This window comes from Cydia amplana, chromosome 1 (assembly GCF_948474715.1).
Source record: "Cydia amplana chromosome 1, ilCydAmpl1.1, whole genome shotgun sequence".
NCBI lineage: Eukaryota > Metazoa > Arthropoda > Insecta > Lepidoptera > Tortricidae > Cydia > Cydia amplana.
Window position 1 is genome coordinate 11,162,308 of NC_086069.1, and position 52,397 is coordinate 11,214,704.

General features: G+C 35.7%; 3 protein-coding genes across 4 annotated transcripts; 1 reads left to right on the plus strand and 2 right to left on the minus strand.

Moving 5' to 3' along the window:
• Nucleotides 1–2,073: 2,073 nt before the first annotated feature.
• Nucleotides 2,074–3,016, minus strand: LOC134662941 (tabserin-like). Its single transcript, XM_063519281.1, has one exon. It carries the CDS (start codon nt 2,986–2,988, stop codon nt 2,074–2,076), a length of 915 nt encoding a protein of 304 aa, XP_063375351.1. The 5' UTR covers nt 2,989–3,016.
• A 2,164-nt stretch (nt 3,017–5,180) lies between these two features.
• Nucleotides 5,181–6,245, minus strand: LOC134663047 (chymotrypsin-2-like). The gene has a single exon (XM_063519383.1). It carries the CDS (start codon nt 6,213–6,215, stop codon nt 5,181–5,183), a length of 1,035 nt encoding a protein of 344 aa, XP_063375453.1. The 5' UTR covers nt 6,216–6,245.
• A 10,929-nt stretch (nt 6,246–17,174) lies between these two features.
• LOC134653141 (myosuppressin-like) lies at nt 17,175–51,332 on the plus strand. 2 transcript variants are annotated; one of them, XM_063508467.1, is made up of 3 exons: nt 17,175–17,244; nt 50,013–50,206; nt 50,986–51,332. In XM_063508467.1, the coding sequence occupies exons 1-3, from the start codon at nt 17,234–17,236 to the stop codon at nt 51,075–51,077; spliced, it is 297 nt and encodes a 98-aa protein (XP_063364537.1). In that variant the 5' UTR covers nt 17,175–17,233; the 3' UTR covers nt 51,078–51,332. The 2 variants fall into 2 exon arrangements, with proteins under 2 accessions (XP_063364537.1, XP_063364528.1); XM_063508458.1 differs by lacking the exon at nt 17,175–17,244 and adding an exon at nt 42,401–42,478.
• Nucleotides 51,333–52,397: the final 1,065 nt, after the last annotated feature.

Consider the following 52,397-nt stretch of genomic DNA (forward strand, 5'->3'; position numbering starts at 1 on the left):
TCGCACACGATCAGCGTGGCGTTCAAAGGGTTAAACATTTAAATAAGCATTAAATCGTATTAGCTACACATTGTTGCATATTTAATGTAATAGTTTACGATCAAATAAAACGAGGTCTAGGCACACCAAAAAGCTCGGCGGTACCAGCGCCGCCTCAACCCGATTAGCTCAGTGTTGTTTGTAAAAAACTTCTTACTGTGACGCAAACTTGGGCTATTTTATTTAAAGTTGTCCCCTACACTTTTTTTCAAATTTCGGATGTTTTATGTTATTTCTACTCAGAATCACGAGCTTGATCCTAATAGGAGAAAAAAAAGTGTCCGTTTCGATCTTTCCATTCCGTGACCGCCATACAAAGTCTATGAAAAATGGTAACGGAATGGAAATAAAAACCTTGGGACACTTTTTTTCTCCTATTGGGATATAAAGAGCTCGTGATTCTGAGTAGAAATAACATAGAAATTCACAAATTATATAAAAAAGTGTAGGGGACAACTTTAAATAAAATGGCCCACTTATCGGCATTGGAAGTTGGAAGAATATCGCATCGGCGACACTCGCTAGTGATGAGTTGGGGCTTGGGGCGGCGTTAGTGTGGTGTCGAGCTTTTTGGCGTGCTTCGACCTGTAAACTCATTTACATGTTATCAGTTGATCATAGTATGGTATGCGTACACTCAAGTTCTACAGCCCATTCCAAACCAATTAACGAAAAAGTAAAATACACTACCATACTACTTATATACTTTCACCACCATCAATTACAATTTTATAATTTTGATCGGATACTGGAAATAATTTTTTTCTTCGTATAATCGGATTGGGATGGAGTTTACAAATGTTGTATTAATCTTCGTACCTATAGTTGGTATTTAATGCCGAACTGTATTTTATAAAAGACGATTTATATTGTTTATAAAAGTAAATAAATAGTTTTATTTTATATCGACCTATTGCGTTTTATTGTATTTTATAGCCAAAGTAACTTTTTCCGTATCTGAGATTACCTGCATATACAAGTATAACTATTATGTTAATGTTTAGGTTGGGCCTGTAACGAATAGTTGAGAGTTGTCTAAAAGTAAGAAGATATCCATTATATTTTTTACTAGCTTTTGCCCGCGACTTCGTCCGCGTGGAGTTAGTAATTTGGGTAGCTTATTTTTGATCCAATATGTTTTTTATCGATTACCCGTACAAACTTCCATCCAAACCCACCCTTTTCACCCCCTTAAAGGATGACTTCTGGGATAAAAACTACCCTATGTCCTTCCCCGGGACTCTAAACTATCTCTATACCAAATTTCAACTAAATTGGTTCAGCGGTTTAAGCGTGAAGAGGATTTATAATATTAGTTAGGATAAAGTATGGATTTTTTCCACGCCGTTGATTGTCGTGGCTTGTACTCCTATCGCCATCACGCATTTCGCACGCAGCCAATAGGTATTGTAAAACAAAACGGAACTGTGTTCTAAGTTAGAACACAGAACTTCTAACAAAACAATTTCGGGTTGACAGTAACCACTTGTGTGTGTATGATATTTAAGGATCCTGACCGAATTTATAAGTAGTCATCTTTTGCAGCATTTTTTGAGAACTTTTTTTTATCCGCGATACGGCACAACCAATGTTTGAATGAATGAAGGAACGAAGGAACCAACGATTTTGAACACCAGCAAGTGAAAGGTTAAAAGTGTCGACAAAATTGTTAAACCGTTAAAGTCCCGTTAATCTTATTATGACCTACTTAGAGGTGTCCTAGGTTAGTTTTATGACGTCGTTGGTCGACCAGTTCATTTCTCATCTAGATTACGTAGCGTAGGTAGTATTTTTTCTGGTTGAAAGTCAATTAACAGCACCTATTCTGAGCAGAAGGACTTCCTTCAGCAGTTTAGCATAAAGTAATTACCGGAGTCAGAGGAAAAAGGGTTTTTAATATCTCAATGGGCATACTGCTCGGGGCTAATTCAGAATATAATTGGCTGATTCCAATCAAATTCCAATGTCGAAGTATTAAGTAAAGATAAAACAATCAAAACAACTATAAAGTAAATCTTAACGGGAACTATATATTTATAAAAGCAAGAAGAAAATATAGGATAAAATACACCAGTTCTGCAAGTAACATCCTTCATTCACGTGCACGTGGTCAATCCAGTCTGCGTAAGCAGATACTCTCATAAAAATACTAGTATAATCAAAATTTTTACCACTGGTCACCCCTACTAATAGCTCCTTGCCAGGTTCTTCCTCCGGGTCCGACGTGCGTCGGCAAACCAAGGGCCCTCCTGAATCTCCTACTGCCACGTCAGTATTCACCGAGCAGGTACAAACAAATTCATCCATTGGTACTTCCCAAATTTCTGTACATTTGGTTCTCGGTATTACGTCAATTTTAGCTTTAAGGAGCACTGGCGATCTCTCGCTCTTCTCGCCGTGCGAAGTTCTTCCGTAACCGGCTGCGTAACACGTGTCCGGGTAATCTATTGGAAGCCTGGCGATTTTAATAGGTTCAATATATTTCGAGAAATTCCAAAATGAGTTTACAAATACCACCGCTATGTCATCCAAAGGAAAGTTAAAGTATGGATGTATAATGATCCCACTGATCTTTCTCCACTGAATTGTTTCGTTTGAAGTGAATTTGTCTATATTGATGACATTTCTAAGGTCTCCTGCGACCACTGCCAGTCGTGATGGATCTTTTAAGTACTCGAAATGGTTACGTTCGAAGCAGTGAGCGGCTGTGAGGACCTTTTCCCTGTTAATGATGCTTCCACCGCATATGTTCTTATATGAGTATTCTTTTTTTATTCGTCGGCCTGCCTTGATGGATACGATGTAAGGAACTACGCCGCGGGAGACTGGTTCTCCGTTTACTATTACGGGCTTCACACGATGCGATGAGTATTTTAGAGTCATTATAATTCGCTCTGCCTCACATGTTTGTAGAATTATTGACAAATATACAATGATACACAGGTACATTCACGGGCATTAAATTACAAAACTTTGTTCAGTAACCTATGTATTTCTACATTATTTTCTATACTGTTTTGGCACTAACACGTATTTCAACAAATACTGTAGGTATTTGACATTGACGTTATCATCATAGAGGCGTTATTTGGCATAAATGTTGCAAGAAGTTTGCGAAACTGGGAGTTTTCCTGGAGTTTTCATACTTACTTAACTGAGACGTTGGGTAAGATATACTTGGTCAACCAGATCTTGACAGTAGAATAATTTTTAAGAAAAAAAAAAACGACTTCCATGAGGGACACCCCGCTGAAAGAATAGTTATTTGTCTTAAATTATGGGGGAAAATTTGTTGTTTAACCCTCGTGCTTTGAAACCCTCGGAACGCTCAAGATTCCATTTTTCGAACCACTCGCTACGCTTGTGGTTCAATTTTGGAATCTTTCGCTTGCTCGGGTATCAATATTAGGATCAGGTCCAGATAAAAGCCCGGATCCAGGTCCAGGTCTTGGTCCAGGCCCGGCTCCGGGTTTGGGTCTAGGTCCGGGTCCGAACCGGGCCGGGTCCGAGTCCGGGCCCTAGTCCGGATCCGGGTCCGGGTCTCCCAGTCCAAGTCGAAATCAAAATCGCCAAACGTGTACTATGCGTCGTTGAAGAGTTCTGTTCTGATCATCATCAGCAGTTCCACTGCATCAAATGCGACAGTTTTTAATGAAAATGCTTGATTTTTTGATGAAAATACAAAAATCTCTATACGCATGCCTTTAAGATTTGAGGAGTTCCCTCGATTCCTCATAGATCCCATCATCAGAATTCTAACTTGACAAAAATGTGGCTTAAAAACTTAACTTACTTAACAAACATAACGAAGAGGACAAATCGCCAAACGTGTACTATGCGTCGTTGAAGAGTTCTGTTCTGATCATCATCAGCAGTTCCACTGTATCAAATGCGACAGTTTTTAATGAAAATGCTTGATTTGTTGATAAAAACACAATTTCACTATATGTATGCCTTTAAGATTTGAGGAGTTCCCTCGATTCCTCATGGATTCCATCATCAGAACTGAGTTTTGACAAAAACGGGACCAATCTGTATGCATATACGTACAATCAAAAAAAGAATTTTCAAAATCGGTCCAGTAATGACGGAGATATGGAGTAACAAACATAAAAAAAAAAAAAAAAAAAAAAAAAAATAAAAAAAAACATACAACCGAATTGATAACCTCCTCCTTTTAGATTTGGAAGTCGGTTAAACAGGCGGCAAATTTGAAAAATGTAGGCGCGAAGGGATATCGTCCCATAGAAAATTTGAACTTCGCGCCTTTTTTATTTACTGACAAGATTTGGTTGACCAGCCCTAGTAGCACGGTCGCATTTTTATCGTTTATCACCATGCCTGTCACGTTTTAACAAGTATGTAAGTGCGAAAGTGACGGGCATAGTAATAGTCGATAAAAATGGAACCGTGCTGAGCCCGCAGCTATAAGAAGAAACGGTATTAGACCCTTCCGATTGTAAGTAATTGTGGTAGTGGCGCCCCCTACGCAGAGTTTCACGTAGTATTCCCTATTACCTAAAATACCATAGAACTAACTCCTGTTTATCCAAAGGAGGTGACGAGAATAGTAGGTACTCCACAAGTGTGCGCACTGCGCAGGTTAGTTCTGTACGAATACCTAGTTGGGGAAGCCTACTCGCCTAACCATGTCTTTGTCTGTGATTTCTGTGAATCAATCGTTTGTCTGCCTCTCTGTTGGGATATCGTCGGGATCTCATAAGAAATGCCTGATTTTCTTATTAAAATGGTCGCCGGACACTTGTGAACGGCGGTACTGCCGGTACTGCTCAACTACTTTACTCTTTGGTGCTGCCAAGGCCCGGCCCGAATAACCCGGTTACATGTAGCCTGTGGCGTAAAATGCGCAAGCTACAACATCCTCACCCGAGAGCCTGTACTTTGTCCTATATATTGTACTGTATTATCTTTGCTGTACCACTGTACTTATCTCTACTACCGAGGGCCACCCGCGCTAGTTCCCCGCGCGATCTAATAGCTATTATATATTACCTATATCTTCTTTTAATTTCAACATGAGGCACTGTTGGCGCTTAAAATTATGGTTACTAACAGTATGCTTGCAGGAAATAAATCTTAGATTCTAATGATACCTTCTGTATGAAAAAAGTACCTACTAACTAGGAAAATATCAGACGCGTGTAAAATATTTGTATCAATTCACAAAAATCACGAAAGCAAAGTAACACGGTATATATTTGTAAAATCCATTGCATAAATAAAACAAAAATAAAGTTACTTATTAATTTAGAACCTAAACTACCCTCAATCCAGTCTGTGTACGAAGAAACGCGCGTGAAGAGTGTCGTCCTGTCGACGCTCTTACCACTCACGATTCCCAACAATACATCCTTCCCAGGCAGCTCGGCCGGGTCACGAGTCCCAGTACAAGCCAGTGGCCCGCCCGAGTCTCCCTGCGCCACGTCTGAGACCACCGACTCTGAGCAAACGTATGTACTCATATCCATCTCCCATATTCCAGAGCATTGCCATCGCGGCATTGTTTTGATTAGAGCCACCATTAAAACAGACGACCGCAACCTTAAGTCAGTATTGAAGCTCAGATCTCCATATCCACCTGATTTGCAGATTTCTGGATAGTCAACTACCCTCTTAATGTAATGTATGGAGCTCACGTATGCGTTGAAACGAAACGGCATATCTACTATTATTAACGCTATATCGTTTAGCGGGAAGTTGAAATGCTCATGCAGCCGTAATCGCTGTACTCCTCTCCATTGCATGTTGGCTGTGGTTTCCGTGTTGCCCGTGTGCACGGCCTCACTCTGCAAGCTGCCTGCGACGACTCTTAGAGCACTTGTGTGTTTGACCGCGAAAAAGTTGTTGAACTCAAAGCAATGCGCAGCCGTAAGCACTTTGCTACGATGTATGATGCTCCCCCCGCATAAATTGTCCCATACATATAACGTTCCTCCATCTTCAGATACATTTTGTAGTTTTATTTGGGTAGCCTTGATCGACACTAAATAAGGCATTTGTCCTATGGTCGCAGGTTCTCCGTTTACTATAGTCGTTTTTACGCGAAATTTTGAATTTTTTAATGTAGTTATAATGCGATCGATACTATTGACATTAGAAATAAAAGCACTGAGTATTGCAGTTGTGAAAGTAATTAGAACATGATTAAAAAACATGAATTTAGTTAATAAATAATTGCCTAAAAGTAGTTTACATTGGAAGATTTGTCATTTTTTTTACTTATGTATGATAATTACAATTTGACAGTTAGGCACAGACCTATCATTTTGCTAACGCTTATTTCTATTCTATGTAATTAGGTATAGTTGGTCAAACCAAGTTGTCAGTAAATAGGATTTTCTTTTGGGTACTAGTTAGTTATTGTGGGCCGAGGCAACCGATATGTCATTTTCTATGACGGCTGATCGGTGATCACGTGTTGTTTCCATAGAAAACGAAGCGCCGGAAGCTCCGGTCCGGCCCCGGCCTGGTCTAGCATGAGTCATTCTTAAGCTTCCACATCTGGAAGTCATCGGGCGGAGCATGGTTCCATTTTTATCGCCTGTCACTATGCCCGTCACTTTCGCACTTATATACTTGTTAGAACGTGACAGGCATGGTGACAAGCGATAAAAATGCGACCGTGCTACCGCCGCAGGACAAACGACTAGTCATAAAATCGATGGTAAACTTGTTACAGCTGTAGACTTCCTCAGAGTAGCAATAAAAGTTTTAGGAGCTGACTTTCGAAAGTGAATTTTGTAAGCTGAAGTCTCCAAGTTATCCAACCCAAACGCCAGTAAGTAGTTGCTAAAGAAATAACTAAATGTTGTAACCAGGGATGTAACGGATGTGGTTTTATCTGAACCAGAAACGGAATCGGAACCGAAAACGGAACCGGAACCAGAACCGGAACCTGAGTCAGTACTATCAGTAGGTACACATTACACAACACAACACATACGAATAGGTACTTTAAATTCGAAAACACGGATAAACCAGAACATCTAATTACTGCAGCACGTGGCAAGCGGGGCTATAAGCGAATGACTGGTATAAATAAACCTGTTTGTTTTTGATGTACACCGCTCATGTCCCGCTGCCGCGCTAAGCATTGACATCCGATATAACTTCCGTTTCAAAAGTAACGGAACCGGAACAGAAACGGATGTGTAATACCAAACGGAAGTTCCGACTTAACGGAAACGGAAACGGAGCTCTGTAACATCCCTGGTTGTAACATACGTGACTAAGTAAAAAAATAGTAGGTACATATATACAAAGGTAGCTTTTAAAAAGGAGTTAAGACGATTATTAATAATCGTTAGATAATGCATATTGGGGAAATGTCCATATACCCCTTAGGTCCACCACGTCTAGCATCCTCCAGGTACCTAGTTATACCTTTGAGGGCTCTGAGTCATCCGCTAACTCTCAGTTTCATCAAGTATCAAGCCACACCGGTCATCGTGTAATCTTGAACTACGAGTATCTGACGAGTATAAGTTCAAACATTTAACCCTTTAACTGCCAGAGTCTGATATATAAGACATTACATATCCACTAATTATCCAGCTCATTTCGCCACAGTCTGATAAATAAGACAAAGATCTGATTTGGCTTTTACAGCACGTTTATAACTCCCGTAACTATGCCAACCTTACTCTGCGTGGTACAATTACTGTCGGTGGCGACACGAGCACGCTCGATCAAAAATTGCTGGCGGTTAAAAGGTTAATTAATTAATAAGAACAGAGCCGGAAGAGTATCTTTCGTGTGTTTCAACAGATTGTAACAAGTTGCAACTATAATTGTCGCCGCTCAAAGGGCTAATTTTGTTTGCGACGCGAAAAGCAATTTGCGGACAAATTACAAAGTAATGCTGCGGGTTGTTTAGGCTTCGACAAAAGTGGGTGATTAGGACAGCGTGATTATGGCGACAGACAATTTATTGCCCAATAATTTGACGCCATTCTCAAGCTCGATCACAGACTACGGGCTCAACTACCTATATAAATATAACAAATATTTAAAAATTGAAAATTTTCGTGTTTCATCACAATAAAAATACTCACCATATGTTTAATGTAATATTATGCTACAAGCAGCATGTTTTGTGGGTCTGACAGTACAGACCCGTAAAAAATTATGGAATGATTCCTCCTTAGTAGTAGGTAGATATTTAAACATATGACGTGTGTAAGTTATATGTTTAGTAAGCGTTGAAGCTGCTTTTGGTAACGTAAAAAGTTGTGCCAGATTCTTAAATAATAACTCTATTTCCACATTGAAAATCAAACCAATTATGTGGTAAAATGACAGATCGGTGGGATACAAATATTGGGGCAAACTCATATAATAATTCAATAAGTACCTACCTTTAACTCAAAATATTCTTTCAGTGTTTCAGTATATTTGTTGTCATTTAGTAGGTACCTACCTTACTCCCTATTTTTGTTATGAGGTGTTTTAGTCATGTATTAATTCATGAAACTATACATAGGATAACTCACTAAGTTAAAGGTTATTTATCCACCAATTCGTAGTCAGCCTACGGTATGGTTATATTAAACCATGAAACGCATGGCGCTATTGTACTACCTACATATATAGCCCAATAACTTTGATATATGAAGAATGTAAGAGATATTGCGGATTTGTGAGGCCTCTACTAAATATAATATTCATTCCTGATATCCCTTTATACGCGACTTAGGTATAGGTACATATGATACCGATGCAATTTTGGGAAAATAGCTTTAGTTTATCGTCCTTTGTTTAGGTACGGTATCTCGAGGCTAGGGGCTGATGGGATATGAAAAATGATGGGGAAGTTTGTAAAATTGGCTTAAATTAATAAAATACTATCAGAGCTAATATTGTCGCGCGTTTGTCGTCTGCCATTTCAAAAAGAAACAACAATAAGTAGATCTAGGGGCCGATTTTTGAATTTCGACCACTCGATTTCGTGTATTTCATTAAATAATATCTCCACTACTAGGCATTTAAATTCTACTAATAGAATTGAAATCGAGTGGTCAATAGGTACCAATAGATTCCAAATTTCGATCGCTCGTATTTCAAAAATTAGTATTTCGCCGTTTTCCACCGATTTTCGAGTGACGAAATCGAGCGATCGAAATTCAAAAATCGGCCCCCTAATCGAATTCTTTTTTAAATACCTTGAACTTGGTGAAAATAACTAAATTATTGCTCAAGTGCCCTTAATATACTATGTTTGAAAATGTATTAATGCACAATTCTAAGAGTTAAATTCGGGTAGTTTCCAGACTTTTCACTATTCCTACATTGCCGCTTATACTTCGATAGGTACCTTAAGAGTAAGCTGTAACATAAACGTCATAAAGCAATTAAATACATATAAACATTACACATATCGGTTGGACACAAGACCACACGATTTAACGGAGCCACGCCGATTTGGTCGCCTAAATAGTGTTTAGTTTTTAAGTTTATAAAATGCAGGTCTTAAGTCTGTAAGGTATTTGTAATAAGGGCCTTGTTGCCTGATTTAAATTTTAAATTAATATATAGGTACACGTCACGTGACTGCGCTATTAGAATCGTGTCTCTGAAAACCCACCTCACCTCGTAGTGCCTCGTATTTGGGGTGAGAGGGGTTTTGATACAAAGGTGATTTTGGAAGATTGTTGGATCGATTTTTTATTATTATTATGCGTATTACTATAGCTCCATTTTAAATTGGATACATTATTTTTGTAGCAGTAGCCTTAAAGCCCTTCTCACCCCCCTCTCAAACCTTCTCTCCCCATTCATAACCCACCTCTCCCCGCGAAACCTACTCACCCCGTTTTACGGTACAAACGCTTTTATCCCTGTGAACAGTGTAGGTAATAAGTGCTCTAAATAAATAAATTTAATTTACATTGAATGCCAGGAATAAGCTTGTTGAATTATGGTTTATTCTTAATAAATGAGATATGTGTGTATCAATTTAAGTGATATTAATATACGCTCGGTGGAAAAATACTTCCCTCGTTGAATTTTAACTACTTATATCTGATAGAGATTCTTCTCACTTTTCCTAAGCTTCAAATATTTTTTATAAAGGAGACTGCAGAATAGAAGATCCAAAGTTAAATTTTATGAAATTAGTAAGTATGTACTATGTAGATAGTACTTATTTAGATTTTAATATTATGTGATTATGACACAGCACAGGAATTATGTGATTGTAAATAATATGAGCATGATTTCAATGGGTAATTTAATGTCGACATTTTAAATCCCAAAGTAACAAATAAAGATGTTGTATTCATAAAAATATTGGGAATATGTTCTTTTCATATAAGCTCATTATTCTACATATGGAGATATATTTAATTATAAATATTTTATTTTTAGTCTCATAATCATAACGGATAAAATAACTTTATATCTATGTATATTAAGCTTTGAGGTGTGTTTTATTTAAATACTTATTCCTTAAAAAAGTAATTTACTGTTCATTTGCAATGTCCAGTCAAAGATATATATCGTCAACCAGAAATCTAAATTCATTGGTTTACAAGTTCGTTGAGTTTTTAGCTTTTATCGATAAAATGTGCCCAAGTGCATGAAACTGGAGTACTTAAAGGAAAAAAAAACTAATATTATACGGATGGCTCTGTAGACTTCACGTTGTGGTGATTTGATATTGATTTGAAATTCCGTGTAGTGCATCTCGCTCGTTCATTTTCTTTACCCGCATTGCATTTTCGTCTTAGGTTAATAAAGTAAAGTGTACAGTTGTATCCTGTGTACTAGACCCCTTTCTGTGCTACTCCCGAACGATTTTACAATAAGCTGACATATTAGACTCATATGGTTCGTAATATCTCTCACAACTCATAACATATTCCGCATAACATTATGTCGCTAGAATGCAATAGTGGCTTAATAACGTCTTACAAGATTGCTATAAAATTAAACAGAAATAAAATACATATAGGTATTTGTTTTTAATCGTACCGAATGTAATTTACCTTTATGGAATCAGGGCGCGTAGACAAGATGCTAATCATTCACGCTTCATAGCGTAGTTATCTCTATCACTCTTCCATATTAGTGCGACAGAGACAGTTGCGTTTCGTTCGCTACGGAGCGTTAACGATAGCCATCTTGTCTACGCACCCAGTAAGCCAAGGGCCTATAATGACGTTACATCTTTTTCTTTTAACTGTAAATATCTAAGATTTCAAGATAACATAAGATAGGTAAGCAATTAGGTATAACCCACAGTCGCAAGGCTAATATCCCTTGCTTTTTTTAAACTTGTTGAGGGGATGTTAAATAATTTGTGTTAAGATAGGCATGCCGATGGGAATCAAGTTCTATGGATGCCTCACTTAGAAAAGCTTCAGGTATTTAGGTACCTACTAACTTTTTGATGGAGCTGTCGCTAAATACAGCAGCAGACGGTATTCACACATATATTCACAAAACTGCAACACCAATTGAACTTGGATGAAATATTATACTTTAGGCTAATTCTATGTCTTTTAAACACGAAATTAACAAAACTATTAAGTTGGATGCGGCGCGCGTTCCCGCATATTAACCACATAGTTTGAGATTAGACATTCTAGAGAGACCGGCTCTGTCTTTAGTATTTATAAATCTTTGTTTTTTTTGTTTGTAGTCTGCGGTTTGTATAGGTATAATTAATATGTTGTAATATTTACGTTAAATTATTTTTTTGTTATTGGAATATATTATTTATTACCTAATAATTTTCCAAACAACAACATAAATACGTTTTCGTTATTATACCTATAAACTAAAGCATCACTGTAGTTTTTTTTACATGTATGCAGTTAACTAGTCGTGGAGCGATAGATTATAACGAGCTCAAACGCGACAAAACGGCGTTGTTGTATTATAGGTATGATGTTTGATTGCCATCTTTCATATTTGGAGCCTTATGGTGACATTCGCCAAGAGCCAAGAGTGATCCAGGCGTGTAGGTTTAGGTTGCATAAAATAAGGTATTATTTTTACAAAATTATAAATGTTGGTATGACCCAGTGTGGACCCAGTTCATATTAAATGGCTGAAGATATCATGAAGTGGCTTTTTCTACGTAATATTCACATTCGACATGTGGTACAAACACGTGGCACAACCTGTCAGCTTCCAACGTCAGTCGCTTAATTGATAAACACCCGAGTTAATGGCTAGCTTATCAGTTAACAGTTTATTATTATTATCTATGATGGCTTTATCTGGACGCTCCCTTCCGACGTGTGGGGAAATGTTGTGCATAACTTGTAAGTAGGTATTAGATTAACAGCCCTAGAGTCTGTTCGGAAAGAGAAGAGTTGTGGAATGTATTGGGCCGCATACATTCCACGACTCTTCTCTTTTCGCACAGACTAGGCGTTTAGATAATAAAGCTAAAAGTAACCGAGTACGACTTTCAAACCGGTCAAACTGAACTGTCAAATCGTATGGGTTTCCACTACAACACACTAAAAATAGTACTTAGCCTACAATTCTAATGGACACCTGTTGTATTCGGTTATTAGATTTGTTAGCTGTACGTCCAATACGCAGTTCGTCCATATGATATTTCAATTCGCATTTCGTCCAACACGTATTTGGTCAAACATGTTTTTCGTCCAACGCGTATTAAGTCAACATGTATTTAGTCTAACACATATGTCGTCCAATAGGCATTCCGTCCAACTCATATAATATATAAGTTTTAAAAATTATGAATCCTTCTGACTTCCTATTTTTCATAGAAAACAAATATTGTCTTCAATGTACGCTAACATCATTGTGATTGACATTGCTTGTCTCGCTTTAAACATGACAAAATTCGCAATATGTCGCGTCTTAGAATATTTAAGCTTTAAAATATATAAGTACTAAAAATCAAAACACAAAGTTACTGAACAAATGTTGGTCAGTTTGAGGAGTGCAGCCTACAGTCTTATTTATTGCTCCTGTTACAGGCGACACCCGCCGGTATATGATTTCAAAAGTAATCATTAGATTCATATGTGAATTTATTATTGCCCTGAAATGTTTACATTACTTATATATGGTGGTCGGATTAGGAGACGAAAGATTGACCATCTCCCTGTATTAAAATAAAATTCGTTCAAAACTTTATCAAGTTTGCACTAAGTAGTTAATTGTTCAAAGAATTAGGTAAAATAAAGTGTAAACAGCTTCTTGTCTTAAGTTATTTTTAAACACAAGCCACACTGGCTTGAAGTTTTCCAGACCTAAGCTACTTAAGGACCAATGGACTCGCATTTATTTGTCTGGCGGGCTCTCCGTTTCTCTTCGTTAGGGTTCGACCCGTTGCAGGTGACACCGGTATAATTATATATTATGTTACGGAGACTATTCTCTGAGGATTTACTAACCTTTGAGACCAAATCGAACTTACATTGTGACATCAAAATGAGATCTAAATGATCTTAGTCGCCCGTGCGTCTCGCTTGCGCCAATACATTTACGGACAAGTACGAGTGAAACGCATGCGCATCTGTCATAATTTAGATATCATTTTCATGTCCCAATGTAAGTTTGAATTGGCCTCTTTGACAGGGACGATAGGATAATGTTTCTTTAACCGCCGATTAAAATTTTAAACGTGATTTTATTTTAAGTACCTACTCATTTATATAGTTAATGAAATCTCAAAATATTTGTTTACAAACTAAATGAATAACAAATTGTATATTATATTATATAGTATCAATTACCAATATGCTGTCAGTTGAGTCATAGGGCGCTAAAATATGTAGGTACTTACGGCATTTATATTACTACCTATCTAAATAGTTACTGTGAAAGTATTCAAGTTTACAGCGTGAGCTTTATGATTAAAAATAAATATAGACAAAATTGTATACTTATAAATAAAATATGATACACCACACCAAACACATGTAAAAGTTACATAATGTAAAAATTAGTAACAAAAATAGTTGCAAGAAAAATTTGAGTCAGATCGAAATAAGTCTGCAACGATTTTGATAGCACACGCAGTGCTAGTGTTATTTTAAACGTCAAACTTCTATAAAATTATGACGTATAAAAATCACTTGCATTGCGTGTCCTATCAAAACCGTTGCAGACTTACCTCGGTCTAATCGATTTTAAAGTGTAGATTAAATATATCATTTGGCGCGTTTAGCTAACATTCAGCGCGAAAGTGTAAGGGTAACATTCCATTTCTGACCGCAGCTGCACTACTGGTACTGAACGCGTCGGTGTTACTGTCAATTTCCATAGTAAAATGAACAGTAGTGCAGCTGCGGTTGGAAATGGACTGTCACCTTAAATCTATCTGATAAGCGGTAAAGTGTACCAAGTACAACGACGTCAAGATCGTGTCAAAACAAGGCCCAAATCTTAATTAATTGTTAAATTACAATCGGCCTCCAGGTTTTATGTTCTGTCGGATTTAATGTTAATATGATGTTGTTTGCTATCGTAAGTACCATAACAATAACAAAACAAGTTGAATTCTTAAATTTAACATCGACCCACAAAATGTGTTTGTTGTGCACTGAAAAACTATAGTTAAAATTCCGACAATTCGTAAAATATGTCAATCAAGCACTCCTAGCCCATTATCATCGAGTGTAACGCAGCATTGATGGCGCCTTGCTGCGATGATTGCCTCTTGTTGCCGAAATGGCTGCTGAAACATTGATGACTTGATTAAATAAATAGTTTATATTCAACGATCTAACCATCGTTCTCTAGATCCGTACCGTAAAACGAGGTGACTTTAGGAAATTTTGGGGATACTTTGATAGTTTTAAAACTGCCACTAAATTATCATTATTCATTATTTTCTCGAACTGTTCGTGTAACAAGTTAGATTATTATACATACTTGTTTACCTACTACTAAAAAATCCGAATAAAAATATGTAACGGCTGAAAAACTGAAATATCGAAGTCGCCCCTGCATTTGAAAGTCACCCCGGTTTACGGTACTCTTGGAGGTTGAATTGGATTCAACAACTTGATAAGTATGGCTACCACCAGTTTGGCAGTGACATAAACGCCATTGAGAACGTAATTGGCTTTCTATACTATACATAATGTACCTACCTATATTTTATTTGAATCTTGTATAGAAATTGTGGGATGAACTTGTTTAAGAAAGGAATGAACGAAAAGAAATACTACTTTATTTGGTTTGTGAAAGGTTCTAATTACCTACATTAAAACATAGTGTACATTGTAAAGCACATTGGGTCTTACGAGGTTAAGTTAACCTAAGTTTATATTCATACGTAACTAAATACGATATCTATTTGTTATTTCAACTTAATACACACTCAATAATATCGTAACCCTACCAACTAAGTACCTTTAATAATATTGATAATCTTATAATATTATTTCGTCCAGTAAAATTCATACTGAGACTAAACATTTTATTACAAAAGAAAGTACCTATCATAAAACTGTAGTAGGTACTTATATTTATTTTAATCTTGTTAAAAGTTGTGTACATAATTATGTTTCTATAATTGGCTTACACGATACACATTTATAGGATATCGCACACATATCACATCGGCACTTCCCGGTTTAATTCATGTGTGGTCAGGTGGTCACCAAAAATAGTCAATTAAAGCGTGTGTCGGTCTGGCCATTAAAGTTGAGGTGAATGTAACAAATGTGAATTATCTAACTGTACACAAAGGTAACAAAAGGTGTATTGTCATTTAAGTAAAAATCACTTAATGTTCCGTTGTATAAGAGTCCCTTTTCGGAATTATCCCCCACTTTTAAATATGTTTTTTTTCCTTCTGGAATTACTCGAATAAGTACACCTTACACATTAAATACCTAATTAATAATTCTAAAATATAAAAAAGTAATATTATTATCACTAGGAAGGGGTGTTTTGTTCCGTTTCGTGAAATTAAGTATAATTATTGACCGAAGAGTTAACGAAGGTCTCCGTTTTGACTGATTTGACTGACTGACTGACGCAATTTGCAAACAGCCGCTTTGAAGCAGGGAGGTCTATGGTTCGATCCTCAGTAATGTATTCTGGAACATAGGTTTTTGTATTTATTTACACTTAAATTTCGTATTTTTTATTGAAAGCAAAGCAAACGGCAAAGCGTTCATTCAGCTTTTATTTAACTTGCCCTAACATAATATATGTTTTTTTCGTCAATTTAGTTTTTCTAAATTATTATAAACGGCAGAGAGATTTATTCAGTTTTAAGCTATGATCGCAATGTCTACAGCTCACAGAGCCACTAGTATAGTTTAGTAAGTTAGTAGTATTTTACTCAACAAAATTCGAGTAACTGTTATACATACGTTACATATATGATTTTAGTGGCGGATTTTTTCACGTAACCCTATACATACGCTCTTTTAACAGGGAGTTTCCAAGGCAACAAAAGCTTTGCCGAGGCGAAGCTAAGTCGATATGTGAATGTTAACTTTTAAGTGGAAAAAGTTTCAAAATCAACTACCCAAACATAAATAATTTTTAGCTTGTAAGATTTTTATTATTGTATGTATGTTAGTTTGTAAGGTGAATTTTTAATTGAATTTATAAATATTTGAAATTTGTCAATATCTTCTTATATTCGATGCCAGCTTATATCTTCTTATATCTCATAAACAAATACCTATTGTTATTTATTCTATTTTTAATACAAATGAGTAGGTAGTAAAAGAAATGTTGTGAGGAACCAAAATGACTTCTAGACCAAGAGTTTTAATGTAATAATATACGTAGTCGGACCATGAAGTTCCTTTCAAAGTCGTAGATCTAATGTATTCATCAGTTAATAATGACATAGATTCACCAAAAAAATCATAAACAAATCTATCTGGTTGAATTTTGGTTCCAATTTTACTAATAATTATTAATAAAAAAAAATTAAACGAGATTGAAAATTAAAAGTAGCTTTGTTAAACCTTGATAGATTAAACAATTAATCTCTAAGGACAAGCCTTTAAATGAATCCATATGAATTGAAATAATTTAATACTATGTTAGGCAATCCTAAATTCCTAACATAGTACCTATCATTGTGCATGATGTCCTATGTACTCGTAATATTGTGTTATGCTAGTGGTCGGTTGCTACGGGTATATAAGAGGGGAAGCGTGCGGCTCTGCGCGTCATTCTCGTAGCAACTTTCGTAGCCCGTAGCACCGTAGCAATGGCAATGGGGTAAGTCCACATTTATTAATTTCTAAATGATTTTTAAAATGTGTTATTTCATCATTTAAAACTATTTAGTTAGTTTAAAAAATTACATTTAGAAAATAAGAAGAAAGCAGCAAACAATGTCTTGATGCATAAATATTAAATACTTTAACAAACTTTCATATTCATTTACATTATAGTATTTTAACAAGTTTCTAGAAAGTTATAAAGTTATGCCTTAAAGTTTGCAGACCGCGTTGCATTAAAGAAATATTTTATTAAAATATCTTTGGCTCTTCAATTCTGTTTAATATGAATAATCTAATGTTCTATTCATTTTATGCACTGACTATCATTGAGATTAATACAACTTCAACATCCTGTAGTTGTCTTTAACAAAAAACATCTATAGGGGAAACTGGGGAGGGTTGATCACCCCTTTTGTTTTTAGCATACATTTTCTTAACTATTTGTAGTATTGAAAAACTTTATAGACCATACGATTCAGAATTTATCTCTTCATTAATAGTTTGAATTAGAACAGATTTGTGCAATAAATTAGACTATTATTTAATGAAAACCCATACTGTCGACTTTTACCATGTGTCCCCTATGTAAGGGAGACTTGTTTACCCCTGGTCGGGAGCCTTGATCCTAGGGGGATCAAGTGACCCTGGTTCTTGGGACACATGGTAAACAGATTTTTACCATGTCTCCCCATACCAGATTCTCATTGATTATATAACTCGGATCGCTATTAGCAATGCATCTATAATTTGTAAAATACACAGCAAACATATATATATTGCATCTTCCATGCTTTGAAGTTGTATTTCCGGTAATCAGATGTCTAAGCCGAAGGGATCAAGTCTTCCAGATTTGGGGACACTTGGTAAAAAGATTTTAAGCGGCAATGTCATATTTAGAGGGTAGTATCTACATTAATTTATTCACTTTATCTACAGAAAATTAATATATGAAAATATCAAACACATATTAATCCATAATCTTATACTTTTAAAAAACAATGTAATCGTATTATCCATAAAACAACATAAAATAGGGAATCAATTTTTGAACCAAAAAAAAAGTAAAAAAAAAACAAAAATCTAAGTTATTAACATAAAATTTCTTGTAACAAGCTAAATTTTTTAAAGTTATTATGAAGGTATTTTTAGCGTCAGATACCTACAGCAATTTTAAATTTTTTACCCATCTCTGGTCGTTATTGTTTACTATAATAAATAAGTTTAGAAATTTACTGCTCACGTTTCGAGGACGGTGTTTGAGCTCCATAATCCTAAAATCCTTTCTATGGACCGTCGGTTCTATAGTACATAAGAACATAAGGTCGGAAAGCCATTGAAATAGCATTTCATCCATAAAAACAAATATCGCCGGTTGAAAACCAAATATCGTTATAAGTGTTGTTTGTCGACCGAGTAACATCCCCTGTGTGTAAAACGTTTAACTTGATAAACAAGACCAAGTGCGGGTAGTTCGTAAAATGTTGATGTTAACTTTAGTTAGTCTTTTCAAAGGCCACGGGGATAATTCCGTTTTCGGAGTTCGGAGTCGGTTGTATAATTAAAAACTGAATTATACACCATTAAATCCCGTTTTAATAAACAATAATGAGTCAAAAACCTTGAAAGTTTAAATCAGTGTTTCTCTGGTCGTACTTATGCGGCATAATTTACTAAAGAAAAGAAAATATTTATGATAGCTCTATGAATCATTTTGTAAGTAAATTTATTACTTGATCGCTTTGGGGGTGACATGATCCCGGAATCATATCTCCCCTGAAGAAAAAGACAAAGTCTCCCCATACATAGTAAGATTATAAAACGTGCCGTACTCGAAACGTGTGTTCGCGTATATCAATGTAATCCAAGTTAAACATCACTTCAATAAACAACAAATAAAATAAGCACACTCACTAACATCATTTCCATCTCATATTATAAAATAAATCCAGTTAAAGCTTACCGAAAATTGAATATAGTACGCAGAAAATCTTTCACCGTCCGCCATTTTTGAACCACTGACTTTTCCGATACAGTGCCATGACAGAACGTGAAGTTAGGAACGAATGAATGAGTGTTACCAGTGCAAAAAAATGTATCTCGTTTGGTTTGATTAATAATGAAGTTTACCAAGTGTCCCCTAGGGATCGACCCTCCCCACCCTCACCTAAATTAACATTATTTATATAGGTAGGTACAAGCTATTGTAACTTTTTTGCATTGTAATCTACCTTTTAATGTTTAATATGATTTTGTTCTAGTTATTTTTAGAAATCCCTAAATTATTTAAACAGTGAATCAATGAATATATTTATTTAACTTTATTCCATTAGAAATAAAAAAACACGAAATATACACTTTCTTGCAATTAACCAAGCATGGTTAAGCATGGTTAAGTATTTTAAAATTATTGTTACGTACCGTACGACGATAAAACTATGTATTAAAAAAAGCAATCGAACTCTGAACTGTATTTTTCATCGCGATTCTGCTTAGAAGTACCTATTTACTGTGGTACCTAATAAAATACGGATCTATAAGATTCCCAAAATATAAAATATAATTTTTACGACTTAATGTATATTAATCTGAATTTAGACCACCACGTGTCCCACAAACCAGGCAGGGCGATAAAATAAGGAATTTGGCGTATCAGGAACACCCGTATTTTTTACATTCTGTAAAACTCGCCTTTCGAAATGGACTGTAAAACTGGCACATTGTCGTTTATTTGATTAAAAAAAATTAATTGTATCCAGTATCACAAATGAGCTCCGGAAGTTCTCGGCTAAGGACCCCAATACAACAAAATGTAAACTACTATACCTACTTAAGGTTTTTAAGCCATAAATAGATTAATTTGCGTAGTGTTGCTGAAACTGATAGAGATCATAGTTTAACTTTGATACATGTGGAAAACAGACACGTACTATCTAATTTAATAAATAATAATTTTTATTTGTAGGTTTTTACTTTTTAGGTAGTTTTAGTTTAGTATATGTTTAGTTATTAGTTTATTTTATTTTTGTTAGTTGTAATTAATTACTTTTATTTGTAGTATTTAATAAATTGTAGTAAAAAAACAAAAACAGGCAGCCCCAATAGCAATAGTATGTGACACCAAAGTATATTATATTTTATCTTAGAATCCCTGATAATTGAGGCGAGAACGATTTGAGGAAAAATTGTGCCGGAAGAAGCTTTGAGGCAAAAATCCACAAATCATAAATAACATGAATGTGGCTTCCCCATAATCAGTGTTTATGGTGCCTGCATCCAGGACAGTATTCGATACGCGTAGTATACGGATGTTACATTGCTAAATGTTATAATATCTCTTTACCATTATATAAAATAGCTTTAATTTTTTTAAATTATTTTCTATAATAATCTGGTATCAAATATCGTAATAAATATTATTTACTACAAAATTAAACTTTACATGAAATGATTTTGGTGGGATAAATATTATTTACTACAAAATTAAATGTGACTAAAAACGATCTACGTGTAATGCAAATACCGTGTTATATAATGTAGGTTCATTCAATATTTAAATTACGTTATCTACACAAATATTAAAACCCTATTTGTTGGGTAATAGGTAATGAGGTAATAACATCAAATTAAATTCGATATTTATTTGTTTCTATAAAAAATGTTTATATACAATACAATAAGGAATTTGGTTTGACCTCAATTCTAGATGAGTATTAATCGAAATGAAATATTAATTGCAAAAAGTGTCTTCAATGCCGCAATGGCGGTCGTAGTATACATCATAGATAGCTTATAATATGTGTTAAATCAGTGTGGGTGTACATAATATTGGCATTATAATAGGTACTCATACGCTCGGAACTGAACGGGACCGGGCCCGGAGTTAAAAATAAAATTAATTCCAATGGAAACAAAGTTGAATAATGTTGCAATCACAAAACCTCATTGATTCTCTGAAGTTTATAATGATTTCGTGGCGACTATTTCCTACTAGGTAATTACTTTTCTTGCTTAATTGAAGTCAGGCACCTATTTAAATTTAATTTTAAAATACCACGTGGAAGCAATACGCGGATAAAATACTACAAAGGAAAAAGTATTTAATGACTTTCGTAAGATAATATTGAATTACGCTATTCGATTAAAGTTTCGAGTTGCCTGTGTGCAAAATGTAAACATTGTCTATCCTGTTTTATACAATACAAGTAAGATTTAATGGTGCTGTTTAAAGACTGAAATTGAAGTTCTACCATTTTAAGTACATATCAAGCTTGTAGCTATGCTTTCCCAAAGAAAATAAGTACCCACGTAGTGCATTCCAATTGCTGGAATTTTTCCAGTAATATTATTATTGTAATTCCTTAAAAATAGATTGATAGACTTGATTTATTGCAAAAAATAAATAAAGTTCGTTGCGGTCACGCACATACAGCGTTTATATTTGATACGACCACATTTTCTAACGGCAGTTAACATCATAGGCCGAAATGGATTATGTTTCATATTATGTTTCCTAATATAATACATAAAATAATACGATTTTTTCATATTTTTTGGACCTAGGGTCGAAAGTTAGAGCTAGGGGGGACATAATACCTATTTGTTTCCTTTCGGAGCGATTATTTCCGAAAATATTTACTTTATCAAAAAATTGTTGTTGAAGCCCCCCACACTATTTAAAGTGAAAAAAATAATAATTAAAAAAGGTTTTGTAGGTACGGGAGGCACCCTAAAAGTATATAATTCGAATACGTTATGAGTGCAGAGGAATAATGCTTTAAACATAAGGACTATGAATAGGTAAAAGCAGCCTATGTGAATTGACTCGCGGAGCATGCCGGGACACCTGTTGCTAGTTGGATTATTCATGCCATATTTCGTTCAGCGCTGAGAGCGTGGGTAACAGGGGCGCATGAAATTCTACTCTCGTGATCGCTTTATTCATCAACGCGCTACAAACCTCAATTAGCTATTAATCGTTTATTATTAATTAGATATACAACAGCCTTAATCTGTCATTTTGTCTTATGTATTTGTAAGGAAGGGATAAAACATAATTGAGGCATGTAAAGGGGTTATATACAAAAAATGTATTCACCTATTATCTATCCATCTAATCTAATCTATCTATATAAACTTATACCTTTAAACGAGCAATTCCTGTAATACCTTTAAACGAGCAATTCTTGTATATTTATTTATATGTATATATATTTTGGGAATCTCGGAAACGGCTCTAACGATTTCGATGAATTTTGCTATATGGAGGTTTTCGGGGGTGAAAAATCAATCTAGCTTGATTTTATCTCTTGGAAAACGCGAATTTTTAAGTTGTTATATGTTTTCCGAGCAAAGCTCCGTCTCCCAGATATTGTTGATAAAATATGACAAGTTACGTAATTATATCTCAACTACAAAGGGGTGCTCTACCACTTTGACATTTCGTCAGGTGACAAGCAAAACTCACTAATTAATAATAAAATATTAAACAAAAATCAACCTTCTTTTCGTACTAATATGGTTCACTATGGCTATGAACTTGTGGTGGTACTTAGTGAGTTTTGCTTGTCACCTGACGATTTTTAAGTGTTGTATACATGAAATCCAAAAAACTAAATATAATTATATTTTCCTGATTAAGTTCCAAGTAAGGTAAGAAAGAACTTACCTACTCTCTATTTTATTAAAACACTTCTACATTGATGATTATTTAAGAGTAATTTACAGAGATATTCCTAAGAGTAATTTACAAAGATATTCGTAGTAAAAAAAAATGAGTAGATACAGAAAGCTGCTCCTCGCAATTTCTTCCTGCGTTGTAGTTTTGGAATTTTTAGGAGCCGTTTTCGCTACAAAATTACAGCCTCCCGACATCTGTCAGCCCTTCGCGCCTTGGCCTCCAGATTGCACTTGTAATTACGTGTTTCGTTTACAAGCTAGAAGTTTACGTAAGCAGCGTATTTTATTCCAAAAAAATATATATGGGGCATCTAATTTCATTTCGATGGTCAATGTTTGATAAGTCGCTTATTTTATATGTATTAAAGACAAAAAATGTTTTATTTTAAACAATTTTTTTTGTGTAGATGATAGGTTCGAAGATTTTGTCTTACTCACACCAATATAACTACGTAAAATAAAATCTTAAATAAAAAGAATTTAGTTAACATTCTCTAAGTTATGCGTACTAACTATAGGTAGGTATACGTCAGGCCTTCTGAATGCTTAATTCAAAATTGAAATTTTGAAAATCCCTTATATAACATCAGTAGGTACCTGAGCACTTTTTTAAGTGTCCCAGGTAATACATCTTTATACGAGAGTAACTGCGTAAAATCACTTACCACGTATTTATAGCCCACTTCCGTGAACGGGTGTTGATAAAATCGATATTTTATGCTGGCTTTAAATATAGTAATTCAATAAACATCGGTTCCAGGTACAAAACTACATATATACATATAATACGTACGTACGTGTAACGTACGTGTACGTGTAATAAAATAACCCGAGGTATTTTCGTAACATTCAGGGAAAACTATATTGACCCGCAATGACGATGCGAAGCTTGAAATCAAACGTTGGAAGTACCTACTAATTTACCATGTCATGTCATTACTGGCCGTCGTTTGAAACAGTCGTATCATTTACTATTGTTACCTAAGTATTGAAGTGGTAAAATTTAATGTAGGTAACCCTTATACAGGGTGGCGCATTCAGATCGGTCAGTATGGGAAAATCTGAAACTATAAGACATAAGACGATCTCTTCTTAGGAACCATGTCATCGATTTTAGTAACAAGAAAAACTGCATTCATACATTTAAAAAAAATGTGTACTCAGCTCGGGAATCGAACCCGGACGTTTTGAAAAAAAAAATCTAAAATTATTTCTATTTAGATATCGATTGTGTAGGTCTTAAGCAGTAAATGTTATTATGAAACATGATGTCTGAAATGAATAAAATGCATTGTTTTCATATCCTTTAATTTATTTTAGTATGTTTTCGAAATGGCCACCATTTTTTTCAATACATTTTACATAAAAAAAATTTAAATGTATGAATGCAGTTTTTCTTGTTACTAAAATCGATGACATGGTCCCTAAGAAGAGATCGTCGTATGTCTTATAGTTTCAGATTTTCCCATACTGACCGATCTAAATGCGCCACCCTGTATATATGATGTTAAAGTCGGAAAAACCTACATAGGTATAGACTACTAACCTACTGCCTAGCTCGCTTAGCAAAGAGGTGTTAGAAGACTTTCAGGGAGATGCGCTAAGCTGTTTGCCCTTCTTTTAAGCTTCAAGGCAGGAAACTTGAATACCTACTATGCACTGCTATTTTGCAATAGCATCGGACTGAGTCACCTTTCCTGCCTAGAAAGTTTATTATATACATCACTACATAGTATAAAACAAAGTCGCTTCCCGCTGTCTGTCCCTATGTAGTATGATCTGTAAAACTAATACGCACCGGATTTTGATGCGGTTTTTTTATAGATATAGTGATTCAAGAGGAAGGTTTGTGTATAATTTGTTAACCCGTTAGAAGCCGGGGCGGGTCGCTAGTACTTAATATAACATTTAACAATGTGATGTTTTTATTCCGTTTGGATATAAGTAATTGAAGGGTCAATTTTCAAATAGGCATTTTTTGCTGTCACACGGCTAAAACTCGAAGTCCATAGGACTTAAAGACTAGATATGTATATATTTTCATTCAGTGTATTATAAACTTTAAAAATAATGTACAACTGTACCTTAAATATTATTTGTTTCGGACAAAATCCCATTTGAAGGTCCAAAAACGGCGAAATTTGCCGTTTTTCGGGTGTCCCAGTGGCGACATAGCCCAATAAAAAAATCATAACTTTCGATGTAGACAACGTATTATTAAGAGCTTTATATTTTTAAAAAGAGCATTTTCTTTAGAATTTATTTAATAAAACAAGGGAAGCCTTTTTATTGTTGTCCCGCGCGGCACTTGTTTTGTTATGACTTAAAGATACCCCCCAAAATCTTCTTTGACTATTGAATAAGGATTAGATTAACTTTACGACGCAATAGCGGGGTTAGTTGGGCATCTATCACCATTAAGCATGCAAGCGGAAACAGTTTTATTTATGTAAAAACAGGTAATAATCTCTTTCGATATATTTTGGTACGACTACAAAGACATTTGTATGGACGCTTCATATGTGAAAAATGTGTATTTCATAATAATAGTTGCAAATATAGTGTTAAAATATATAGTAAAATAAATAGGTGAATTGTATGGCGACATTTGTACGGCTATTTTGACCGTACAGATGTCGATTGTGGCATACAAATGGCGACATAGTGTCATACAAATGTCGTAAAGGCGCCATACAAGTGTCGTTAGGCTCTTACAAATGCTACAAAATTAATAAATAGTGACATTAACATTTTGATACTGCCATATAATGACGAAAAAATGCCATATACATGTCAAAAGCGCCTTAAAAATTGCTAAATAGTGCCATAAAAATGTCGATCTTTAGACGTCCATATCTAGCTGACTATAAAAAATAGCGTGGTGCCTCGTACTGTATATTTTTTTGTTGTAAGGAATCCTTGCTAAATCGATGATTATAAATCTAAATTTCCAAAAATAAAAAATTGCCATACAAATGTCGAAAAAACACCCTCTTCAAAAATTGACCCTGAAATAGCTTACAGTATCCTGATTTCAGCAATAACCGGTCTAAAAGACGCAAAAAATTAACAATACTTGTATAACTTTAAAAGTATGTGTTCAAATTTTGGAAAGTCAGGAAAAATGCTGAATAAAAAATTACCACGATAATTACATATGGTAAGTATGGCTTTTTGGAAAATGAGTTAAGAATGTCGGGAGCCCCGGCCCGGGCCCGGACCCGGACCCGGACTGTCACGCAACCTAGCATCCGCAACTCTAGGGGAGAACGTCAATTTACTACATCTCATAAAACTACTCCAAAACTAAAAAAACTACTGAACGGATTTTCACACGATTTTCATCTATCGATAGAGTGATTCTTAAGGAAGGTTTAGGTATATAACTTATTAAATTTTTATTTAAAATAGTCGAAATATGACGATGTTGATGGAAAAAACGCTCTGGCTAGGAGCTTTAATCGAAAACGCTGCCTAATCCGTTTGAGCTATAATAATACAATGTATGGTGGGGTTGTCTCTCTTTTATGGGTCTACAAAAAAGTCCGCAATGGTGTATGTCTATCTTTTAAAGAAAACTTACTATACCCATTCTTAACTTCTAGAAAATGATCACATAATATGTGGCATTTGCAAAGCTTTTTACACGGATACAGCATCAATTATTATCAAAATAATTACGTTTTCATACAGATTACAATGGTCCATTACACCATACAATTTAAATGAATATCTCAGAAGTAATCGTAAATTAAAGTTGCAGTTCGAGCCATATAACTTGAAATGTTAAGACTCCCTTTTTTTAGTTCCAATTTTCACCACCGCATGCGCTGCGATCGCTTTACTTACCCCCCACCATGTACTTCGCACGTAGCCAATAAACGCTCTTTTGTTTTACAATTTTTAACCGCCTTCAAAAAAAAGAAGGTTCTCAGTTTGACCCGTATGTTTGTATGTATGTATTAGTGATGGGTAGGACATCAATTTAAAATGAGTTTGTATGAGTACCTCATTTTCTAAAATGAGGTGTTACAATGTCTTACTTCAAATGAGGTGAGGTACTAGCATATTTTCAGCGTCAACTATTCCATTAATTCCAACAGCGACAATTTTTTTTAAGATGTATGAAAGCTTGCTGCGCTTACGCTTGTTGTCTTTCGTGTTTAATTGTTAACGTATTTTCGGTGGTGACGCGAAGCGATATTGAAGTACGTCGCGTGTTGGTCTCACTCCCTTTTTGGGTATTTCTAATTCATTGTTTCATTTTGAAAGGATTTTTGAGGGGTTCATGTCACAGAGAGGCGGTGAGTGGTACAAACTCAACGCATTTCTCGGTGGACCTTTTGTCGTTGCAATAAGGTTTGTAGTTCGGCAGTTGACAGTGTGGATCATTACTCGTTTTTTCATTTGAGACATTTGAGTTTTGAGTGTCGGCGAGCAGGCGAGCACCTAGCGCTTCGCGCGATCCAGGGACTCTGTTGCGAGTTGTGAGGAGTGTATGAGTTTTGACGGTCGCGAGACTCGCGAATGAATATGAACGGATAAGAGTATTTTTTTTGAAATTTGAAGTGTGTGAATGATTTGTGTGGCAAGAGGTGTTTGTGATGCGCGCGAGTAAATGAGTAAAATGAATAGAGGAGTGAAGTAAGACATTTCTGCGGTACGAAGTACTGCGACAAATTAACAAAATGAGTGGTACAAATGAGGTGCCTCACGAGTGAGCGACTCAACACTAGATGTATGTATGTATGTATGTATGTATATTTGTCCGCGATTATCTCGCGTTTGGCTGAACCGATTTTGATGCGGTTTTCAGAAAAGTGTTTGTTACATTCTGGGGAAGGTTTTAGTATACATGGAGCTGAGCTGATGCTGAACCCTGGCTGTACCCAATGGAACTCAGGTTTGGTGCAACATGGGCACACGCTGTTTTGGTCATCTGACGCGTCTTGATGAGCACTTGGGAGAGCAGTACCCAAGATAGAGCTGATGCTGAACCCTGGCTGTACCTAGTGGAACTCAAGTTTGGTGAAACATGGGCACACGCTGTTTTGGTCATCCGACGCGTCTTGATGAGCACTTGGGAGAGCAGTACCCAAAATAGAGCTGATGCTGAACCCTGGCTGTACCTAGTGGAACTTAAGTTTGGTGCAACATGGACACAAACTGTTTTGTTCATCTGACGCGTCTTGATGAGCACTTGGGAGAGCAGTACCCAAGATAGAGCTGATGCTGAACCCTGGTTGTACCTAGTGGAACTTAAGTTTGGTGCAACATGGACACACACTGTTTTGGTCATCTGACGTGTCTTGATGAGCACTTGGGAGAGCAGTACCCAAGATAAACCTGATGCTGAACCCTGGCTGTACCTAGTGGAACTCAAGTTTGGTGCAACAATGACACACGCTGTTTTGGTCATCCGACGCGCCTTGATGAGCACTTGGCAAAGCAGTACCTAAGATAGAGCTGATGCTGAACCCTGGCTGTACCTAGAGGAACTCAAGTTCGGTGCAACATGGACACACGCTGTTTTGGTCATCTGACACGTCTTGATGAGCACTTGGGAGAGCAGTACCCAAGATAGAGCTGATGCTGAACCCTGGCTGTACCCAGTGGAACTCAAGTTTGGTGCAACATGGACACACGCTGTTTTGGTCATCCGACGCGCCTTGATGAGCACTTGGCAAAGCAGTACCCAAGATAGAGCTGATGCTGAACCCTGGCTGTACCTAGTGGAACTCAAGTTTGGTGCAACATGGGCACACGCTGCTTTGGTCATCCGACTCGCCTTGATGAGCACTTGGGAGAGCAGTACCCAAGATAGAGCTGATGCTGAAACCTGACTGTACCTAGTGGAACTCAGGTTTGGTGCAACATAGGCACACATTGTTTTGGTTAACCGACTTGTCGTCGTATGCCTATGTTGCAGAGTTCCACTAGGTGGGTCGATCAACTTTTTTCTAACCGCCTTTAAAAAAAAGGAGGTTCTCAGTTTGACCCATATGTTTGTATGTATGTATGTTTGTTCGTGATTATCTCGCGTTTGGCTGAACCGATTTTGATGCGGTTTTCAGTAAAGTTTTTGGTATATTCTGGAGAAGGTTTTAGTGTACAGTACATGGATTATTTGAAAATCCAATTGGACCCGGTATGTGGCGATCACGGAAGAAAAAAAGAGCGCGCCGGTGGTAGCGATGCTATCGGTATACCTACCATCAAATTTAAGTTGCAGAAACCGATTTAGATAAAACAGTGGGAGTGGGAGTCGGACCCGGCCTGGGACTGGGAATGGGAGTGGAAGTGGGACTGGGACTGGAAGTGGGAGTGGCAGTGGAAGTGGGAGCAATATACATACAAATCGTTTAGCACCGGAATGTCATATTATGTTTTGACTTTTCTTGCGATTAGCATCGAGTTAGGCCATCACCAACATTAGTAGGTAGTACCCAAAACTAAATAGAGAGCCTAACAAACTAGTATTTTAGCCCAGAACCTAAAATAAATGAAGTACCTATCACTAAAAAGTAAAAAATAAAATATGATAAATAAAAAAGAATAAAAAATTAAAAATAAACAAAAAGAAAACCAAAAGAAAATAACTTAATATAATATATTTTTTTTAAAAGGGAACCGCCTTCAAAAAACCAACCCACTGAAAAGCACAAAATAATTTTTATATGGCACCCTTATACGTGTCCAGTTCCAGTCCCTATCCCATCGTAAAGCAAATTTCTGCCAAAAAGTAATTAATACCTAATAATAAGAAAATTAATAATCATCCGGGTAATTACTTAGTTTTTGAAGGCGGTGCCAAACCAACAAAAACATTCTTTGCTGCTAATCAGAAACAAAAAATACTCGTATGTAGTACCTACAAGAATGAGTAAACTAACGTTGTCTAAAATATCGGTTCTCTAAAATTTTGGTTTGGCATCGATTTCATAAACTAAGTAATTACCCGGATGATTATTAATTTTCTTATTATTAGGTATTAATTACTTTTTGGCAGAAATTTGTTTTACGATGGGATAGGGACTGGACACGTATAGGGGTGGCATATAAAAATTATTTTGTGCTTTTCAGTGGGTTGGTTTTTTGAAGGCGGTTCCCTTTTTTTTAAAAGATATTATATTAAGTTATTTTCTTTTGGTTTTCTTTTTGTTTATTTTTAATTTTTTATTCTTTTTTATTGCTTTTGTTTTTTGGGATCTGTACCCGAAGGGTGATAAACGGAACGGAACTTACGCTGAAACATAAAATACTTAACTTTAACATTGTTATAAAAGGTATTTAATGCATTTATACTGCATTTTATGGAATTTTATTTAGGTAGGTAGGTACATACTATAAAAAGCGATATTTAAAATGTAAGTTTGTCCTAAGAAAAACTTTGTTAAAAATTATGTAGGAAATACAACGCACTTGCGATGGCAAAATTTCTTTGAAACTGATCCATAAAACAGAAAACGTCTTATATAAGTAGATCCTCATAGTGAGTTTGTTAGCGGATTAGCCTGTGTGTACAGGCCTTTATTGGCAGCTTTATGAAGGGGCTATTGTGCCCACCTGCTTAGATCTGTACAACTTACCGCTTTGATGTAGGTAAACGACGCTGGAGGAAAAAGTTTCTGTTAGCAGATATGTATTCTAACATATTTAAAATATACACGAAATTATATCGTATCTTATCTTATCTTATACCCTTAAACGAGCAATTCTTGTATATTTATTTATATATATATATATATATTTCGGGGATCTCGGAAACGACTCTAACGATCTCGATGAAATTTGCTATATGGAGGTTTTCGGGGGCGAAAAATCGACCCAGGTCTTATCTCTGGGAAAAAGCGCGTTTTTGAGTTTTTGTATGTTTTCCGAGCAAAGCTCGGTCTCCCAGCAACTATATAGTATCTTAGAAACATCGTGCAATAGCACACGTAAATATCTGTGGGTTTGTTCCATCGTCCTACGCTATCGACCATTTCACTATCTTAGGAAATTACTTTTAAGTAGGTAGTGATTTTGAAATGAGAAATACTTAATTTGTATATTATGTATTGAACATGTGGCAATAAACAATTATAATATCATTAATTTGGATAAGAGTAGTAATGTTTTACAACCAACAAGGTAAAAATTGTATGTTTCACTCAGCAGCAAAGTTGTTAAACTGTCGTGCCTTAAAATTAAAACGCTCACTACGTTTAGAGTTTCAGTGTTTCAATTTAAGTACCTACTAGGGTTAAACCAAAACTTTGCTGCTTGGTTAAACAAATAACTTATTCTCGGCAGGTTCAACTCCCGCTATCTGGACTCTGTAACGTCTTTTATTAATACCTAATTAAATAAATATAAGTAGGTAACACTAGGACATTTACATAACCTAGGTCAGGTGGACAAAATTAGCTACCGAAAACTCATGAAATGTAGAAAGAATTGAATTATGGAACATAAAGTTAAAAAAAGCAATTTGTCTCACATTTGATACTTTAACATTTTCCCTAAATTAGGGGAAATTACCCCATTATCACCTGCTGGCAACAATTTACTTGTCAAAGGCATCTAAATTCGCATCGCTTTGAATGGTAAATTGCTCGTTACGGCAGTTTTGGAGTCGGCGAGGGCAACACCGATACTGTTTCGTGTGCGTTTAACGTTAGGCTGGTTTTTTTTTTAATTTGAATAATCATTTTAAAAATGTGTGTATATGTATATAGCTTTGTGCGTGTCACCCCTTAGTAATGCCATAACACATCAGTCAATTACATACCTCTTATTCGCCAATGTACTTAAATAAAAGAAATAAATAAACTTATAAGTAAACTTCACCAAACGTAGTGTATAAGTAGCTAGGTACCTACCTACGGCTGACAAAGGCAAGGTTCATCTTGCCTTTTCATGTAAAAGTTTACTGATGCGGGTTCCTAGGGTATACTTACTACTACTTAGGTAATTCAAAATATGAATGAAGCGGAATAAAAAAAATATCGAATCATTAAACTTTTTCATACGCACATTGTAACGTCATAATAATTATAACGATTATTTTTATTATCAGCAATACATTTATTAGTTTAAATAAGGTGACGATGACTTTATGCGAGTACCTACCTAAGCATAATTTGCATTATATGCAACAGTTGCATATAATATCATGCATTTGCGATTCGATCATGAAACCATTTACATAAATAGATTACTGCCTAATCGAAAACGTACTTATATTTAAACAAAAGCAATTTAAGGACATGGTATTTTTAGCCTTTCACAGTCTGACAATTCGGTTTGTTAGAAACGTACCGCCGACTGTCTCTATAAAGCAACAAGTCCTCTCTACTTAATCAAAACAAGTAAATAGTTAAACTTTGTTCTAAAATCCTAAACAAATAAGTTAATACCGCTATCAAAGGACGGATTCATGTCATTATATTAGATACAATGACGTCAAGAAGCAAATAACATGAAAGCCCATTTTATTAAACCGCTAAAGTTAGGTTGTGGTACCAAAAAACAGGGATCAGATGAATTCCAAAAGTAGTTTACAAACTCTTGTTATTAAAAATGAAAAGGTACATTTATAAATAGTTACTCCGTGCCAGTCCTAAAAATAGGTCACAATAACGGTTGTTCTACCTATCTATGCATAGGTATTTAATTTAAAAAACAACGAGGAAAAGTTGGAATAAATCGTAGATAATAATGATTAAAGCCGATGAATGAATTATTCATTTTAATTAATTACCTACAGTCAGCAGCAGAGATTACTAAGCGGGCGAGGTGTTCAAAATTACCTTGGCGCACTCTTATTATCTTAACAATAAAGTCGCGTACCTGTTTCTGTAGAATGTTTTGTTTTTGATTACGATTTAGAAGCTGCTCTTATTAAACAAGAGCCCTAAAGGTTTACAAAGTGGAGCTATTACTTAATTTAATGACTAAATAACTGCACTAATCCAAACAAGTTAAATATGCTCATTACAATTATTAATTTGGGCCAGGGGAGCGTTGTGAGCTGTCAGAGACTTATGCGACAAATGTGTCAGCCGCAATGGGCAGTGTAAAATGGACAGGTTATGCTCGTAAACTGCAATAGCAATGCAAACAAAACAAAAACAATAGTTTAAAAATTGGCGGTTTAAAAAAAATTTTTTTTTTGTGCAAAAATATCTTGTATCCTTACAGTACATATATTCACAACAAGCTTTATAAAATAAGATTATCTTCACGCTTTGCTAAATACGTTGTATACAAACATGTTTTGTGTCCCCCCAGATTGTTCAAAGAACAACACCGAAGCAAGTTGCCTTTGTAAAGCACTCATTCTTTATCTAATTTGTATATATTCCGTTTTCATGCTCCATGCCTTTGTCTAACCTACTTACAGTTTTTTTGTTAACGATTTTGAATCCTTAAACTTTTTGGGTCTTGGCGCAACTCAGACTTCTTAACTTTTATGTAAAAATGTTAATATTAACAAAATAAAAGTCAGTAATTCTCGTTGAAAACTTAAGTAAAGGAGTCGAAAAACTTGTTGTTGTTGTACCTAAATAAACTTGTAACTCACTGAAACTGTATTTCTTTATCCCAAGTAAAAACAAAAATAAAAATTTAGTCATATGCAAAACAATTAAATATGCTTTAGCTCGAAAGTGAAAGGGAGGCAACGTGTTATAAAAACAAGATAGGTACTGATGTTAATTACATTTCTCTTCAGAATAAATAAATAATGTTTATAATTTTTACTACAAAAGTAAGATAGCCGTTAAAATTATTATTACTAGGTTAGCGGTTAATACATATCACTACATAGTATAAAACAAAGTCGCTTTCCACTGACTGTCTATCCTATGTATGCTTAAATCTTAAAAACTACGCAACGGATTTTGATGCGGTTTTTTTTAATAGACAGAATTTTGATTCAAGGGGAAGGTATATGTATAATTTGTTAACCCGTGTGAAGCCGTCGCCGGCGGTCGCTAAAGTCTATTTTTTTATTCGGTAGACTGAAATGACAGTTCATAGTAGGTATGAATATAAAATGTCATACTATGAAATGTCATTTTAGTCTACCGAATAAAATTTAAAAATAGACTTTAGTACTACGTAATTGGCACATTCATACGCACTGCTCACGTACCTACTCGTTACACGTTGTCGTACTATAGTACTATACCTCTGATTTTAAGACTAATTTTTCAGATGGCCAGCAATTCTGTAATACAAATGACAACCGAACGACATATATAAAAAAACTACTTATTTTTATAATTAAAGTCTATTTATTTATTCCGTAGACTAAAATGACATTTCATAGTATGAACATCATACATGATGACACATGTGTCATTTCATACTATGAAATGTCATTTTAGTCTACCGAATAAAAAAATAGACTTTAGCTATATGTATGTAAATGTAGGCTAGAAATCGAATGGCGTCAAAATATTTTTAGGTATCATGTAACATCATCTTCATTTTCGCAACAACTTTAAATCTGGATTTTAAATCATACTTCTAAATTAAAACAATCGGCATCGTTACAGCAATGTTTGTTCACAATACGTCCGGTCATTCCCCGAGGAAATTCCGTTCATTGGATAGAATTCAATCAAACTTTGTCTTGTTATATAAGTGCAAACACATTTGCTTTATTTATTTTGTAATTAATGGGATGTAGGCAACAGAGTTCCCGTTTGTTGTTTAAAAATTACGTTGATATCGGCAATAAAAAGCTTTATTTTTCCACTAGACGAAATACCACCACACCACATACCCAATCCCGCGGGCACTTTATAAGCGTCGTTCTATAATGTTACTATGAATGTGGCAATCACGTCGCGCTGTAAACACATAAAAACATAAAAAAATATTAGTAAACGAAAGGGAATAGTTGAAGCTAGAATTGTGCTCTGCATATTTATTGTGCTGGCAATTAGTTCACAATGTAATTAACAAGGGTTCGTGGTAACGCATAATGTGGACGCAGCCCAATTCATCATGACTGCCGCAGCTGTCACTTTTTGGCGCGCAAAGACTTTAAATGAAGAGCAAGTTTGACATAGTGTTGAAATTGTGTTTAGAATCTGTTAGTGTTTAGCTAGTTACTCCTTAGATATTCATTATTAACACAATGCTAGCGACCCGCATACTTCGTTTTTTTTTAGCATTAGAAATAAGGTAAACAATCTTAATGTGTCTTTTAATTGAAAAACACATTTTAAAAATAAGTTACGGTAAATAACACGGTAACAATTACGGTACACGGTAACAGTTACGGTAACAATTATGAATCTAATACGATCTTTTATAGTCTTCTGCTTTTATAAGTAATAGTTATTGATTTTTAAAAAGTATTTTTCAATTAAAAGACATGTCAAAATCGCTTACCTTCTTTCAAGTATTACTAATGCTAAAGAAAAGCAACGGGTTGCACTCCGGGAGTGCCGGCAGAAGTGAAAACTCAATGACATTGTAACAGTTTTTTGATCAGGTCACGTGTCCGTCTACGAAACGTCTTACGTCTTACGTCAACATATTTTTTCTTGACTTTTGCAGTTTTAATTTCCCATATTTATTAAACACAATGAACGATGCTATACAAATTTATGCTTTGCTTTGCCTTTAATATTACTTTTGAACCGATAACTACAGAAATATCTACATTTCACCCGAGCGAAGCCGGGTTTTCATCTAGTATATTTATAAAGTACTCACTCATTTTCTTTCGCTATTTTACACAGACGGTCAAGCCATCATCAGTCACAGTCGCAGTCGTGTGAATTAATACACATGTATTCTTATATATTTGTATCATTCAAACGCTTTTTTAACGCGCGTTGAAAAAGCTGCCATGCGAATAGGGCCTTACGCTTGTTTAAAATTCGAAATTCAAATTTGTAGCGTTAATTGTTTAAAATTCGAATAGACATTGTAAAGTTACCTTGCAGACCTCGCATCTAAATATATTTGGTCATGGTATTTTGAGTTTTATTCACCAGTACTAGAGTTCACTTTTATTAGCGATTTCATTTAGATGTAGCATTATTTGTTTAAAATTCGAGAAATTGTAAAGTTACCTTGCCGACCTCGCATCTAAATATATTTGGTCATGGTATTTTGAGTTTTATTCACCAGTACTAGAGTTCATTTTTATTAGCGATTTCATCAAGATGTAGCTTTATTGAATTATGTCATTGAGTGGTCCTTACGGTCCTTACGCTCTCGAGTTTATAATTTTTTCCCCACCTCAAAAAGTGCCCAGCGCCGCTAAAGAAGTTTTCACTTCAAAAACGAACTATAGACGGGTTCTCCATTCGTGGGCGCTATTCGCACAAACGGTTTTTCCCGTAACATCGGTTACGCTCGTAGCGCGTAGCTTGCGCTAGCAGTGAATGTGTATCTCAAAATTTCAGTTGTCAAACACAGGTAGGTAGATACCTAATAATTGTAGTTTTAGTTAAGAGCCCATCAACGTGCACACTAGCGCCACTGCTAAATAATCGTGATTATTTCAATTTAACGAAAGATATTAAAAAAAGGGGGCCGCTACGGACTGTATCTTGTATTAAAGTACCTTTTGAATACATCAAACTAGTTTCTATGTTGCTGGATTCGTCAATCTATAAACTCAAAACAAAAACGGCCGTTTTAACTTTGGACGCATGGAATGGATGGATTAAAGAATACAAGATACAGTCCGTAGCGGCCCCCTTTTTAAAATATATTTCGTTAAATTTAAATAATCACGATTATTTAGCAGTGGCGCTAGTGTGCACATTGATGGGCTCTTAAGAATAAACTTAAATTAGTTACTGAAGTGCAAGTTATGTATAGAAGTAATAACGTTTTATAATTAGAAGTAGAAGCTACTCTGTCATCTATCATCAGTAAGGGGAAAAAAATATATAGCAAATCATTGGGTCGCGTTTTACAAAGGTATGTAACCTGTAGGTAATATCTGTTTGCCTCTCTTTCTAACAACCATACTAAGTAGAAAAAGACACCTAGTTAGTGGCTTTTTTTAAAACGCGACCTTACACAAAGCAATAACACAATACCTATCTAAATAATTCATGTATTTTCTCGGAATCGTATTAAGTATAGTGTTTTTAGAGATAGCAAGCATTTTTGCAACTGACTTTACCCATGCCATGGCATTAAGTATATATCAAGAGTTTTTGTATCCTGATTGATCTACTGTGACTTTATTGAAAACCGCTTTGAATCTAAGCAATACATTTTATTTACCAATTTAATTTCACCTGACATTGATACAGACGAAAGCGTATTCTGATCGACGCGCTTTAATACAACTAATTCAGATAAGTGTGCGTAAACAGAGAAACAAATAAGGATGTATTTGGACACTACGGGGGCATCATGGGGCAAATAAAGCTTGGGGCGACAGTCGCCTGATTTACTTCGTATTAAAGGTGTCGGGCCAAAGCCGGTGGACAGGCGTGGAATAACTTATCGCAGTGTAGGCGCCTTAAAAACTGTTTTGTTTTATTAGTTTTTAAATCTCAGTAAGTCCCAACTATACCTAATGGAAATAAACTGCTCTTACCAAATTGCGAGACAGGCTTATTTCTTTTTATGAGTTGCCGCGCAGGTTCAGTTCATAATTAACTATACCTACTAATCATGTCAACTTGCATAAATTTGTAAAGGATTCAACTATTTCGCTACATGGAGACCAATTGAATTTGAAGTTATATTGGTGATATGAGAAGGGTGGACATTTTTATACATATAGGTACCTACATATGTAGTGTACATTGATTATGGTTAGAAAATAAAAGAAACGAACGACGGTACTTTGTTGTATTTAACTTAATCTTTGAAAGTTAGATGACAACAAACTGTACGAGTATGAAACTAAAGAACCTTGGATGTTCCATTTACGGTTTTGACCCAGATGTTAAAGTGCTGAAAGTGTAGCCTTATTTGATATAAACACAATTGGACCTTATGTTACCCTTGATCTTATAAGTATTAGAGTAAAATGGATGCATTTCTGCGAGTAGGTACCAACCAATATATAGTGCATAGTGTTTAACGTACTTATTTATTATGCTACTACCCGGCGGTAAATAAGTTTCTCAAATTCCTTATCACCGTGACATTCTAATTTTTTTATATAGCCTATTTCGTGTCCCACTGCTGGGCAAAGGCCTCCCCTTTCTTCCGCCACTCATCACGATTTGTTGCATGTTCCTGTCAGTCGCTGCAAAAAGCGTCAATCCCGCCATCTCTTTTTTGGTCTCACAAATTAGCTCAAATATTCACAAATTAGCACGTCAAAAACTTCAGCAGCCTTTTTGACATTCAGCCAAAACTTGCAACTTCTTAGAAGTTTACTCAGTAAGTACAGACAGTATACTTTATTTACATGCAAATGACTAGTTAGTATTCATGTATACGGGTCACTTTCCGCCATAATTGGTGTAGGCCTCAATTTCATAAGTTTATGAAATATTTACATTTCAAAGAAACGTGCGGTTGTTTAAAATTTGATTTAAATGACCTTTCGTTTTTGCTTCTGTGTGTTCTGTTTTAACGTTTTCATACAAATTTATCTTGTTTTTGAGATACATTTTTTCCTTGGAAGCCTTTTTGCTCAATGTATCACCTACTCGTAGTACAGCAATGCAAGGGAATTTAAAATCAAATTATATCTATGAAAATGGTCGTTCAATTTAGATATAAAAAATAAAACTTTTATTGCGAACCATATTGCATAACTATTTTAATTTATTATTACAATGATAAATAACACTTGCACTGCGTGTGCTATCAAAATCGTTGCAGACTTCGTACTCTCAATATTTTTTCGACAATTGCTAATAGCTAATCTATTGAAATAATCTGGGCTAATTGTGGCATATTATAACAAACTAACGGCCCAATTCGAGCAGTGCTTATAAGATGTCACAGCGATACGATACCGATCTGTCAGTGTCAAAAGTCACTACGTCCTATAAGCATTGTTCGAATTGGGCTCCGTAAGACATGTGTTCCAGTGTTTAGTAGGCACCTACATACACACGCAAAATAATAGTAAAAAATACTAAATTAAATTCTTATTGTAGAAAGATTTATCAAAAATTATTGTTAGGTTAGGTATAGGTAGGTACCCGTAACTAAACTTTTTTCAGTACCTAGGTATCTGCATTTATACTGTCTAGGACGAGAAGGTATTATATTAATTACGATTAAGACATACTTATCTGTTGTAGTTTCATAAAGGAACCAAAGTTATGTGTCTCACCAAAACTATTTCTCAACCCTACTACAAGTTGGTCCGCGTCGTAAATATACATATACATACCTATACCTACAGATTTGAATTTGTTCATTAGGAAATACTGAAGGAAATTGCAAAAGTATTTTAAGGCCAACAGAAATGACTTCAGTTTCAACTTTCTTTATGAGCGACATACTTAATCGCTAAGCAACAAAGCTTTTTAATAATCATTAAAAAAAAACAACGGGTTGCACTCCGGGAGAGCCGGCAGAAGTGAAAACTCAATGACATCTTACGTCTTAAGGATGACTCACGCTAGACCGGACCGTGACCGGGCCGGAGCTTCCGGAGCATCGTTTTCTATGGAGAGCATCACGTGATCACCGTGCTTTTTGTGGCGGTCACGTGATCGCCTTACGCTCAGTAAACTTTTGAAATTGTTTTCATCTGTGGCGAAAAGTAATTTTGTTTATTTTTTAATACTTTATTGCGTTTAATGGCATTAAAGGTCAAGGTTCCTTTCAGAAAAACAAACAAATGTTTTTTTTTCAAGTTCTGAAAAAAAAACATTTGTTTCACAAACAACAATTCTGGCACGTGATTTTGTTATAATTTTGAATTTTGATACTCACTGGAAAGACAGCCTATACTAGCTCGAAGTCTGGTCTATGATGCATGGTACTTATTAGGGCTTCCAAATACCGGACTTCTCACAATACCGGTATTAATACCGAAACTGTCTTCATCAATACCGGATTCATATCCAATACCGGGATCCCGGTATTGGATATGAATCGCTTAAAAATATATAGTTTTATTAAAAAGGGGAATTAGAAAGGCTCACTGGAATACCAGATATGTCCTAAAAGCTATTACAACAATAAACAATCAATGCCGCCATCTGCAATAAAATATAAAAAAAGTACAGCATGTATGAATTATTAGATAAGTACCCAACTAGCAAAAAAGTCTCAGATTACGCACTTTATAAGAGTAGTGAGCTTATAGCGCTCTTATTTTTGTTTTGAACATATCATCGCTCTTATATTAGTCTTAGACAAGCTAATACGCACTTTAGTAAGTTTAGTCTTATTACCTAGTCTTATATATGTATATTAGAGCATTTTATAATACTATTATAAGCCTGTCGCTCTTACAATAACATTTACTAAGTCTCATTGAACTTGAGAGTACCTGGTTTTATATCCACATTCTCTAAGTTCATTTGATCTTATATTAGACTTTCTAAATGCTATTATAAGAATGTAAGACTAATATCAACATGGCATAATACTAATATGAGCCTCTCGCTCTTACAATAACATTTACTAAGTCTCAGTGAACTTGAGAGTACCTGGTCTTATATCCACATTCTCTAAGTTCATTTGATCTTATATTAGACTTTTTAAATGCTATTATAAGAATGTAACATTAATATCAACATGGCATAATACTATTATGAGCCTCTCGCTCTTACAATAACATTTACTAAGTCTCATTGAACTTGAGAGTACCTGGTCTTATATCCACATTCTCTAAGCTAGTTCATTTGATCTTATATTAGACTTTCTAAATGATATTATAAGAATGTAAGAGTAATATCAACATGGCATAATACTATTTTAAGCCTCTTGCTCTTACAACAACATTTACGAAGTCTCATTAAACTTGAGAGTACCTGGTCTTATATCCCCATTCTCTAAGTTCATTTAATTTTATATTAGATTTCTAAATGCTATTGTAAGAATGTAAGACTAATATCGGCATAGCATAAGAACACTGTAAGTACGTACATTTCTGATCTTATTCAAAGCTATAATAAGATCAACAGCAGCACTTTAGTAAGATATTGGAGTGATATAGGATCAAGACAGTTATATCACAAAAGTGAAGATCAGTATAAGATGGTTTGATCTTAAATCGTTTTTGGGAACACTATTGTAAGTATAAGTAAAGCAAGGAACCCTAATTTATTCAACATGGCCATATCATTTGTATTCAGAATGCTTATAAGACTCTAATAGTGCGCTTGAAAAATACAGCTACAGCAATGGCTGACTATCAATACAAAATAAAGAAATAAAATAATTATAAAAATATTCAAATACCATATTTGATTAGGCGCATGAAGTTTGAAGTGTAAAACGGTCTACTTTACAGTAAATAATATTTTACCATGTGAATACTTACCATAACATAAACACACAATGATAAACAGCAGGTTATTATAGTTAACATAATTCATAAACACTTACACTAATATATTTTTGTCACGTTGCAGTTAATTTCACCCGTATATTTTATACATCACAAATAGAATGATTCAAATCTCTGTGTGAGACTGTGTGACCTTACAACCAAATCAATATAAGCCTATGTAGACTTACAAGATACTTACGTTCGACCAACTTAAGCCTATGTAGGCTTACAAGATACTTACGTTCGACCAATATAAGCCTACATATGTAGGCTTACAAGATACTTACGTTCGACCAATATAAGCCTATGTAGTTGTAGGCTTACAAGATACTTACGTAAAAGCGATATTAGCCTAAGGCAGCTTAATTTAGTTTTGAAAAAGATTACTGTGAGTGCAAACAGCATTCAATTAGACTGATATTAGAACGATATTAAAATAAATACTCTTATAAGTTGTGCCCAAATCCGGGCTTAGACGATGATATAAAATCAATATAAGAGCGAAAAATTGTAGTCTAGAGACTGTTGTTAGAGCGCTTTTTGCTAGTTGGGTACCCACTAGTAGTTTGCCTCTCGAACTGTGAACGCGCGATTTGCCTCGCGCGCCTCTTTCTAAATGCTAGTTCTTCGCTACCTGAATTAAATAGTAGTATTATAAAGAGCCATCTTACCTGACGTAAAGGGCAATCTATAATTGGGGTTCATAAATAAAAGAGTAAATAAAGCTCTTTCCCTTCATCAAATCTCCCTTACTTTCTCACAAACCATGTGTCCAGTATATCAAGACCTACCTATATATCCTAAGTTATTACGGATTTTAAGATCATAGGTATTCATTTCACTGGTTCGTCTGAGAACTCGACTCAACGTATTCTCGCTTATGCCACCAAAGAGAATACGAGGCCTAATATCCAGTTCTTCCGCGTCACCGGCGGCAGCGCGTACGCATCGCATTGATAAACTGCAATGCCGTTCAACCGACGACGGTTAAAAATAGAATTAGATAAGCTTTGCAAAATATAATCCTTAAAGTTTCTTTTATAAATAGAACATTATGTGTTTTCTTGCTTTTCAAATTTAATGGAATTGTGATGTCTTTTTACATGTAAGTAAGTGTAATTTTATTATGTATTAGGTAAATTAAATAAGTATTTTCGCGGTGGGTTACGTTAGGTACAATTCATTTGTAATTTTTAATAGGTATTGATTTAATTTAGTAATTAACTTTATATATTGTTTTGGTAATGGGCACATTTTTGTAGACGATCTACGGAAACACATTCACACTAAATAAGTAGAGTTTTTTTCATAAATTTATTGATTCACCATTTATTTGTTTGTGTATTTCCTTTATTTTTGCAAATTTATGACCAATTTGATAAAATAGTGCTCGCGAGTACTCATGCCCTCCATTATTAGGTATAAATAGCTTTGTTTTGATTTGAGGACGTTGAAACGCATTATCAGTTGCATCATAAATGTTTAAAATAAGAAGTAATTTATAAATAAGTATTGTTTGAAAATATGTATTTCATGGTAAACTAGTTCGTATTCTTTTAGTAAGTAGGTACATATACTCGTATACGAAACTACGAATCAGACACTAAAAATTCAACCAATCAACCTGTGAAGCAATATGTTCTAATTTGTATGTTACGTAGGTATATGTTTGTATGAAAATCTTTTTGTCTTGTACTTAAGTATTTTAAATAACAGTTTGATAGAAGATCAAGAAAGAAAATCTTAGAATATGATTCCATGGAACCTGTTGGTGTGGGGTACACCGGAACAGATTGGTTTTCTCCGAGTTATTATAACATGAAGCACCTTAACGTTAGATATTTGAAAAATCTGTCGTCTTCATACCGTGCACTGTTTTGCCGCCGACGCTGTTTTTATAGGAAAAATTTAAAGAAAGAAGTGCCATATTCATATTAGCTAATATGCACTTATTAAGTACTAAGGCATATAGCTTGTCGTAGCATAAACGATTGGCATTTGGCTAGGCCCCCAGCAGTTAACTTAGAGTAAGCAAGTGTCTGCAGCGACTTACCATCCATTACGTCCAATTATATCTACACACGTTGCCTTTCTGTCTCTCTATCAATCTTACAAATTAGCGCGATAAAGAGACATTTTTAACGTTTCGTTGTAGTATCGCAAACGATTGGCATCTTGGCTAGGCCCCCTAGCTAGTGTGCCTCGCATACACACGCCCGTTTACTGTTAATTTGAGTGTACTTCATAACGCCGATATTAAACTCCTAAGTGGATCGGAATATGCTCGGAATATTTTATCCCGGTGACCCACTTGTATAGTCGAAGTTGTCCTTAAAATATGATATTAAAACAGACACGTTGGCACGACATGTCTCATGTTTAGGCTACTACTTTATTTCGAGGTTATTTTCGTGGGTTTTCTATTAACAACTTGCTGACCTAAGTGTTGTCGTTTGAATGGCATTCTCACAAATAGTGGTGTAACTGTAGGTCTAACCTACCGTGTATAGTATAGTATAGTATATCGTTTATTGCAAACCATGGTACAATATAATAGATGTTACAATAGAAACAGATCACATGGCACCCTGGTAGGGTATGGCAATTATCCTTAATACTACATTAACTAAATATAATATTTAGTACACTTGTAACTGAGGCGGTTGGTACAAAGTTATTCATGTCAGGCTGGCTACATTAAACTGATATGTATTATGTTAAGCAAGTAAAAATACAGAGATGCGATTTATTTGAAATACTTCTATTTAAAATGCAAATACAAAATGCAAAATACCTATTTTGTATTTTGCATTTAAATGCCTTTTAGTAAAAAACATTTTGTATTTTATTTGAAATACTTTTCGAGATGTATTTTGCATTTTTAATATTCATTTCAAAATGCAAAATACTTTGCGATTAAGTTTAGCCAACATTACCAGTCAAACAAAATGAAATGAACGAATGACGCTTGTATTGCCGAATTTGACCGATAGAGGCGCCTGCTAGCCATGCGCGTCCTTTTTAGGGTTCCGTACCCAAAGGGTAAAAACGGGACCCTATTACTAAGACTCCGCTGTCCGTCCGTCCGTCCGTCCGTCTGTCACCAGGCTGTATCTCACGAACCGTGATAGCTAGACAGTTGAAATTTTCACAGATGATGTATTTCTGTTGCCGCTATAACAACAAATACTAAAAACAGAATAAAATAAAGATTTAAGTGGGGCTCCCATACAACAAACGTGATTTTTGACCGAAGTTAAGCAACGTAGGGCGGGGACAGTACTTGGATGGGTGACCGTTTTTTTGCTTGTTTTGCTCTATTTTTTGTTGATGGTGCGGAACCCTCCGTGCGCGAGTTCGACTCGCACTTGGCCGGTTTTTTTTCTTCTTTGGTCAGAGTGCGCGCCTGCGCCTTATAGCCGTTTAGACTCGCGACTCGGCTCGCGGCGCGTCTCGTGGCTCGCCGCGACACACTCGGCTTCGGCTTGTCAATTGGTTATAAACCTTATGCCGTGCCGTTAGTGTTTAAATTATATGAGCTCGACGAGCTTTCGAGCCACGAGACGAGTCGCGAGCCCACCGCTTACACTCGCGTCTCGTGGCGCGGCTCGCGGCTCGTCTCGTGGCTCGCGCGAGAGTCTAAACCGGTTATTATGACCAAAATGTCATGCATAAGGTGCCATGTTATTAGACGTTTTTGTTCGGCTCGGCATTGTGTTTCTATTTCTCATGATAAATACCTAAAATAAATAAAAATATCCGAGATTTGGTCAAAAGGTATTTTATTTAGAAAAAGTATTTTGAAAATACCTATTTTGCATTTAGCATTTGAAATACAAAACGCAAAACTATTTGGTATTTTGCATTTGAAATAGTAAATCTGAAAAGTATTTTGCATTTTGTATTTAAATGCTTTTTTAAAACCATTTTGTACATCTCTGTAAAAATATAACAACGATATAGGATATAAACTACAGATGTTGACTTTAGTGTCTAATCCGTAAATGTACCATTACAAATACAAGTTATGTGATCCCGGGAATGAATCCCGGACTGGCCGAGCAAGAGGCTTCTAATTATCGTAATTACATGAACTGGTCTCATTCAGGACCGGATTGCCCATTCAAATTCATCGCCGGTCAAAATTTCAAGTAAAAACCTAGGTATCCTACTCAAATATAACGACGGATTTAATGTGGGTAGAGTCTGTGGGCCAATTTTTGAATCTCGACCATTCGATTTCGTCACTCGAAAATCAGTGGAAAACGATGAAATGCTATTTTTGAAATTCTACTGATAGAATAGTAGAAAGTAGGAATGCACCATTTTAGTCACATTTGTATTATATACCGCCAATAAAAAATATCTTAAAGGAATTCATTTATTCGATTTTTTGTGTTTAAGTATTAATTCAGCTAGTTTTTGAATGGTGACTGTAAACTGAAATAAATGTCATATACTAAGAAAAAGTGACCCAAGTGGATGCTTGGGTCACTTTTTCTTAGTATATGACCCCATATATATATACATAGTGCCCCAGGCTGGAAGTGTTTCTAGGTACTTGAAATAACAACAAATTAAAATATTTTCTGAAAATAATTTAATTTGTTCTAATATGTACGAATGGTGGCTTTCAAAAATAGGTACTATTAGGATCATGCGAAAAAAATCGTGACACATTTTAGTGTACGATTATTTTCGACCACTCGCTTTTAAATTCGAACGTTCGAAATTCAAAAATCGGCCCCCTGTGCGTAAAATGAAGAGTTGTGGAATGTATGGGGCCCACAATACATTCCACGACTCTTCTCTTTCCGCACAGATTCTAGTAGGAGAGAAATCACTGGCCGGCAAATCTTATTATGTGTAGGGTTTTTTTTATATATTTTAAAAGCAAGAATAAATAAGCAGGTATCTTCTTTAAAATTTACCGTTTTCAAAAATGCTTTAAAATTGTACTTGTAATTAGGTAATTAAAACAATTTTAATCTAATTTTGAGATCACGAGAGGCTTCAATATTTCATATAAATACTACTCTACTCTTCTTCTTCAACCTAGCGTTTTCCCGGCCTAGCGCCAGGGTCCGCTTAAAATACTACTATCTACTACCTATTTAATTTTTATTGTTTTTTTTTTTTCAAGTAAATCGCAACAGAAAACCAGATATAATTTACAAAAAAATAGGTACTAGGTTGGTAATAAAATTATTATGATGTGTCGGTTGGTAGATGGCTATTATTACTAATATCCTCCAAAGTTTGATGTTTTGGACGGGACATCGCCACCGATCGTGTAAGTAGGGTCATGACGCCCACCGTCACGTCACTTTCTCAAGTCGAATCGGGCCTTTTGTAGCAGACATAATTTGATAAGCTGCGAAAATAACTTGATATCTGTGTCAGACGAATCGGCTCGAACGTATTAGCGGTAATTCCGGCATAACGCCGCAAAGCCTCACAAACTGAGCTTATCTCGCCGCGTTGTCCTTTTTGGCCTTGTTTGTGGGGATGATTAAGCAATGAAGATATTGTTTAATTAAGTTAACCTACTTATACATCAAATCCTACCCTACATTTCAGCTTGTAAAGCTGTTATAAGTACATTATTACGTGGTGTAGCTACTCTTTGATTCGGTAGGTGTTAAAAGAAAGTATGTAATAGGCAGTATTACTGCAATCTTTTGCCGCCAGAGAGCAGCACTAGTGACTTAAGTATACCATAGAGTAACTTATACATACTGTACCTTAAACTGTTTTTTGACAAGTTTTCACAAACAATCAAATATGACATTGATAATTTGATACATCAAGGCGGTTTATTGTTTACAAAGGGCCTACTGGGAAACGCGAAATCGAAACTCAGCTATCTGCCTCTTTATCGCTCGAATATGCAAGAGTGATAGAGAGGTTACATAACAAAATTTCGACTCTCTCGTTTGCGGTAGACCCTTAGATTGTGACTTATTTTGGCGCCCCCTACGCAGACATTCGCGTAATATTCCCTATTGTTTACAAGAAAATTCGAGGGTCACCAAAAACGTATAAATTAAATGCAAAGAAGGTTGGTAAAGGCAATAAGTTTTGCGTTTCAACTCATAGGCATTCCAATATAACACGTGATATTTGGAATTCTTCGGATCGGTTTCACCCAAATGTACCAATGTGTGGAAAAGGTTAGAAGCCAAGTATGTACAATATTGGTACCAATGCGTGGGTTTTTTTTCTTTAATATTAGTTTGTTTGAAAGAGCAAAGGATAACAAATAGGGATGGCTTGGGAGAACGTTTTACAAACATAGATTTCGACGAGTAACGATATTATGAATACTTGGTATCGATCTATAAATATATACAGTCAGAAATGTTATAAGGAATTACTAATATTAACGGCTCCATAATTCATTGCCAAATCAATATTTATGATAAAATATGTTGTAATTATTTAGCGAAACATTTTTTAATTCTGCGTAATAGAATAGCTACTTACCTACAAAGGGGCAAAAAGTTGTTGTTTAACGTCTCGTGTTAGGTACCCGACAAAGCGAGTAAATATTCCAAAATTGAACCACGAGCATAGCGAGTGGTTTGTAAAGCGCAATCTTGAGCGTTGCGAGGGTTTCAAGTCACAGTCAGGGTTAAACAATTTTTGCCACCGAGTGAAACACATTTTTTTTCACCACACCAACACGAGAATTTTTTTTTTTAGCCTGTGTGTCCCACTGCTGGGCAAAGGCCTCCCCTCTCCTTTTCCAATCCTCCCTGTGCTGAGCAAGATCCCGCCAATCCCGCTGGAATGCATCCAAGTCGTCCCGCCATTTCTTTCTCGGTCTGCCTCTGCCTCGACAACACTGGGGATGCCAGCTAGTGGCTATTTTGGCCCATCTGTCATCATGCATCCGGCAGACATGTCCAGCCCAGTCCCACTTTAGCCTGGCGGTCTTCACCCCAACGTCAACGACTCGGGTTTCGGAGCGAAGCTCTGTGTTCCTCACCCTGTCACATCTTCGGACACCCAGGATACTACGCTCCATTGCCCTTTGGCAAACCTTGAGCCGGGATTTCTGAGCCTCAGTTAATGACCAGGTTTGGGCACCATAGGTGAGGATGGGCAAGATGCACATGTCGACGAGCTTGCGCTTCATACAAACGAGAAAAATACTGACTGTAAAATATCAAACAAAATCAAACCAAATCAACTGAACGTTATTAAATATTTATCATTTAAAATCATCATTTTTAAGTCAGTTCTACCATCATAAGGAAACAACTCAAAATTTGCATCAGATTACTTTGCCCCAATCATCGAATAATAAAGTGAGCGTAAATCTACTCTTTGGCCTAAATCCTCACTTTATTATGTGTAGGTACGTGCGGTGTGAGGAAAAAAAGATTGTCTTAGTAGGTAGATCACAGTATTTGCGACTTTTGATTAGGAGAAATAGTTTCTGCAGATAGGTACTTATTCCTAATCAAATACCCTCGCATAGTTTAGCTACAGATACAATGTAGATACCTAGTTACGGTTGATAAAACAATATTCTTTTAACTGTTACGTTTTCTCGGCTAGGAGTCAAAGCTAGCAAAATGCAGTAACTATATTCTTGATACGCAATATCGTAAAATAATATCCTTGTTATTCTGCGCTTCATGTAACTGGAGACTCCCTCAAAGAAATACGGATGCTTTTTGCATTGTTTATTATTCTTTATGAATGTACGTAGTTTCTTTGAGCGTAAAAGCTCCTTTGAGGGCGGCACGGGCGGGGTGTGGGAAAAACCCCAATTTTATTTCACCCTACACGAACTGACCTGATAAGCGATAACGCATGACCTTTGTCAAGATGCCGACACTCGGAGTTCTACGCTACATTTGGCAAAAGTATCTTTACTTTGAGGAAAAATGTTGTACAACTGTGAAATTACTAAGTATTAGCCAAGAAATAAATAGATACACGATTTACTGTTTAACTTATTATTCCTCATATAAACTAAAACAGCACCATATTAAAACATATGTATGCCGCTTTAAGTAGGTATACTTCCATTCCGTTACTTTCGGTATCGGTGTTTGTCGGGCCATTATTCAATGAAAAAAATTGCAGATATTAAATTTTAGATGAATTTTGCCAGGCTGAGTAAAATATACCAAATAGTAGAAATAATACTTTAGGTTACACAGTCAAATAGCGGATTCGGAATGGAAAATTCCGCTATGTTCAGATTTCGTCTCAACTAATTTTAATTATTTTCAAATAGTGTGTTAGTTTTAAACATAATACGTTTTAATAACATAATAGTGCATAATATCAGTCTATATACCTACCTATATTTTGCCGTCGTTAAGTTTATATACGAATAGTAAAAAATACTTTAGAAGTTCAACAATCGAGTTGGGACGGCAAAAAACATGACGTTTTTTATCACTAAATATTTTTTATTTAATGTAATATTATAGGACATGCCTAAATGAATAGGTACCCAAAATAACTGAAAACTAAATGTAGATTTGATTAAAAAAAAAAATCTTCATTAAATTAAGGGCTTAATTAAAAAATATGTAGGTAAACACTACCTTAATATATGGGCAATTTCAGACGTGACCGTACAAATACATATTTTAACATATTAAACATTTTTTTAGAGGTGACGCGTGTCGTGTATGGGCGTTGTGTGCAGTGGCGGCGCTGGCGGTGGCGCACGCGGCGGCGGCGCCCGCGCAGCTCTGCTCGAGCGCCGTGGAGGACGACCCGCGCGCCACGCGCTTCTGCCAGGCGCTCAATACCTTCCTCGAGCTGTACGCCGAGGCGGCGGGCGAGCAGGTGCCGGAGTACCAAGGTACCTATAAGTACCAGTGTTTCTTCCGTTTTCGTAAGATCGCTGTCCAATATCAGACTTCTTCACGAGACTGAACGGGTTCAATGGTGTGTAGAGTGATAAATACCTACGTCTAAGTGGACCTTCAATCTCCTTAATAAGTTATTTTAGTTATAATTGCCTACAATGTTACGCCATACGCTTACATAAATAAAAATACCTTAATGTCTAGTATCAGTACAAAGAGCTAACGACGACCTAAACTTATCAAAGTCTAGTAGTCGCAGACCTTAGCCATCTTAGTCTTATCTTTTAATATCATCATCATCATTTTCCTCGCGTTGTCGCGGCAGTTTGCCACGGCTCATGGGAGCCTGGGGTCTGCTTGGCAACTAAACCCAGGAATTGGCGTGAGGAGTTAAGTAATCGCGTTACCCAAAAGGAATGCGATTCTGAGAGCAAGACACTGATTTTAAAGCCGCTTTGTAGGCCTGCTACCTCGACCTTCACCGACGAACAGCTGCCTGACACCCGGATAAGAATAGTATTACAAAAGAACAACAGGGATGTCATTGCGCTGAAAATTGTAGGTACATCTTTTCCTGGGCTAACTGTCCGTCTATCCTCACTGCTCAACATACACTCTTGCTACATAAAACCGTATTAGATTGTTTTAAGATGTCTGAATTCAGGGAAAACACTTTAAAAAAATACTTAAGTAACTTTGGACACCTTAAAAAATTCTAACTATACCCTGTGTGCTCGAGGACAAAATATTGACCACGTGTCTCTTTGTCCAGCTCTAGTTCGCGACTACCCCCAGCTACTTGACTCCGGTATGAAGCGACAAGACGTGGTGCACTCGTTCCTGCGCTTCGGCCGCCGCCGCTGACGCCGCGGCCCCCGCGCGTCCCGCGCCTAAGACACCCGCCGACACGCTCCTTCGTCCAAAACATTTATAAATATTTATACTAACTCTATGTCTGGTATCCGAAACTAGCGACCTCTCTCTCCAATTTAAATGTTAGCGCTGTGTTATTATAAGTAACGATATTGTTGTCAACATTTTGTCGCACTTCGTTGTAGGTAAGTAAGAGTAATTATAATTATTAATGATGTTTTAAATAAATACATATTTATGACAAGCTTAGCGATTTTGATTTGAATAAAGTTTCCTGTAAAATTGTAATTTAGATGTGTAATATATTTTTCTTATACTATGATAAGAATATATGATTACCTACATATAAACCTACTCTTATATATTTTTTTGTTGAAAAATATGTTTTGATAAATATATATAGCATTTGACAGTAGGTAACTTCTACACGATAATCAAGTAAAATAGTAATAAAACCAAAAACATATTGCATAATTTGTGTATTTTCCTAGAATACAAAATACCATACCTAATCAAAACAATACGCTGGTGAGGAACATGAACATGTATTTACAGCCAAACAAAGTAGATTAAGACTAGAGTTAGGCAGTGTCATGGAAGTGTATCCAAACGTAATTAAGGCCTCCAGGGCTCGGCTCTTATTTCGACAGAAAGCCATGCTATAATAATTGAAAATTTTATCTTAAAATAAAATACGATTTTCCCAGTAATTTTACATTTCATCTGCCTCTACAAGTTTGAATCGAATTCCCCCACCTAATTCGTTTAAATTCGTATTCAATATTGAATGAAAAGTATAGTATGAATATTATACGAGAACACTGATATGAGAAACTTGAGAATGTTAAGCAGTTCATCTGTAATAACATAACAAAACAGTTTGGCCGCTAGGTGTACATGTACGATTGTACGTAGAAGAGTACTAACATAAATAATAATGTGAGCCTATATGCGTCCCACTGCTGGGCACAGGCCTCCTCTCATGCGCGAGAGGGCTTGGGCTATAGTCCCCACGCTAGCCCAATGCGGATTGGGGACTTCACATACACCTTTGAATTTCTTCGCAGATGTATGCAGGTTTCCTCACGATGTTTTCCTTCACCGAAAAGCTAGTGGTAAATATCAAATGATATTTCGTACATAAGTTCCGAAAAACTCATTGGTACGAGCCAGGATTTGAACCCGCGACCTCCAGATTGAAAGTCGGACGTCATATCCACTCGGCCACCACCGCTTCCCAACACACACAACACTAACACACACAATACTACACACGCGGTACTAACATACACAATGAAAATAAAAACATAC

Coding starts and splice junctions, on each gene's coding strand:
- LOC134662941 (XM_063519281.1), bottom strand. CDS start 2,988: ATGTACCTGTGTATCATTGTATATTTGTCAATAATTCTACAAACATGT.
- LOC134663047 (XM_063519383.1), bottom strand. CDS start 6,215: ATGTTTTTTAATCATGTTCTAATTACTTTCACAACTGCAATACTCAGT.
- LOC134653141 (XM_063508458.1), top strand. Junction 50,207..50,985: donor GCAGGTGCCGGAGTACCAAG/GTACCTATAAGT, acceptor CTCTTTGTCCAG/CTCTAGTTCGCGACTACCCC.